Here is a 60,948-nt window from a genome sequence, read left to right on the forward strand (position 1 = left end):
GCAACAATCCACAAATAAGTTTAAAAGACTTAAGGAATTCTGATCAATACCATGACCAACTAGATCTTTTGGATTCCAAAAGACTCAAGATTAAACATACTACTCACATCCTGATAGAGAAGCTAGAGTTTCAGAATGGAAATTGGAACACATTTTGTAGACATAGCTAATGGAGTACATTTTGCTCCATTATCCAAGATGATGAGTTTTACTTTTCAGGTTTTCTCAATGGGTAAGTGGGAAGGGGAAATGAAAGGGGAAGAATTCAGAACTGAAAACAAAATAAAATAAATAAATGCAAGAGCAAGCATTGTATATAAAGGAAAAAGGTTAGAAACTTTCCAACAAAATAGGAGATTAGCAAAGATGTCCAGCATTACTATTACAATTCAACAGTGTTAAAAATGCTAACTATAGCAAGGAGACAAGAAAAAGAAATTATTGCTTTTTGCCTATATGGTTGTTTACTTAGAGAACTATCAAGAATCAACTAAAAATTAACTTCAGAAAAGTTGCAGGATGTATGTACATAAATGTACATAACATAATTAAACTAAGAACCATTCCCTAATAGATAAAATGGCCTGTGAATGAGCAATTTTTAAAAATGTGTTTTTATTTATGCGTTTTGGATATTTTTTATATCACTATTGTCTTTCCCTAGTATCCCTCTCTCTCCACCTCTCAAAGATCCATCTTCTTAGCCCCAAATTATATTATTTTAATATAATAATATATTATATATATCAAAGATAAAAAAATCAGCATAATTGATCAACACTTTGAAAAAAATTGACAATGAATGCAATGGGCAATACTTGTGGACTTCAAATGGATAGTTTTAAAAGAAAGAGATCTAAGTTATAATCATATGAAAAAAGATTCTAACTTCACTAATGCAAATGCAAATTAAAGCAACTTCAAGATTCTACCTTTCAACTATTACCTGGCAAAGATAAGGGAAAAATAAAATGACATGCTGGTGGGGCTATGGCTAGTTCACTGTTGGTGTTAATTATGAACTGATTTCCATTCTGGAAAGCAATTTGGAACTATGACCAGAAAGGTATTAAATTGAGTATAGCTTTCGTTTTAGTGATACCATTATTCTGTTCAAAAAAAAATCAAAGGAAGAGGAAAAGGATTTATGTGTACAAAAATAATTATAGCAACTCTTTTCATAGTAGCCAAAAATTGGAAATTAGGGGGGTTTCTAATGTGAAATAGCAAAACAAATTATAGCATATGAATTTAATGGTATATTATTGCTCTAAGAAATGATGAATCAGTTTCAAAGGAAACTGGGAAGATATTTATGAAATAATGCGGAGCAAAGTGAGCGATACTACAAGGATGATTTGTACAATGATAATAACATTATGGAGAAAAATAACTGTGAGAAACTTTAAAATTCTGATCACTGTAATGAGTCCCAAAAAATGAACTTGAAATATACCAATAACCAACCTCCGGAGAGATATAGAAAGTAACACACAGAGATACAAATTTCAAACATAAATAATGGGACAATTTGTTTTGTTGTACTATGGTAATATATATTGAGAGATTTGTTTTTTGTTTTGAAAATTTGAAAATACTTTTACTTGAACTTTTAAAAATGAAAAATAAATTTACAAAAAGGGAGAGAAAAGAGTCAGCTCAAATTATATCTTTTGCCCGAGCCCTTTCCTAGGCTTCCTAGATGCCAGGGACTTTCCCCTCTTAGTTGACATCTTACTTGTATGTATCTTATAAATACAACTGTATATGAACTTGTCATTCCCATTAGATTGTTAATTACTTCAAGACAGAGATTAGTGTTGCTTTTTCTCTGCATCCCCATGCAGAGACTTGACATAGTATCTAGTACAAAAGAATCATTTAATAAATGTTTGCTAATTGACTGATCAAGTGAATGAAACACTTGATGTTCTGGGGTTCTTTTCCCAGTCTTTTACCATTTCTCAGGTACCAGGGATGGAACTGAATAGTCCATCTGTTATCTTTTACATTTTAGCAACCTTTTTATCGCCAGATCCAAAGAGCTTTTTTTCACTGTTAATCTTTCTTTGCCTCCTGGACACTTAGCATTCAAGTAGCCTTTTGGATTCTTTCTCCTCAATTGACAATACAAACAATAAATCCCCTTGATTTCCTTCTACCTCCCTGACTGCTTTGTCACAAAATCAGTGTCAGAGAATTTCAGAAATGACGAAGACCTCAAAGATCATATGGTCTGACCTATGTATGAACAATGATCCCCTCTGTTGAATACCTACAAATGATCATTGAACTTTTGCTTGAATCCCACTTCCCAAGACAGCCCATGCTACTTTGGGACAGACTTTTTTTTTGTTTTTGTTTTTTGTTTTTTTTAATGATACCAAGCTTAAACCAGCCTCATAGCAATTCCTACCAATCTTCCCTAGTGTTTTCTTCTGGACAAAACAATTCTCTCACTTGAAAGCCCATCAGATCCTTAACAGCTTTCATGTCTTCACTAAATCTTCTCTTCTCCAGGTTAAATACCCCTAGGTCTTTCAAAGGAACCTTGTGACATTCTCTGACCACTTTGCTATCCTCCTCCAGACTTAGACAGTTATTCATATCCTCCTTTAAATAAGGTGCCCAGAGCTAAATGCAATACTTCAGCTATGATCTGATCAGGCAAGGTACAGTGAGACTATTCTCATCATATTCTGGACACTCTCCTTTTTTAATTAGACCTGAGATCACATTCAATTTTTCAGGTGGTACTTTGCCAAAACTCTATCTTTTCCAGTGAACTTCATCTACTTTGAATTTGAAATGTTGATTTTTAAAATCCAAATGTAAGATTTTCTATTATTATAAAAAGTCAGTATGGTATATTGGATAGAAACTGGGCCTTTCAGCCAGGAACACTTGAATTCAAGTCCTGTTTCAGAAATACTCTTTCCTTTGTGATCCTTCACTTTCCTCTCCATAATATAAACAACTCTCTGAAGCTATATATTGCTATGAAGGAGCCAATATATATATCTGTGTATATATATTGTAGCTCCTTATATTCTTGGAATTCCAAGTCCTTATCTCTTTAAGACTTTAAATTTACTCCTATTAAATTATGTTCAGCTTTTTAAGATCATTGACCCAGCAAACATGCTGACCATTTCTTTCAAAATTCTGATATGCAAAAGTCATGATATAAGCTAAGTTACAGCTTGGGGAAGACAGAGAAGGAGCAGACTAAAATTTGAGGAATACAGATACCAGAGAATTCCGGGACACACATAAGAATCAGAAGAGAATCCTAGGTTCAACTGAGAACTTCTTATAGTCAGAGGGAGAGACACGAAGAATGTACCTGCTAAGGAAATATATGCCCCTTTCCCAGGATTTCAGGTACCCTTCTCCCTCTCTTACCGCCTCCCTTCCCCCCAGGTAGATACTGGCAGAGAAAGATAGAAGAAAACTAGGCGGGTGTGCAAACTTTCACAAATTCCTCTCTTGGTTGTATTAATAGAACTCAGAAGGAAAAGAAATTAGACCAAAGAAATAAGGAACTACTTAATTCCAGGATCAGTGCCAATTGTTGGGAGATGAAGGCTGACCCTGGCAAAGTGCAGCTTATATAGCATATTTCTATGGGTAAGACTCAGACAGAAAGGGATACACTCAAGGTCACCTAGTAAGTTAAGGGTAGAATTGAAGTTAGAATTCAGATACTCTGACTCTCAAATAGATGGGGGAGGAGGTAGCACGTGGAGGACAGGGGTGGAAGAAAAGAATTGTATTGAATAAGATTGGGGATAGGAGTGGAGGGGAATATTTACTTAAGTCAGGTCTTGTGTTTTTCTTGGCCTGAGGGGAATTGATTAGAAAATTCTAAACAGTGACTTGGGCCCATATGTCGTTGAAATGCTAATAATCAGATATCTCAGATCATCCTTGTCTCTGGGTTGTAACTCTCCAATTCTGGGATTCTGAGAAACTAAGACCCTGATGTAAACTCAGATTCTGTCAGCTGCTCCCAAGTGACTCTCTCAGCAGCCTTTGGACAATTCTCAGCTAATTAGAAATTCAGAAAATTTTCCACCTAAGGAGAAAACTCTCCTCCCCCTTCCTTGATACTCTTGTTGATACCCTTGGAAGGAAGTGGAATATTGGGGCTTTCTCTATCACTCCTTTGCAATATGAACCAAGGGTCGGGGAGAAGGACAGAGATGAAGAAGTAGCTTAGCCTACTTCTGGAGGAGGGTGGCCTTTACAGCTGGCTCTACCTATGCTCTCAACCCGGCGTGCCATTGATTCTGCTGAAATGAGGGTCTCTTCTGGAGCTGACCAGCATGCCGCCAATGGTGGGGCTGAGGCTCCCTCTGCAGACAAAACTGGGGACTGTGCACTATTCAGACCTTGAGGTTCAATTGTAGGTTTGGACACATTTCTGTAAGCGTGTGCATGTGTACATATAAAATATCAATGTGTGTGTATGTGTGTATACCTGTTTATATTTGTATGTAGGGATGACTGTATTTGCATGCACCTATTTGTGTATGTAGATGTCGTATATTTAAATACGTACATATGTGTGAGTAAATTATGTGTACATGCATCTGTGTATGTTTGTATGTAGGGGATGTCTGTATTTCCATGCACCTATTTGTGTATGTAGATTCTTGTATGTTTAAACACATATATGTGTGTTTAAATGTCTGTGTCTGTGTATCTGTGTTTGCATGCACCTATTTGTATATGTAGATGTCTTGTATAAACACATACATGTGTGTATAAAACATCCGTGTATAATGCACCTGTGTGTTTGTATGTAGAACATGCCTGTATTTGCATGCATCTATATGTGTATGTAGATTCTTGTGCATTTAAGCATGTGTGTGTGTAAAATGTGTGTACATGCGCCTGTGTAGGTATCCCTGTAGGGGATGTTTGTATTTGCACGCACATATTTGTAGATATTTAAACACATACGTGTGTGAGAAATGTTTGTGTACGTGCACCTCTGTACCTATGTAGGGACCTCTGTATTTGCACTCACCTATTTGTGTATGTAGATGTCTGTGTGAGCCCCTGTCTGTGTATGTGTGTGTGTTGCATGTGTAAGGTATACCTAGCCACCCCCCACCCCTCCCTTCCTAATTGACAGCAAGGGGCTCCACGAGCTCCCCTCCCCTCTCTCTGCTGCAGGACTCAGTCCCTGCGCTCTGATTTCTGAGGCTGCTCATTTCCCTCTGTGGCTTCAGGAAGGAAAAGACACTCAAGTGACAGCCTTTCGTGCTCACCTGCCTGCTTTTCGTCTATGCTTTGTGTGGATTTACTCCAGGACAAACAAGTCTCCAGCTCTGCTTCTGACAACTACTCACCCTAGATCTCCCAGCCCCCAACGGTCCTCTCTGATCCCCGCCCGGACTAGCTCCTCCACTGGCACAACTTTCTTGCTCTATTGGGGCTCGATCCCTTAAGACATAACTGCTTGGCTGAGTCTTGAGCATCGGAGTCAAAATCGCAGAGTTGGAAGGGACCTCAGGTCAGCTTCAGATAAATGGATTCACTGGGGTTTAGTTGTACCCGATGATTTGCCAGTGATTGATTTCCTCAATCAGAGGTCAGCTTCAGATAAATGGATTCACTGAGGTTGAGTTGTACCCGATGATTTGCCATTTCCTTCTCACTTTATAGAAGAGGGTAAGTAACTTGCCAGGATCACAGGCTAGTGTCTGAGGCTAGAACGGGACTTGAGAAGATGCGCTCTGTGCACTATGGCGCCACCTAGCGAGCGCAGCTGTCCCTCAATGGATGCACCTAGAATTAATTCCCTTCTGCAAAATCTTGGACAAGTTGGCTAGAAGATTTCTAGTGATGGGTAATTCCTTTTTAAAATTTTTTATGAGTATTTCCCAAAGCAGCGCACTCCACTTATGAACAGCTCTAATCACCAGAGAGTTTCCTTTGTTATCATGACCAAACGTGCTTCTTAGCTGCCAGCCTGTTCAGAGTTTTGCTCTCTGATGACAAGTCTAATTTGTCTTCCATGTTACAAAATGACCCGTGACAGAGGACTGAAAGAAAGGAAGAGGGTGGGCACTTCTCTGAGAAAGAGACAGACTCTTATTGAAAGTGAGGAGGGCAGGGAACAGGACTGTGTCAAGGCAGACTTGGAAGGGACATAGGACCAGAGAATGGCACATGATGACCCTAGCCAACCTCTGTACTTTGCAGGTGAAGATGAGATCCAGAAAGGTTGCAAAACTTGATTACACAGGAAGTAAGCAGAAAATCCAGGATTTGTTTTTCCCCATTAAAAAAAATCTAAACTTAACAAATATCAATTAAAAGGATAAAATTATTAAATAAATGAATTAAATTGAAAAAAAAATTAAATGAATAAAAATGGTAAAATGATAAAAATTTCACATACAATGAGTGTTATGGGATATTATTGCTCTACAAGAAACAATCAGTAGGAAGATTTCAGAGAGGCCTGCTGAGTGAAGTGAGCAGAATCAGGAGATTATTGTACATAGTAACAGCAAGATTATACAATGATCAGTTCTAATGGATGTGGCTTTGAGATAATTCAAGCCAGTTCCAATGGTTTTAGGATGAAGAGAGCCATCGGCATTCAGAGAGAGAGAGACTGTAGGGACTGAGTGTGGATCACAGCATAGTATTTTCACTCCTTTTGTTTTGTTTCTTTGCATTTTGTTTTCTTGCTCATTTTTTTCCTTTTTAATATGATTTTTCTTGTGCATCATGGTAATTGTAGAAATGTATATAAACGAATTGCACATGTTGCAAGAATGTTTGTGGCAGCCCTCTTTGTAGTGGTCAGAAACTGGAAACTGAGTAGATGCCCATCAATTGGAGAATGGCTGAATAAATTGTGGTATATGAATATTATGGAATATTATTGTTTGGTAAGAAACAACCAACAGGATGATTTCAGAAAGGCCTGGAGAGACTTACAGGAACTGATGCTGTGTGAAATGAGCAGAACCAGGAGATCATTATATACTTCAACAACAATACTATATGATGATCAATTCTAATGGACTTGGTCATCCTCAGCAATGAGATGAACCAAATCAGTTCTAATAGAGCAGTAATGAACTGAACCAGCTACACCCAGCGAAAGAACTCTGGGAGATGACTAAGAACCATTACATTGAATTCCCAATCACTCTATTTTTGTCCGTCTGCATTTTTTATTTCCTTCACAGGCTAATTGTACAATATTTCAGAGTCCGATTCTTTTTGTACAGCAAAATAATGGTTTGTACATGCATACTTATTTTTTATTTAATTTATACTTTAATATTTAACATGTATTGGTCATCCTGCCATTTAGGGGATGGGGTGGGGGGAAGGAGGGGAAAAATTGGGACAAAAGGCTTGGCAATTGTCAATGCTGTAAAATTACCCATGCATATAACTTGTAAATAAAAAAGCTATTAAAATTTTTAAAAAAAGAATTGCACATGTTTAACATATAGTGGATTACTTGCTGTCTAGGAAGGAAGGGAAAAAATTTGGAACACAAAGTTTTGCAAAGGTGAATGTGTAAAATTATCTATTCATATATTTTGAAAATAAAAAGTTTTAATAAAAATTTTTCATATACATAGAACAGAAAAAAATGTATATGAAATAGAAAAAAATCTCTATTATGTATAGTTTGTTTTTCATTTTAAGTTTATAAATAAAGGTAACATATTACTTTTAAGATTGTTCTGCTTATTTCTATTGCCTCTGCTCTGTTTCGTGTTCTCTAGTGCATTTCAAAAATTTGTTTCAATAATTCCCTTTTCCTCTTTTCTTTTTTTTTTTTTACATATTAACATGATCTATATTTTATTGTCTTTTTGTTTTTTTAAAAATGTTCCAATTACATTTTTTTTTTTATAATTTAATAGCCTTTTATTTACAGGATATATACATGGGTAACTTTACAGCATTAACAATTGCCAAACCTCTTGTTCCAATTTTTCACCTCTTACCCCCCCACCCCCTCCCCTAAATGGCAGGATGACCAGTAGATGTTAAATATATTAAAATATAACTTAGATACATAATAAGTATACATGACCAAAACATTATTTTGCTGTACAAAAAGAATCAGACTCTGAATTATTGTACAATTAGCTTGTGAAGGAAATCAAAAATGCAGGTGTGCATAAATATAGTTTTCCTCTTTTCTTTTGCCAGTCCTACCTCCAGTTCCCCCTCTCTCTTCCACTCCTTTTCCTTGAGATAAAAGAACAAAATCTTTGTAACAATTATGTATAGTCAAGTTCCCATTTTGGTTGTAACCAAAATTGTTGCTCTCATTCTTCATCTGGAGTTCATCCCCTCTTTGAGAGGAGGTGGGTAGCTGCTTCATCATCACTTCTCTGGAACCACAATTAATGATTGCATTCATCAGAGTCGTTAAGTCTTCCAAAATTATATGTCTTTACAATTTTATCGTTACGGAAATTTTTCTGGTCATACTTGTTTCACTCTAGCGATTTGTACGTCTTTCTAGTTTTCTTCAAAATTATCCTTTTTGATATTTCTTGCAGTAGTATTATATGCCATTATTTGTTCAGCTATGCCCCGATTGATAGATATCTCCTTAATTTCCAGTTCTTTGCTACAACAAAGCTGCTATAAATATTTTTCCATAAATAGGTCCTTTCTCTCTTTCTTTGATTCATCAGGGCTACATATGCCTAGTGATGAGACCTAGAAAGGGCTAACACCCTTTTTAAAAAATAATATTTCATTTCCCCCCAATCATCTTTAAAAAATAATTATCATCTTTTTTTTAAATTTTGAGTTCTAAATTCTCTCCTTCCCTTTTTTCCCTCCCTCTCCCTGAGATGATAAGCTATCAGATATGTTATATATGTGCAGTCATGTGAAACATTTCCATATGATTCATTTTGTATCAAAACAAAACTCAAATCATAAAAAAGAAGGAAGGAAAGAAGAAAGGAAGACACACATGCACAGAGAAAGACAAAGAGAGACACAGAGAGACAAAGAAACATGTTTCCCTCTGCATTCAGATTATATTAGTTCTTTAGAGGCAGATAGTATTTTTCATCATGAGTTCTTGGGATTGTCTTGAATCATTGTACTGCTGAGAATAGTTACATCGTTCACAATTATTCATTATATAATATTGGTGTTACTGTGTAGACTGTTCTGGTTTTGCTTATTTCACTTTGCATCATTTCATGTTAGTCCAGGTTTTTCTGAAATCATTTTGTTCAGCATTTCTTATAGCACAATAGTATTCCACTCTACTCATGGTTATTTAGTTATTGGAAGAGTAATTCCAAATTGCTTTCCAGAATGTCTGTATCATTTCCCAATTCTTGCAAGTCCCAGCTCCACCAATAGTACAACATCTCTTCGAAAACTTGTTCCTTTTTGGTCATCTTTGCCAATCTTATAAGTTGCTTTAATTATTAGTGATTTGAAGCATATTCTCATATGGTTGTTGAAAGCATGGATTTCTTCCTTTGAAAACTACTTGTTTAAACTCTCCTTTCTCTACAGTCAGGAGAAGGGGAGGTCAGCAGCTCAAGGTCATTCTCTCTCTTCTTTTATCTTCCTCTCTTTACCTGACCTATCCTGGAGAATCCTACTTGTGGTACATGGGGGTATGTTAGAGAGGGAGGAAAAGTCAGCCCAATAGATCAATGTATTTAGTAAATGGGTACAATGTGTTAATACTTGCGGACCTCTCACCTCCAGGAAGGGAGAGGGGGGGAAAACACTCAGGATAAGATATTTTTGATTGGAGACACATACTCTGAGAACATTCCAGTTCTACAGGCTTCTCTCTGTAGACTAGGCACATCTAGTCTCGGTACCCTGAGAAGACAAGCTACTTGTAGTATTTAATACTACTACTAAATACTACAGTATTTAATAACATTTCAGTTCCCTCGGGTTTGGTCCCTGTGAAAGCTAATCGTGTTTGAGAAAACAGATTTCCTATCTTGGTTATATTCCATGAAAAATAAAGGTAAATAGAGGCATGCATAAAAACCTCCCACTTGTTCCTGTTCTTATAATTTATTTGCTAAAGACCTGAAACAAGAGCTTAACATGTCAACAATCTGTAGCAATTTAACAACAACAAAAAGAGATATGAATTCGGTATTAAATTTCCTTCCCACTGCATTGAGAGCCATAGTGTTAAGAGGTAATAAATAGTCCTACTGTGCTCTGTTCTACAAAAAATCCAATTGGAATAATGGATTTAGTTAATAGGAGCTATTTGAATCCAACAAGTATTTCTTTACAACCACCAGGCGTCACTGCAGAGCAAGGAAAGTCAATTTGTTCTCTACCTCTGAGCCATACCTGTTCCCTCTGTTCTAGATGCTATCCATTTGATCTTTTTCTAAAATGTGGTGCCTACAACTCTGATAGCCTGTATCTGGAAAATTCACTCCACCTATCGTGTTTCAGAGCTTCTCTAGTAATAGCCTCAGATATGGTTTCCCTTTCAAGGCTATTGCTTTCTGGGAGCAGCTGGTGATGCAGTGGATAGAGCACCAGCTCTGAAGTCAGGAAGACCTGAGTTCAAATTTGAGCTCAGACACTTAGTACTTCCTAGCTGTGTGACCCTGGACAAGTCACTTAACCCCAATGGCCTCGGGGAAAAAAAGGCTATTGCTTTCTGCATGCAAGGGAAAAGAAGAAATGGCAATCCAATTTGTAGCAGCTCTTTTTGTGGCAGCAAAGAACTGGAAGATCAGTAGATGTCCATTAATTGGGGAATGGCTGAATGAGCTGCATGATATGAAGGTAATGGAATATTATTGTTCTATAAAAAATGATGAATAAGGTGATTTTAGAAAGGCCTGGAAAGATTTACATAAACCCATACTGAATGAAACAAGCAGAACCGGGAATACATTGTACACAATAATGGCAAGAATGTGTGATGACTGACTGAAAGACTTGGTTCTTCTCAGTTATTTAGTGATCCAAAGCAATCTCAATAGACTTTGGACAGAAAATGCCATCTGCATCTGGGAAAAAAAAAACCTAAAACTATGGAAATTGAATATAAATCAACTCAAGTTATGCTCACTTCTTTTTTCTGTTTTTTTCTCTCTCGTGGTTTTTCCCTTTTTCTGATTTTTCTCTCCTACATGATACATAAAGCAATGTGTATTCAAAATAAATAAATTAATTTTTTAAAAAAGGAAATGGCTATCCAAATAGTTTTTATTTGAGGAGTTATACTGGTTCATATTTACTGATTTTGGTTATATAGTTGCTTTTCTTTCTTTCAGGATTTCCATTAAAACATTCTGGTAAGGAAAACTAGCACTGGCCCTAGTCAGGAGGACCTGAGTTTAAATCTGGTCTCAGATACTTACTAGTTGTGTGAACCTGAGAAAGTCACTTAACCCTGATTATAGTCCCATCTCTTTGAAACGTATGATTCAGAATCTTTTCAGAATTCAGTAAATGCCTGAACCAAATGTGTCTTGTCTAAAACAGAATTCCCTCTTAGAATCTCTTAGATTCATATTAGGGGTATGCTGGAGCCAGCTCTATAGGCTTCAGAGATCTGGTTCTTAAATTTTCAGTGTAAACATTTGCTCCTCAAAAATTTTCAAGCTACAAATCAGAACTTGATTTATTGTTTTATTGATTGTCTAGACTTTAAAAAGTATTAGTAATGTAGTTGGAACGTAAAAGCACATTCTGTATTTTTAGAGAGAGTTTTTAAACAGCAGTACACCTCTGATTGTAGTATGGCACCCATATTCTAACTCATACATGTATCTTTCTGGACAAATTACTCCAGGTTCATTATACTCTGTAGGTTTGTATCCACTCACATTTTACAATTCATATGCTTCCAAAAATGGGTTCGTTTTTTACTAGACAACCAGAGAAAACAATTCCAAGCAAAGACATTCAATTAAATGTTACATTAAGAAAATTATTGTTAGGACATTTCCTCTCCAGGTCCAAAGCACACTTAGACAATATGTTTGGAGAGAGACATAGCCTATATATAAGGAACTCATATAGTTAGAGTAAATATATTGAGGAGAACATGCAGAGGGGCCAGGATGCACATGTGAATGAGGCAAACACATAGAAAACATATATCCATGAGATCTGGGTGCATTTTTGGAGGGTCACACAAGTAAATAGGAAATATATTCATCTGGGGCATGTATAGAAAGGGACTGCTCATGGCTCCAATGCAGCAGGACTTCCTTGGTTTTGTAGTAATGTTATCACATTATTTCTACTATCAGCTAGTCTTAGCTGACTTACAGACTCTGCCAAGTCCATAATCTTTTTCAGGTATCTTTCCTTTCCCTTCTTTCCTTCCTTCCTTCCTTCCTTCTTTCCTTCCTTCCTTCCTTCCTTCCTTCCTTCCTTCCTTCCTTCCTTCTTTCCTTCTTTCCTTCCTTCCTTCCTCCCTCCCTCCCTTCCTTCCTTCCTCCCTCCCTCCCTCCCTCTCTCCCTCTCTCCCTTCCTTTCTTTTTCTTTCTTTCTCTCTCTTTCTTTTTTTCTTTCTCTCTCTTCCTCCCTTCCTCTTTCCCTCCCTCCCTCCCTCTCTTCCTTCCTTCCTTCCTTCTTTCCTTCCTTCCTCCCTCCCTCCCTCTCTCTCTCTCTTTTTCTTTCTGCCACCTAGCTGCCCCTCCTTTTCACAATATATAGTATAACTCATGCCTTCTAAAGTCTAGACACATGTGAAATAGATCAGATCCAGAGGCTGATCCCCTAAACAAAGTCTTAGTCTTTTTTAATTATTATACTCCCACCTAGAATTTGCTCTCATAAATTGCCAATATAGTTCATGTTTTACTTTTCACAAATTTTGGCAATAAAATCATCAGATCCAGTATAAGTCCTCAAGGGAACAAATGCATGTCAAGTGGAAAAAAGCCTTTATTTGACCTCCTGGAAACATTAAAGGGCCCATAAGTTATTATAAGTTGATATTTCATCCAGTACCATTAAGAATTTATACTAGAATAATTTATACTAGTTGCTGCCATCTCTCAGACTAGAAAAATCTTTTTGTTCAGTGAGGTAAATGTAAAGACAAAAGTCATTAATTATTCTCTCAGAAATGGGAGTAGCTTACCAGATGAGATCTTGGGACCAAAGAATCTGGAGCTAGAAGTTCAGAGGCCATCTACTCTAAGTCTCTCATTTTATAGAGAAACTATAATAGCCATCTTTCCAGCCCAATTAACAAATTTGACTTACAGGGAAGTGACCAGGATAGCAACTGGAGAGGAAGAAAACATAGACTAGATGCACAGAACTCTAAAATAGGGTAGGGACACCGAGAGCCAATTATGGGATCAGTCTCTGACACAAACCAGGAGTATGAGTTATCCCAGAAGGGCTAGTCAATCAGCACATGGATGACCAGGGCTGATGGTAGGCTTATCTCCAGGCCCAGATCAACAGTATGGAATCTCCCAGAGGGTCTAGAAGCATGGACTTGGCACTCAGAGTTCAAAGCTGGAATTGCCCAAGTAAATTGTGGATTCAAACTCTACTTCATCTATCCCACACCACACCACACCACAACTTGGGTTTTTCAAGTCTTCTAGAAGAACCAGGATAAAAAAATTCATCCCCAAAGTCTTAGGTCAGTTTGCCCTGAGAAGATAACTAGAAGAATTTTTAATTTAAAAAAAGATCAAATTATTACAATATTAGAAATGTTCAAGATACAAGTACCCAGGAAGAAGATAATTGCAAAATAGCAACAAACCCTCAAAAACAAGGAAATTAAACAATAAAGAAATCCACAGTTTCCTATGAGAACAACTAGCATTCCCCAAAGAAATGATGCATGAATTCTTTTTTTTTAAAGAGATTTTAAGATGGTATTATAAATGAGAAAAAAAGCTTTAGAGAAAATAATTGGGAAGGAGAAATGAATGATAGAGAAGAGACTCAGGAAAAACTGTAACAATTTAGCATATGAGAGATACAAAATCTTGACTAAGTAACAGAGTCCTTAAAAATTAGAATGGACTGAATAAAAGTTAAGGATTTAGTGAGACAATATAAATATTTTTAAAAAATGAAAAAAAAATTAAAATAGACCAAAATATATAGTATATCATAGAAAAAAATCTGACTTAGAAAACATTCAAGAAGAAATAATTTAAGAATTATTTGGACTACCTGAAAACCATGATTTAAAAAGGGGGTCCAAGAAATTATATTTTTAAAAAACTTTTTTAATAATAGCTTTTTATTTTTTCCAAATATGTGAAAAGATAGCTTTCAGTATTCATCTTTGCAAAACCTTGTATTCCAAAATTTTCTCCCTTCCTTCTCTCCTCCCTTCTTCATCATCCCCTAAACACGCACGCAATCCCATATAAGTTAAACATGTGCAATTTAACACATTATATTTCAAGAAATCATGAAAGAAAACTGTCCATATCTCTTAAAACTAGAAAGTAAAGTAGAAATCTAAAGACTCCACCAATCATGAAGGATTTAAAAGGAAAGAAAGGGAGGGAAAGAACTTGTGACTGGAGTTTTAGTGAGGGAAAGAAAAAAGGTTCAAATGAATAGAAATTGTTTCCATCTGACATAGATCTTTGATATTAAATACAATCCTATTCCATTTCCTTCTTCAATATAATGATGGGGCAGGAAACAAAGAGAGGGAAAAGTATAAGAGAATAGGTTGGAGGAAAATACATAAAATTTTAAAAGTTTTTGCACAAATTCAATGCAAGAAAAATAAAAAAAAATTGTTAACAGAAAAATCTTTGGAAAAGCTCACCTAATAAGGATCTTATTTCCAAGATACATAAGGTTAGGATTCAAATGTATAAGCATAAGAATAATTCCTAATTGATAAAATAGTCAAAGGATATGAACAGGCAATTCTTAAGGGAAGAAGCCAATTTATCTTTAGCCACATAAAAATTCTTTAAAATAATAATAATTAGAAAAGTGAAAATTAAAACAACTCTGAGGTTCTACTTCACAATGATCAGATTGGCAAAAATTAAGTAAAAAAGCCAAATGACCAATGTTAAATAGCCTGGGGGAGAAACTAGACACATTTATGCATTGTTGGTAAAGTTATGAATTACTTATTCCAGATATTCTAAAAGCAATTTGGAACTGTGCCCAAAAGTTATTAAACTGATCATTTACTTTCATTCAGTAATTCTACTACTAAGACTCTACCTCCAAGAGAAACATGAAAGGACTCTTATGAACTGTTGCAGAGTGAAATGAGAAGAACCACAGGAACATTGTATACTATAACATCAACATCATAAAAACAAATAATTTTAAGACTTAGGAATTCTGATCAATGCAATGATCAATCTTGATTCCAGATGGACCAATGGAGAAGAATGTGTGTCACCTTCTTATATAGAGTTAATGAGTTAGCATGAAGAAAGAAGACCTTTTTTGGATGTGGCCAGTGTTATAATTTGTTTTGTATATGTGTTGTAAGGATTTTTAAAAAAATAATAATTGCTTTTTATTTTTCAAAATACATGCAAAGATAATTTTCAACATTCACTCTTGCAAAGTCTCATGTTCCAAATTTTTCTCCCTTCTTCCCTAACTCTCCCCTCCCCTAGACAGCAAGTAAGTCAATATAGGTTAAATATTTCCACATTTGTCATGCTGCACAAAAAAATCAGATCAAAAAGGGGGGAAATGAGAAAGGAAAAAACCATTGTTTTTATTTTAGTTTTAATATAGAAATGCTTAATCATTGAAAATAATAAGATTTAGTTTAGAAAATAAATGACAAGATCTTCACTTACCCAACAAGACCAGGGAAAGAACCTTAACTCCTTTCCTTTCCATGGGAGAATCTTTTAGGCTATTACATCTTGGCTATCATAGCCTTTTTTTTTTTCTCCAAAAGGAGAAACTGGCTTCTAGGAGCCAAACTCAGAACAGTTCATCAATTACTTAGCTCCTAAGAACAGTGTCTCTGTCCTAAAGACTTTATCTGATTTTGAGTTATAAAGTCCTTGTAATTCCTATTTAATGTCATGACACCAGGATGGGGACAGATATCGGCTGACAGTTTTGTGACCCACTGCTCAGTTATGGGTCACAGATTCAGGACAGTTTGAGAAGTTGGCCTGTGAACAAGGGTGACATTCCCAGGTAGAGAGGCCCTCGATGTGCTAAGAAAGAGAAATAGCAGTGGTGTGACTCAGATACCAAGATCAGAGTAGGGTGTTCCAGCATCTAGAACAGTCTGGAAATAAGTAAGAAAAAAAAGCAATCAGATCAAAAGGATCCTTGGTTCTGCCACACTGAACCAAAATAGCTTTCAACAACAAAAAAAATGCTTTCCACATGGCTGATAGGGGCCGAGTCAAACAGTGGTATATCCTTCTGGCCCCACTTAATAGTATTCTTTCAATTTACATGTAAAGGTCATTTTCAAAGGTCATTTTTAAAATTAGATTTTGAATTCCAACCTCCCTTGCCTCTTTCTTTTTCAAGACAACAAATAGTCTGATATAGGTTATACATGTACAATCATGTTAAACGTATTTACATATTAGTCATGTCAGTAGTATATTCTTGCTCAGATCCAAATCCAGTTCAAGAACTTGTAGAATCTAGAGCCAGGGGCCAGCAAATAAACTTTCCTCTGTATTGGACTACTTTGAGAGCACTAAAAGCTTGTAGTCCCCAAACTGTCCTTGAGATTTTGGAATAACACAACACTCAATTTCCCTAACAAAGCAATAATAGAACAAGCTCAGACCTTCCTTATAGAAATGCCATATAGCCCAGCTCTAATATCAGTAGGCTGAAAAAAAAGCAAGCAAACAAAAAGAACTTTACCATAATGAGCTCTTATGATGACAGAGATATTCAAGATACAAACATGGAAGAGAATGACTCCAAGAGATCTACAATTGTTGCCTCAGAGAAAAACGCAGCTTGAAAACAAATTCAACTAGATTCCTGGTAGTGATGAAGTAAAGTTAGGAAAAAAAATTACAAATAGAATGAGAGTATTTTAGAGCGAAAATTGGAAAAGGAAAGCTAGGAAAGAAAAGGGAATTAATATTTTGGCTCAAGAAAAAATCTTGTTCAAGCAACAAGCTTCTGAAAAAATTACAATGGACAAAATAGAAACCAATGAAGCTTCATTAGGCAACAAGAAATAATAAAGTCAAAAGGTTGAAAAATAGACAAAAACATAAAATATCTCACAATGAAAACAAATGACCTGGAAATAGGTCAAAGAGAAAGAAATTAAGAATCACTGGACTATCTGAATGCCATAGCCAGAGAGAGAGGGAAAGAGGAAGAGAGGGAGAGAGGGAGAGAGACAGAGACAGAGAGACAGAGAAAGAGGACAAACCGAAGAAAATAGAATGGAAGAAAATGAAATTAGTAATCATAACCATGAATATGAACAGAATAAATTCATCCATAAAAGGGAAGCAAGGAGCAGAATGAATTAGAAACCAGAAAAGAAATAGTAAATCTATGGGATACCCCAACTTTCCCCTCTCAGAGACAGATTAAATCAAACAGCAAACTAAATAAGAAAGAAGTTAAGGAGGTGAATAGAATCTTAGAAAAGTTAGATATGGCAAACCTCTGGAGAAAAATGAATGTGAGCAGAAAGAAGTATACCTCTTTTCAGCTGCATCACCTTCACAAAAAGAGACTATGTGTTAGGACATAAAAACCTCACAGTCAAATAGAGAAAAGCAGAAAGATTATGTGCATCCTTTGCAGACCATATTGCAATAAAATTACATTCACATTACAGTCATTGAAACAAATTAAAATTTAATTGGGAATTAAATAATCTAATATTAAAGAATAAGTGAGACAAAGAATAAAATATAAAAATAATAATTTCATTAAAGAGAATAACAATGAGACAACATGCAACCAAAGCAGTACTTGGGGGGGGGGGGGGAATTTGTATCTCTAAACAAATCAATAACAGAGAGAAGGAATAGACCAATAAATTGGACCTGCCACTAAAAAAAATTAAAAGACAAATTAAAAATTACCAACTAAACACCAAAATGGAAATTCTAAAAATCAAAGGAGAGATAAGTAAAAAACTATTGAACAGAAAGCTGATTTTATGGTGTGTATGTGTGTGGGAGGGGAATGATAAAATAAATAACCATTGGTTAATTTGATTAAAAGAAAGAAAGGAGAAAACCTAATTACCAGTATCAAAAATGAGAAGGATGCATGTATCACTGATAAAGATGAAACTAAGCAATTATTAAGAATATTTTTCACAAATGTATGCCACTAAAACTGATGTAAGTAGAATATATGTATATTTAAAAAACAAAATACCCAGATGAGTAGAAGAAAAAATACAATATTTAATTAATCTTATCTTAGAAAAAGAAAGTGAATAAGACATCAATGAGTTCCCTAAAAAATAAAACAACTTCAAAATCAAATGGATTTACAAATGAATTCTACCAAAAATTTAAGAAACAATCCCACTACTTCATGTTATTTTTTAGATAAGTAAAGAAGAAGTCCTACCAAGTTCCTTTTTTGATGAAAATATGAGTTTGATACCAAAACTAGGGAGACTAAAAAGAAAGAAAAAAACTATAGAGCAATTTCTTCAATCATTATAGATGTAAAAATGTTAAATTAAATACTAGCAAGGAGGTAATAACAACACAACACAAAGATCATATACTGTGACCAAGTGAAATTTATTTCAGGAATTGCGGGCTGGTTTAATATTGAAAAACTATCAATATAATTGACAATAGCAATAGCAAAAAACAGCAAAATCATACAATTATATGAATATATGCAGAAAAAGCCTTTGACAAAATGCAACGCCCATTCCTATTAAAAGCACTAAAAATCATAGGAATAAATTGAGGCTTTCTTAAAATAAATAGCATCTATCTAAAACCAAGAACAAGCAGTTTCTGCAATAGGGCTAAATTTGAAGCCTTCTCAATAAGATTGGAGTGGATAAGCATGTCCATTGTCATCACCATTATTCAATGTTGCCCTAGAAATGCTAACTATAGCAATAAGACAAGAAAAAGAGATGGAAGGAATATAACTAGGTAACATGGAATTAAAGCTATCACTCTTTCCAGATGATATGACAATATATTTAGAGAGCACCAGAGACTTATTGAAATAATTGACAAATTTAGCAAAGTTATAGAATATAATATAAACCCACATAAGCCATCAACATTTCCCAAGAATAAAACCCAACAAAACCCATAAGCAGGAGATAGAAAAAGAAATTCTACTCAAAATAACTACACATATACACATTCAGAAAAAACAAAACAAAACTATGAAGTCTGAATGCATATTATTTTCACTTGTGGGGGAATTGTTTTCTTTTTTTTGTTTGTTTTTACAGTTTTCCTCCTTTTGTTCTGTTTCTTTTTTCACAACATGACTAATATGAAAATGTGTTTAACATGATTGCACATGTTTAACCTATAATCAGATTGGTTGCCATCTTAGAGAAGAAATAGAGGAGGGAGGGAAAGAGAAGTTTGGGAGCTCAAAATCTTATGGAAAACAAATGTTGAAAGTTGTTTTACATGTAATTGGAAAAAATACTATTTACCAAAAAAAATTGTAGACAATATAAAATACTTAAAAGTCTATCTGCCAAAACAAATCCAGGGACTATATAAACATAGTTATAAAATATTATTCACACAAATAAACACAGAGTAAGTAATTGGAGAAATATGAATTCTCATAAGAATACTAAGCCAATATTAACTTTAAAATGACAATTCTACCTAAATTAATTTACAATCAAACTACTAAAGAATTATTTTATAGAACTAGGAAAATGATAATTCATTGGGGGCGAGGGGAAGGTAGAGAATATCAAGGGAATCAGTTTAAAAAAATGTTAAGGAAGGAGATCTACCAGTACCAGATTTCAAACTGTATTATAATGTGGTAATCATCAAACTAATCTGGTATTGACTAAGAAATAGGGTGGTGAATCAGTGGAATAGATTTAGTAGACAGCATAGTAGTAAATGACCATAGTGATTTTGTGTTTGATAAATCCAAAGATTCAAGCTTTGGAGGTAAGAACTGTAATGTTCTCCTCTAAAATATAATATTCTCTGGGAGCATGTTTCTTGGTGGGTTTCTGAAGGCAGACTTTGTTTCAGTTCAAAGTGATAATCACCCCAAATGCAGCCAGGAGTTAAAGACCAAATCCTTTATTGTCTCCATCAAAATCTGATCTCCTTCACTTGGGGCTTGACTAGTTTTCTGGAGGCCTTCCGGATCTTGCCTCTAGTCCTTTGCCTCTGCCAGCTTCTGCCTCTAGCTCCCTCCGAATGTTTCTGAATCCAAAGGTTTGTACTTCAACCTCCAGCCAGCACAAAGGTGGAAAATGGAATGAATCTGTCTCCTCCTCCAAGACTGGGCTTGTCCTTTCTGACTTCTGAATGTCCCAGACTGAATCCTGGTTGAGGCTCCTAGCTTATATATGCTCTCTTAAAGGTGTTAATCTTGTAGAACTCTAATAAGTACTAAGTACGTTAGTGAACTCAGAGAACTGTTAAGTACCATGATAAATTTTATAATCATTGTCCTATGAATTCCAGTGACTTAACACCTTGTAAGAATTCTAACAAAGAACTCATCATTCAACAAAAATTTCTGTGAATCTTGGAAAGCAATTTGAAAGATATGAATCATAGACCAACACATGTGCATGCACACACACACACACATACCAAGATAAAGTCAAAATACATACATGATTTAGACATAAAGGGTGATATCATAATTAGGGGAGCATAGAAAATATACCTATCAGATCTGTAGATAAGGAAAGAGTTTACGACCATACAAGAGGTAGAGCTCATGAGAAATGGATAATTTTGATTACGTGAAATTAAAAATCTTTTATACAAACTAAACTGATACAACCAAAATTAGGAGGAAGACAGGAAACTGCAGAGATGTGTAAAATTACAGGAAGTTTCTCTGATTAAGGTCTCATTTCTCAGATTTCTAGGAATGGAGTTAAATTTATAAGAATAAGAATCATTCTCCTATTGATATATGGTCAAAGGACATGAACAGATATTTTTCAGAAAAATTCAAAATTATCACAATCATATAAAAACACTCTAAATCACTACTAATTGAAGAAATGCAAATCAAGACAAGTCCGAGGTTCTACCTCATGTCTCTAAGATTGGCTAACATGACAGAAAAGGAAAATGTTAAATGCTGGAGGGAATGTGGAAAAATGGGGATACCAATTCACTGTTGGTAGACTTGTGAACTGGTCTAACAATCTGGAACTATGCCCAAAGGGCTATAAAATTGTGCATACCCTTTGACCCAGCAATACCATTATTAGCTCTGTATCTCAAAGAAATAAAAAATATGGCAAAAAGGACCTATTTGTGCAAAAATATTTATAGTCCTCTTTTTGTGATGACCAAGGATTGGAAATTGAGAGATGTCTATCAGTTGGGGAATGGTTGAACAAAATGTAGTGTATGGTTGTGATGTAATACTATTGTGTTATGATGATGAGCAGGATAGTTTCATATAATTTTCTTGGGAAGATTCTATGAATTTATTCAAAGCAAAGTGGCAGAATTTGTATATTATAAATTGTACATAGTAATAGCAATATTGTAAGGACGATCAACTGTGAAAGACTTGACTCTGATCAAATAATAATCTAAGACAATTCCAAAGAATCCATGATGAAAAATGGTGTCATCCTTCAGAGAAAAAATTAGTGTATTCTGAATGTAAATTGAAGCATATTTTGTTTTTTCTATATGTTTATTGACATTTTGTCTATTTTTTCTTTTGCAACATACCTAATATGGAAATGATTTTCATGACTTCACATGTATAAATGATATGAAATTTCTTGCTTGCCTTCTCAAGGAAGAGATAAGAAGTAGGGGAGAGAGAGAGAGAGAGAAAGAGAGAGAGAGAGAGAGAGAGAGAGAGAGAGAGAGAGAGAGAGAGAATGAGAATTTGGAACTTAAATTTAAAAAATTTTAACAAATTTTACTTGTTAATGGAAAATATTTAATTTTCACATATGTAAATATATATATATATATATATATATATATATATATATATATATATGAAATACAATAAACCTTAGAACTTTTTCCATCTGGAAAAAAGAGGGAGGAAAATTGCCTAGATCTCATAGAACCCAAGACCAAAGCAGAAGTTGAAAGAACCCACCAATCACCTTCTGGAGAAAACCAAAATGAAAACTCTCAGGGACATCACAATCAAAATCCAGAGTTTTTAGACAAAGAAAAAAAAATACTGCAAATAACCAGAAAAAAAGAATCCAAGTATCAAGGAACTATAGTGAGGATCATATGCAATTTAGCAGCCACAATTTTAAAGGGGAGCAGAGAATTTAGAATATGATATTCCACAAGATAAAGAATTTGACCTAATGGCTGAGAGGATCTTACTAAGAAAAATGAAATATATTAGCAAAGAGGAAAAAATGGACCTCTTAGGATATAGAGAACTTCCAAAAATTCCTAATGACAAAGACCAGAACTGCAGAGAAAATTTGAAGTTCAAACATAGAAGTAAAAAAAAAAAAAAAAAAAGCATTAAAAGGTAAACATGAATGAACAATGATAAAGGACTAAACAGGGATAAATCGTTTACATTCAGATATGGGAAAATGATACATATCTCCCCTGAGCCCTATCATCATCAAGGTTCATAAAGAGAATTCAATTACACAAGGTCAGTGAGGGTACTGTTATGTTTCAACAATTTTAAGGAAAAGAAGTCAAAAGAGAAGGGAAAATACACTTATTAAAGAGGTAGAGAAAGGAAGGTTAAGGAGAACAATTTCAAATATAGAGGGTATACAAGTATATATCTATACAAACAAAGGGGGACAACACTTGAATTTCAATTTCATTTGAACTGGTCAAAAGAAAGAATACACGTACACATACATGGAACTGGGGACAGAAATACATTTCACTCAACAGGAAAATGAGGGGAGAGGAGAAGGAAGAATCTGAGGGAGGGCAAATTAAGGGAGGAATTAATAGTAAGTAAAAAAAAACTCAAAATATTTGCAACTTTTTGATGTGGCAAAAAATAGGAATATAAAAGAGTACCATTGATTGGGAAATAAACAAATTATGGTGTGTTGTTATAACTGTGACAGAATACTAGGCAACCACAATTCTAGAAGACTAATGATGAAGCATACAATCATTTCATGATAGAGAGGTAAAGAACCCAGAGTGCTGAGACATTTTTATTTGTAGGGTTTTTTGTTTTTTTTTTTTGGACATGGGCAATGTGGAAATTTGTTTTGATTGAATACACATGTTTGTAATGGGTTTTGTTTTTCTTGAATTCTCATTTGGAAGTTAGGGTTGGGGTTGGGAGGATTAGAAGGTAAATCTTGACTGATTAAAACAAATAAACCACTTGTAAAAACCTATGCTAAAATTTTTCTTGATGTGAACTAGGGAGAAAAGCTACTAGAAAAAATAAAATAATTTTTTTTCTCTCTCTGGTAAAACTTTTTATTAAAAAAAATTGAATACGTGGAAACTTTATAAGTAGTCAACATTTGTCTTTTTTTCCATTCAAAGTGGTCTCTCACCTCTGATCTTGAATGCAGCCATTCAACTTTCTCTTTTTTTTTTAAATTAAAATAATTTTTAAAAAGAATGGGAGTTACAGATGGGATAGTAGTAGGGACAGCAAGATGTGGAATACAACATGGAGGTGAAGGTAGAATCAAGGTGTATGAAAATGAGAAAACAAATCACGTAAGTTGAAGAAAGGGGTTTACTAGGAAACTTATGGGTTATGATACTGAATAAAATATCATAAGAAAGGAGAGAATATAGAATAGAATTTTATTCCAATCATTAGGAAATCAATCCATTCAGAGTAATAGGAGATAGGAGGAGCTCTTTCGATCAAGGCAAGTGAGTAGATTCTCTATCTGGTCTTGCTCCTTGTCTGAGTTCCCAGTTTCCCAGTTCAGTGTTTGGTCCTGACCATCTGAGGAGGAGGTGGATAACTATGTCTCTGTGACAGGAACAGTAGAAGTGGAGTGAGTCAGGTGGGTGCATTGTGTGACATATTTCTCAACAATTAATCTACAAGTATTTATTAAGCACTTAGCATAATTTTTTATTTCTTTCTTTTTAAATTTTTATTGATTTTTTAGTTTGCTTTTAGACCATTGTCATTTCCAAATGTTTCTTTCTCCCTTCCTTGGTAAGCAGCATTGCAACAAAGTATAATCCATGTGAGCTCTGAGGGTTTTTAACTCAACTCTCATTCTTATGAAGGAGTTCAAGTTTCCAGAGGGTGAAAATCAATTTAATCACTTGTAAGTAGCTTTTAAAAAACAGTATTTTTAAAATTATAATACAGTAGGAATACTTGGTACCAAATGTCTCCTCCCCAACATATAGAAAATAAAAACCTGTGCCAGATTCTCCCATAAATGCCCATAAAGTTCAGGGAGAAATGGGCTACAGTTTATAGAAAACCCATGGCAAAGAATTAATTTACAACTCCAACTGGAAGAAGTCCTTCTTAGTTACAGCACAACTGTGAAAGTGATCAACTGTGAAAGACTTGACTCTGATCAAATAATAATCTAAGACAATTCCAAAGAATCCATGATGAAAAATGGTGTCACCCTTCAGAGAAAAAATTAGTGTATTCTGAATGTAAATTGAAGCATATTTTGTTTTTTCTATATGTTTATTGACATTTTGTCTATTTTTTTCTTTTGCAACATACCTAATATGGAAATGATTTTCATGACTTTGTTGGTAAGCACAATGTGCTAGAGCAAATAATAGTTTTTGCCTTCAAGTTATTTATATTCTATTAAGAGATGGGGAGGAATAAGCAAATCCAGGATATCAAGGAAATCTGGGTCAGCGATCTTAGAAACACCCAATATTCAGCAAATATGACTGTGATGAAGATCTAGCAAAGGAAACTAAGGATGAATGGTTAGATGGATAGGATGAAAAGCAGATTAGCCTCTTGGAAATTTCAGAAGAAGATATCTAGGAGAAGAGGGTGATAGTATCAAAAGCTAGAGAGAGGTCAAGAAGAATGAAGATTGAGAAAAGGCATTAGAAAAGGAAATTTAGAGATCATTAGTAACTTTGGAAAGGGTATCTTCAATTGAATAATTGGAAGGATGGTTGGAAGCCAGACTAAAGAATGAGTTAATAAGAGAATGAGAGAAAAAAAAAAGAGAATGAGAAGAAAGATAGTGAGTCACCTATTATTGATAATCTCAAGGAATTTCATAATGAAAGGGAAAAGAGTTATGGGACTAGAGGTATTGGGGATAGATCAATTAAAGGTGTTTTTTTTTTTGAGGATAGAGATGGGGTGAGCATATTTGTAGGTAGTAGGGAAGCTGCTAGTAGACAGGGAGAGATTGAAGATCAGTGAGAAAGGAGCCATGAAAGAGAGGACTATTTGCTAGAGAAGATTGGATGACATGGAATCACTTAGGCATATAGAGAAGTTTGCCTTGGCAAAAAGTCTCTAGAAGACTTTCTCATATATCTAGAATCAAATATAAAATCCTGAGTTTGGCATTTGATTTCACTTTTTTCCCCCTGAGGCAACTGGGGTTAAGTGACTTGCCCAGGGTCACACAGGTAGAAAGTGTTAAGTGTGTGAAGGCCAGATTTGAATTCAGGTATTCCTGACTTGAGGGCTGGTGCTCTATCCACTACGACATTTAGCTGCCCCATTGAAGTCACTTTTAACGTCAACTCTTCCTACTTTTACAGTGTTTTTACAAATTCTCTTCATATACTCTGTGATAAGTAACACAGGTTTCCTCTCTGCTCCTTGCAGATGATACTTTCTCTCTTGATTGGGCATTTTGACTAGCCATCTCTCATGTCTAAATTTCTCCCTTCTCATCTTTTGGTTTCCCTGACTTCAAGTTTCAGTTCAAATCCCACCTTTTAAAAGCCTCCCAGGTTCCCACATTAATGCCTTCTCCCTATTTCCAATTTATCTTGTCTGGATTTTGTTTGTTCAGAGTTGTGTGTATATTTCCTTTCCTCCCTCTTTTATTAGACTCTGAGTTCCCTAAAAACAAGGAATAGTTTTTGTCTTTCTTTGTGTCCTCAGGGCTTGGCACACAGTAGGCACTTAATAAATACTGGTTGACTTGACTCAACTTGAGAGAGGAGGGAAGTTCCTGGGCATCATCAACCTGTTTGGAGTGAAGATAAAACACATGGCCTTGTAGCCAGAAGAAGAACAGAGGGTCTAGACTTTTTTTTTCAACCGCTCTCATGAATTTTTCATATCTTATTGATCCATTGGGAGGGTTCTGCCTCTCTAATAACCCCTAATTTATATAGTAGTTTGAATTGTCAGTAGTACTATGAGATTAAAAATAAATATATAAAGAATTGGTTAAAGGATGAGACTCATCAGACAATGTAATTTTTTTCTTTTTTTTTCTCAATAGTATTTTATTTTTCCATATATATAGTTTTTAAATTCATTTTTGTAAGACTTTATGTTCCAAATTTTTCTCCCCCCCTTCCTTACCACTCCCTCCCCAAGTTTGATATAGGTTATCATCTGATACAGATTAAATATGTGCAATCATTTAAAATATATTTTCATATTTGTCATATTGTGCAACAAAACCAGACTTAAAGGGAAAAACACAGGAAAGAAAAATAAACAAATGAAAAAAGGTGAAAATACTATGCTTCAGTCCACATGCAGTCTCCATAGTTCTCTCTCTGGATGCAGATGGAATTATCTTGAATCACTGCATGTAATTATATTTCTTATGGACTGAAACATAGAGGATTAGAAAACTAGTCTTGGTGTCAGGAAAGTTTAGGTTTGAGTTTTTGGTTTTTTTTTAAAACTCTGACATCTTGGCTACATGACCTTGGGCTGATCATTTAATTTCTCAATGCTCCCAGATAATTCTCTAAGGCTATACATTATAAATATGTTAATTTCTTACTAAGAATTCCCTATACTGATAAAATCTCAGATTTGATTTAAAATGTTTTTGAGTCCATTATATATTTTCTTTATTAAATAAACCATCCCATACCCAATCTGCATCATTGCCCTGAATATTTTCATGGAATCTGGGGACCCTTTTACCCATATTTCTGGAAATACACATACACACACATTTATATGTATGTGTATATTATATATATATATATACATATATATATATATATATATATACTATTTTTGAGGTTATACAGAGATTTCCCAGAGAGCTCTCTGAGTAGGAATTAAGCATAATAAAGAGATAATTTGGGAATGCTATCCCCAAAACTGGATCTAGTTCATATAAGTTCAGAGACTGGGGTGCTAGTTACTGTAGCACTGAATTAGATGTCATTTCATATGATTAATTATTTCCTCTTCTAGGATAGATCAACCTCCAGAAATGTCCTTGAGTACAGAATCCCCACCTCCAATAGAATAGCTCCTTGTAGACACTTTGGAAGACATTTCTTAAGATTTAGATTTAATGTCCCTACACCAAGCTCATTGTTTGACACATAGCAGATAAAAAATGCTTATTAGTTTGAACTGAATTTAAATTCATGTGTTTTGTGATCTCCCTACAGTGCCCAGCTGAGCATACAGGGATGCTTCATCACCAATATTTGCCATTTGACCAAAATGATAAAGGGAAGAAGTCAGCTGGGAAGGTTAGAAGGAAATTGGGTCAGAGGTTGTGTCCTCTCACTCTCCTCTCTCCATCTCTCTCTCCTGGATGTGGCTCCTGGCAGAATGGTGCTTTTCCTCTAAAGAAAGATGCTCTGGGTGTAATGAAAACTCAAAGCCTGGAGGAGAAAGGATCAGAAAACACAACTCTATCTAAATCCCCCCTGGGGACCTGTGGGGAGGGGAGGGTGAGGCACTGGGGGGGCGAGGGGGGGGGGAGACATGCCCCGATTATGTGCAGGGGATTTGCTGTGTCTCTTTTTCTCTTCCTTTCTCTCTTTGTCTTTTTTCCCCGTGTCCCTCTTTGTCCTCTTGTTCCATGTCCCCTTCTGCATTTGTCTGGGAGGATCCTGGGGTGTTCTTTTGATCAACCCAATCTCTCTCTGGCACTTGAATTCTGATTGGCTAGAGGGCTTAGAGAGAAAAAAACTTTAATTAAGTAGATAATCTCTTCTTAGGAAGTTTGACCACTCTATTTCATTTCCCTTTCGCTCTCTACTTGGGTTCATTTACCCACCAAGAAAGTTGGGATTGGGGGAAAATTCCATCCCACTCTCACTGAGGAGCTCATCTTTGCTCCCTGGATCGCAAGTCTTCCTCCAGTAACTGTTTCTCATGGAGCCCCCAGCCTGTATCTTCCTTTTCACTTGTGTTCTCCAGCTCAGCCATACCTGGTAAGTGACCTGGTCTTCTGCTTAGGACTTTGGACAGGTAGAGGTCTCTAACCCCTAGAGAAGAGTCTTTATCTTTTCCCACCCTTGGACTCTACTTCTTGTATAAGCTTTTCCATCTGTGTGGGGGCAGGATTCACCCCCCCTAAATGACAACCTAATTTTCCTTGTAGATGTGGGGAGAGAAATGTTGAAGTTGTGATTTCCCCCCTATATTCTCACTGATTCAAAATAAGCTAGACGGCAAACCAGTTAGGAAGTATCTTTTTTATTGAGTCCTAGGGTTAGTGTTAACCATTGGGGAAAAGGTGAGAAGATACTTAGAGGTGAAAATCTTAATTTTAGTCTGCTTCTTACCTGCCTTTAAATTTCATGGCACATTTCTAAGGCTCATAGGCCTTTTCCCTAGAAGTCAAAAGTCTCTGCTGCGTCACTGGGTCTTGATGTGGAATTTACAAGCATGCTTGAAAAGAATTATAGATATGAAAATTCCAAACCCTTCAGCAGCTTTCCATTTCAATGACGATTGTGGACATCTGAGTCAAGCACTTTTGAGCATTTTCCTTAGGGAAAATATTCCATGTGAATTTCCACTGTCCTTTGCATTTGGGGAAGGGGGATTAATAGAGTCTGGATATATGATTTCAGTAGTTTGAGGAGGGGCTCGTGGGGTTGACATTTCCCCTCACAGTCACAGATAGCCAACTCCTCTGTGATTTAAAATATTAAATTATTATTATAATTTATAAATATAAAATTAAAATATTAAATAAAAAACATTAAAGAGTTATTTAGACTCTGAGAGGCTGAGTAAGTTACCTATGGTCACATAGCCAATATGTTAACTCATACTCTTAGTTCTAGAGTTGGAAGAGAAACTCAGACCTACTCATCCCATTTTCTTATTATACAGATAAAAGAATCGATGCCTAAAGAAGTTTTGATTTACAAGAGAGCACAGATAGAAAGTATTAAAGGAAAGATTTGAACCCAGCTCCTCTGACTCCAAAGCCAGAGATCTTTTTTGTGTACTGCATGTCAAAGCAAGACTTGAATCCAATCTTCCTAAATCTAAGACTAGCCTTCTATTCTAAAGGTCCTTAGCCCAGTATCTTAAAACTTTTTTTTTTTTTTAACATTTTGAAAATGTATTTCAATTTCATTGATTTGTTTTATATTTCTATGAGTTTAAAAACAATTTGAGGAGCCCAGAGGCTTTCCAAAATTGGCAAAGGGTTCCAGGACACAATGAAAGTTTAAGAACCTCTGCTCTGTCCCCTGCATCCCTCTGCCTCTCATTTTCTCATTACATGATAATATTAAGGAGAACATAAGGAAGGTAAGTTAAGGAAGACTCAGAGATGTTGGGGCTTTCTCATTCTAGATGCTAGTGTAGTCTGAAGCCTCTTTTCTTTCAGACCCCAGTCTGACTTCCCACTCTATGGGATGTGTCGCAGGAACCTCTCTTAGCTTTTCAAGCAGAAGGAAAGGGGACCTGCTTGTCCAGGACACTTCCTGAGGTCACACTCCTGGGCTAAGTGGGTGTATTTCCCACTCTCTGTTTCCCCCCTCCCAGGAGATCATTTCCATCTCAATCAGATTAAAAAGAGGCCCAGAATAATGTCAGCTGGACATGGAGCCTAGCAATTTGAGTGTTTGGGATTACAAGGTGGCCCACCAAGTAATTACTCAAATAGAAAACCAGTGGAGGGCACTTAATTAAACCCTTCCAACTTCACCAGGCCTTTCTTTCTTTCCCCGCTCCTGCACACACACAAAACCCAGGGGGACAGCGGGATCACCCCAAGCCTGTCCCCTGGGAGCATTCCCAGTAACTCGGCTTCAGGAATTCCCCTGTGTTCCGAGTCTGTCGGGAGCGACCCAAGCTGGGAAGAATGACTGTTTGAGAAGGGCCCTGGCTACAAGCTCCTGGCCCCTGCCCTGTCAGGGAGGGGGCCACGCTTGTCTCCCTTTGACACTGACACAGCCAAACAGAAAAGGGACTGGGAGGCTCGTCTGTCCCAATCCAAATGTTTGGATTCAAAAAGAAAGGAGAAAAGAAAGGGATGGGAAAGCGAGTGCTCATTAGACGATGGTTTGGGGGGGGGGGGAGGAAATCCCTTTCCTCCCACTCTCCTGGGCAGATTTAGAGGGAACAGCCCGGCAGATGCTTTCTGCTGACTCATTGTGTTTTAATTGCTCTTGGCCACAATCTGCCATCTGAATTAAGTTTTGCAATTTGGGATAGCAGGTAAGGAATCTTTGCAGCTCTCAAAAATGAATGCCAGTTAGCCTGAAGTCTGGGAGCCAAAGAACTATTGCATCCATGCTGTCTTTTTACATCACTCTGTGATTCTCCTTTCCCTCCCAGCCCAAAGAATCCATGTGCTATGAAGCCGAGTTACTAATACATAATCTCACCATATACTCCTGTAGACCCACAGACCCATAAACCACCACCTTTCTGCCGCAAAGAAAGGAGGGAGGTCTGTCTGTTTCCCATGAGCCTTCTCTGAAGCTAAGAGGAATCACTGGAGGGATCAGAGTTTGGATGGCTTTCAAGATTGTTTTCCTTTAAAGCCATTCTTCATTGTGTAAGTTTTCTTGCTTCTGATTACTTGGCTTTGCCTATTAGCTTTTCTTGTTAAAAAACAAAACCACGAATCCAGGGAAGGATTGTGGGCGGTCTCCTCTCAAGCTAGAGAGAGGCTTGACCACCTCCAGCCTTTGTGAAAATCTTAATGAAGGCACTGTCTGTTCCTTTTGTCGGGAGCATTTAGCGAACCGGCAATTCCAACTTCTGCCCGGTTTGTAGTCCTGTCTGAAAGGCTGGGGAGGGAGGAGGGGAGGATACCCAGGGGAGAACGGGGTGGGGAAGGGGTTGCGGGCAGTTGTAGCAGGTATGAGGATACCAGGCTCATAGAAAATGAGCTCCAAAGCTGCCAGTCCTTGGAGGGGGATAGGGGGTTGAGGCGGACACTCTGTCCCACAGTGGTAATATCCAACTTCCCTTCCATCTCTTGCACTTGAAGAATCTTACTATTGGCTAGACAGGTGGACCTCGGTCCTCTGGTTTCTCACTTCCCACACAACTACTTCTCTGGGATCCCCCAAGAGGTGACCAAGGCTTGAGGGCTTAGAGCAAAGAGCATTGGTGAAACAAGGTTTCTGGGGACATGGGTACCAGTCGTGGCTCTGCTACTAATCAGTTGTATGATCTTGGATAAGCCACTTCCCTGGCCCCATTTCCTCATTTGTACAATGGAGGAACCAGGTCCAATAATAATAACTGGCATTTATAAATGTTGTCTGGTTTGCTCCTGGGTTGACAAAAAGGAATAAACGGTGCTTTCATTAAGATGTTCATAAAGGCTGGAGGTGGTCAAGCCTCTTGTCTAGCCTGAGAGGAGACTGCCCACAAAATGGTTCGCATTTTACATCTATTGACTCATGTGATTTTTATCATAAGCCTGTGAAGTACTGTAGAAATTATTGTTTTCCAAAAGGAAATTGAGGTTCGGAGATATTTAATGTCCATATAGAGAGATTCAGAGATGAGATTTGAACTCCACTTCTGGAGGACATGTTCAGAATTCTCTTCATTATATCATTCCTCGCTGGTGATCTCCAGGATCCCTCCCAATTCTAAGTTCTAGGATTCTACCCTTTGGGATCCCACCTTCATTCCTAGGGCTTTCCCTAAGTCTCTGGATGACTGAAAAATCATCACTGTCACATTTCCTCCGATCTCCACCCTGTCCAACTCTAGTATAAAGTGGGGAGCTATGATTTCTCCATCTTTGTTTTTTACCCAGAGCCCTCAAGATTGTGATTCTTTAATTTGTGTCATTATGAATTTGTCCACACTTTAATGCCTGGAGAGAAAAGGAAGAGGAGGATGTCTGGGAATCATTATTAACTCCTTAAATGGCATATAGTATTCTAAGAAGGCAAGTAGGGCAAAGGGTTTTCCATTCCAATCATTTCCCATTCTTTCTTTCCCAAGAATCATCTGAGATTTCCCTTCCTTTACCTACCAACATAAAGGTCCCTTACAGCATCCCTGACACCTGGGATGATGCAAAAGTCTGTGCATTTCATGGGATTTGTCACATTAAAAGGAAATATGGCATAAAGGAAATGCCTTTTCCTTTACTTTCTTTGGCATTCAGGTTAGATACATGCTAGTTGTGTAACCACTGGCAGGTCATTAAACTTCTCAGCACCTCTGGACAGCTCTCTAAGATGTACAAAGAAGCTACATATGGACCCTTGATGTCTGAAGTTTTATTGTTCATAATCTTATTTGGAATTTTCTTGGCAACAATATTGGAGTGGTTGGCTATTTTTATCTCCAGATCATTTTACAGATAAGGAAACTGAGGCAAACAAGGCTAAGTGTCTCACCCCAAATCACACAATTATTAAGACTGAGAAAGATAAGTCTTCCTGATTCCAAGACCATACTATCATATTGACCATACCACCAAGGTGCCCTTGACATCAGAAGACCCAAATTCAAGTCACAGTTCTGATACTTATTAACTGTGTGACCTTGGATGAGAACTTTAACTTCCCTCACCCTCATTTTATCCATCTAGACACTTAGGATTGTGAGATTTAGACTTAGGAAGGACCTTAAAAGTCATCCCATTTTACAGATGAGAAACTAAGACTTACAAAGTCAAGTGGTGAGTTGTACAAGATTACATGGGGAGTTAGTGATTCAAACCCAAATCTTATTCCATATATATCCTCTTTCCACTCTACCAGGCTATCTTCTGATCTGCCTTCAAACTTCTTATATAGAGAAAATGCCAACTTGAGGCATTTTCTGATCCTGAAATCTCACCCATTCCCATCAAAATTCTGTTACAATGACCATAGAGCTTAATAGCTTCCTCAGCTCCTTCTGAGGGCCAGGATAACAGAGCAAAAGTTCCCTTGGCTCCTCTCTATTATTCAAAAAGCTGATTGGTAGTTCTAGAATGGAAGTTGAACCAATGGCTGGGGGAAACTTTGCACATGGCTCACAATTAATAACTCTTCCATTATCTGCATATCAAAGAATGACAGATCCCAGATCAAAGGCCTAGCATACAGTGCAGGTAGGTAAGTAGATGCCGTGGATTCCCTGTCATTCTGATACCTTCTGGACTGGTTTGCCTTTTGCTAGCCCAAGACCTTAAAGGGATATTTTAAACTCACAGACAACTCAAAGTCACTCCCTTCAAGGACATCTTCCTGGCCACCCAGTGGGGCAGGGCAGATGAAATCAGATAGTTAAATCAGGCCAAGATGAAAAGAAAAAAAATTGATTTTGTGGCTTTCCCCACAGCTCCAGTTAAGGGAATGGAAAGGTTTGCCAAGTCCCTCGCTTTAATGCAATCAGAGTGAAATTGAAGAGTAATTTTTCTTTATATAACACATATGAACATTTGTTTAATTTTCATATATTTTTAAATGAGTTTTGTTTTTCTTGCTTTCTCAATGGGTGATGGAGAAGTGGAAGGGAGAGAATTTGGAATTTAAAAAAAAATTTAAGGCTCTTCCCTCATTTTATCCTCTATATCCAATTAGTCACCAAGTCTCATCTATTTTACCTCTCCAGTGAGGACCACTTTAAGATACAGACATGATGGACTCAAGATACAAAATGAGACTTTCTTTTTTGGATCTGGTCAATATGGGATATATTTTGCTTGACTTAGCCTATTTGTTACATAAATTTGGTTTTTCCTTTTTACCAGTGGAGCTAGGGGTGGGAGATTAACAAAACTGATTTTTGTCAATTGAAAAAATTAATTAAAATATTTACTTCTGCAGTGCCTTCTTTTTCATTCTCATTGCAATTACCCTTAGCCAGGCACTCACTAAAATAGCTCCTGGACAGATGTGATCACTTCCTAACCTTTCTCCTTGCCTCCATCCCTCTTTCCTCTTCTATCCATTCTCTACACCACTAACAAAAGAATCTTCCTCATATGTAGATCTGGCATTGTAACTACCCCCCAAAAAATCTTCAATATTTCACCCCTGTCTTTGGGATAAAATACAGTTATTGGCACACTCTCTTGAAATTGTTTTTACATACTTCAAATTTACTCATTTTTAAAAATGATTCTCCTCTTCCTAGATGATATTAATTTCATGAGGGCAGAGGTGGTTTATTTTTTATTTTTTGGTCAATCAATAAATATTTAGCAAGTTCCTCCCATGTGTCTCCGGTGTCTAGTACATATTGTATGCGGGGATTTAGTAGGAGGCTGCAGTGAGGTACAGAGTGATGAGAGAGTTGCACCAAGAGAGAGGAAGACTTGGATTTAAATCCTTCCTCATATGCTCACAAATTGTGAAAATCTAGGCAAGGCATCTAACCTTTCCCAGTCTCAGTTTCTTCATCAATAAAATGGGAATAATAATGGTATGAACACTGTTTTTTGTTGTGAATTGCAAGTTGTATTTTTTTTTATTATTATAGCTTTTTATTGACAAAACATATGCATGGGTAATTTTTCAACATTGTCCCTTGAATACACTTCTGTTCCAACTTTTCCCCTCCTTCCCTCTGGGGTACCCCTTCTACTAGATGGCAAGCAGGCCCATACATGTTAAACATGTCAAAGTATATCTTAAATACAATATATGCATACATATTTATACAGTTATCTTGTTGCACAAGAAAAATCAGATTTAGAAAGAAGGTAAAAATAACCTGGGAAGAAAAACAAAAATGCAAGCAAATAATAACAGAAAGAGTTATGAAAGTTATGTTAATGGCAAATCAGTCACTGCTTTCTCTCCCATGAAATCCATATTTTTCCATCTGAAATGATTTGTCCATCACTGCATCTCTCAGGCCACTGGATTTGGTTTCTGGACAATCATCACATTCTTACTGGGCAGTTATTTGTATATCTGTCTCTTACCCCATTTTCTCACTGCTTTTTCCCTCGAGTTCCTTAAAGTCAGTCAACAAGAATTTGGAAAGTAGGGACCTTTTAATTTATGGGGTTTTTATTTTTAATCCCTAGCCCCTAACATAATGTCTGGCACACATTGCTCATTGATTGATTTTTCTCACTGTTCTCCATGAATTCTGGAAGCCAGTGACACTGATTTCCTTGCTGATCCTGGTGCAGAACACCTTATCTCAGCTTTAGGTATTTTCTTGGTCATATTAAGAAATAAGATGGGAGGTATCGAGATGTATAGAATAAATTCCTTTTTGGGTTTTAAGTATTTTTTGGGAGGAGGGAGAGACACTTGCAATTGGGAGAATCAGGAAAAGTTGCATCTAGAAGATGGAATATGATCTGCATCTTTAAGGAAGGGAGAGATTCTAGGAAACAGAGGTGAGAAAGAAGTAGATAGCAGTCATGGGTGTGGAGCACAGGTACTTCAAAGGTATGGAGATGGGAGATTCAATTGTCTGAATTCAATTGCAACTGGGCAGCATTCACGGAGGCGTTTATTGAGTGAACATCTTTCGGAAGATCTAGAAGAAAGTGGTAATCCCTCTGCAAGTAAGATCTGGACCTTAGGTGACAAGAGTAGAAAGGGAGGAAAAAGATCCTGACCCTATTATAGTCCTGGCAGAGGCTTTCTTGGGCTCTCTGGGAAGGTGATTCTTCCCAAAAGCCCTCTGTTTCCCACCCCTGCTCTCACGCAGAGGCCCTCCAAAGAAAGGAGGGCAGACTATTTCCCCAATATTGTCGGGAGCCTTCATTTAAATGCTAAGTGTTGAGGCTCTCTTGGAGCTTAATACTTTTCAGTAGAATTGAGCAAAATCCAGCAGCACTGTGAGAAGGGAAAAAAAAAATCAGGATGGAGAAGGCAGCCCCTTAAACCAGAACATGCCTTGAGTCAGAGATGAGGGCTCAGTGGAAAGATCCTTGGTGGCTCTTTCTGCTTTTGTCTCTCTGTCCCTGGCCCTTAATGTTGTGTCTGCTGCATAAAGAAATACCCTGGGTCCTGATTGGCCCATGAGGCCATCCTGCTGCCTAGCTCCCATAGCTTCGGTCAGGATGCCAGGGTGAGTTTGAAGCAGTATGGGATTTTTTAAAATTTAAATGCTGTTATTTTCTTTTCTTTTGCATTTTATTCAGACATTATTTATTTGACCTCATTACAAATAACTTGAATTATTTATAAATTCATCATTTATCACATCATTTTCCAAAGTATACTCTTGAAGAAAGAATACAAATCATTGGTTATAGTTATTTTATATTTTTAGTACAGTGTTCATATATATATATATATACACACATATATATGTATATATATATATATATATAAACTTTTTTCAATGAAACTCACTGTCAACAAAAATGAAACTCACATAGTATATTCACTAGTTGACAGTAAGGAGATCTCTTCTTCTTTTTTTTTTTTTATTTGTTTTAAGGCAATTAAGGTTAAGTGACTTGCTCAGGGTGACACAGCTAATAAATATTAAACATCTGAGACGAGATTTGAACTCAAGTTCTACAGAGTCCAGTGCTCTATCCACTAAGCCATCTAGCTGCCATCCTCCCCTAATATCCTTTCTCAAATCCATATCCTTTCTCAACTCCTCCTGTCCTCTTTCCACTATAACAAAAATCTATGCACTCACCCCTGGCTAATTATTCTGAGGGCAGCTAGGTGGTGCAGGTCTGACTGCCATGGAGGAAGCTGGTGGCTCAATAGTTAGTGCTGGGTTTGGAGCAGGAAGAACTGAGTTCAAATCCAGCCTCCGGCACTTCCTATCTGTGTGACCCTGGCAAGTCATTTAACTTCTGATCTCCTGACAAAATGGTTTCCTTGGAGAAAAAAGGGCAGACCATTCCAGTATCTTTGCGAAGAAAACCTCAAATGGGGTCACTAAAGGAAGTTCAGAACTCGAAATGACTGGACAATATGGTACAAAAGATGGAGCAATCAGTTCAGAAGAACTAAGTTCAGATCTGACCTCAGGAACTTACTGAGTGATCTTGGGCAAGGCAGTTTCCTCAACTGTAAAATGGGAATAAAAATATCATTTATCTTCCTTCAGGGTTGTTGTGAGAATTAAATAAAATGTTTGTTAAGTACTTAGCCCAGGGCCTAGCAAAAAGTAGGTACTCAATATATGCTTATTTCCTTCCTACTTTTAATTAAGAAAAGGCTTATGGATAGAGAAATGGTATCTGATTTTATGCATTTGCTTATATATTCATTTTAAAGCTATAAACTTTAAGGATCTACAGTGTACTCAGTGCTGCTCTTTTACTTGTTTTTTGGTTGTTTAGGTGATTAGAATTTTTTCGGGGGGGGGAGAATATCAGGGAAGATTTGGCTCAACACCAATGATTTCAACTGGGTAGGAAGCTCCTGATAGGAGTGTAGTCCCTCTTTCTTTCTGCAATTTAAATTTTATTTCATAAGCATTTATCATCTATTCTTCCCACTGTCCCCTATAGAACTTTAAAAAAATTCCTCATAATAAATACTCATAATCCAGCAAAAAAAAAAAATTTCCACATTGGCCAATGTCGACATGTGTGCCTCACATTATGGGTCCTAAATCCATCACCTCTGGCTGGAGGCAAATGATCGCCCAATTCACCTTCAGGCCTTCCATCTCTTCTGTAGCCTATAGTCATGGTGAATTGCAGGGGAACAGGCAGGGAAGTTACCACATTTGCTCCAAGTATCTGAAGCAGGGTATGAACCCGTGACTTGCCAATTTTAAAGCCAGAGCTCTATCCATTGCACCAGGGTGCCTCCAATGGGAATAAAAGGTTGACAAACAACACATTCCTTGTCTTTAATGAGTGTACAACCCTCTTTTGCGAGGGGGGATTTTAGGGATAGAGAAATGATAATGATACTGAAGGGAAAATATGGTTGGGTGCAAGGGAGGAGCCAAGCAGAGAGGCAGCAGAGATTAGAGGGGGTGAGATTCCTGATATTGGGAACCTTGGCTTTGTTAAACTGGGAACCCCACTTTTCGAAAACACAAGGCCATAGAACTAGTAATTTGACTCGTTCATTTAAAGCTTTATCTTTAAGCATTTAAGATGAAGTGACCCAGAAATGTTAAGTATGTATCTCCCATGTACCCTGCCCTCTGAAGTTCCCCAGATTTTGGCCATCTCCTACCTCCTAATCCACTGCATCTACTGCACTTTTCTGCCTCCATATCCTTCATCTGCAAAGGGAGGGTGCTGTAGGGAATAGGGGGGTGGTTATAGACTTGGGAAAGGTGTTTCCAGTTCTCCCATACACATATTCTGACTCTAAGCCTGGGTATATCTGTCGCAATGTCACAAAGAGCCTCCTACCTGAGATACCAAGTGACAGTTAAGTAGACAATCCTTACTGATGAAAGGATGCTCCGGACTAGGAGCTCCCTACATTGGTAGAATCACAGATAGCTTTCCCCACCCCAAATCCTTTTTAGCATCTTGAACAGGGCAAAGCACACAATAGGTCCTTTAGAAATATTTATTAAGGGAAGGAAGGAAGAAGGAAAGGCAGGTCAAACAGCAACCAAAGGTGTGCTGGAGCTGGTATTTATTACACCTCTGAAAATGGCTTTTTAAAAAATTGTTTAGACTTAAGAAAGTGATGGAGAAAATATTCATCACACATGTTAGACTTAAAAGTGTCTAACTTTTTTTCCCCCCAGAGAATAAGGTGTTAAATATTGATCATCATGCACACCCATTCCCTGACGGTTTAGAGAGAAATTTAAGCAGAACTTTAGGATCACTTAGTAAGCTATAGTCAGGGGAGTGTCACCAATCACTGAGCACCAGGCCAGGTACATAATTAATTCTCATAAAATCCCTGATGGAGTAAGAAGGAGGTGGAAGTTGCTCTTAAGAAAAATCCTGAATGAAAGGGGGGGGGCTCTCATATCTCTGGCTAACCATTGGATACCAGACCTTGGGGCTTCTCCATCTTAGTTGCCTATCTAAGAGCCTCAGATGCACTTCATGTTGGTCTCAGAGGCCTGTTGGTGCTCTGGCCTAGACATTTTGAAAAGATGTTCAGAAGGAAGAATCAATATTTTGGTGGAGTCCATCAACCTATCTCTGATCATGGCACCAAAAAATGTGGCAGTCCTTCCTGCCAGATGCCTAGGGGTGGACCCCATTAATCATATTTTCCATTATAGATCCATAGCCTCCTAGGGCTTAGAATCAGAAGGTATGTTAGTAAGGCTGTCATTGAGTCCAACGCTTTAATTTACAGATGAGGAAACATGGCGCCTGTGTCTGAAATAACAGCAAATAAATGTGCGCTGATGTAATTTTGTTCTGAAGTTACTTCTCATTTCTAGAGGTGCATCCTGGATTTCATTTTAGAACATTCTCAACCCTATAATCTTTGTCTCCATAATAACAGTGATTATCTTTTTCATGCGTTAAAGTTTGTGAACAGCTGCAAAAATTGTCTTTCATTTGAATTCCTCCACAGCCTTTCAAGGTAGATACTCCAGGTATTATTTTCATTTGACAAATAAGGAAACTGAGGCACAGAGAGGTTGAGTCATTTGCCCATGCTCACATAGTTAGCAAGTATCAGAAGTGGGATTTAAAGTCAGGTCTTCAAGTCTGGCACTCTAGGATACTGTATCACCTACTGCCTTGAGTATCTCCTTCTGTTCTCTAAAAATGTAGCTAACAATAGTACACTATTTCAAAATCTGATTCTTTTTGTACAGCAAAATAACTGTTTGGACATGTATACTTATATTGTATTTAATTTATACTTTAACATATTTAATATGTATTGGTCAACCTGCCATCTTGGGGAGGGGATGGGGAGAACGAGGGGAAAAATTGGAACAAAAGGTTTGGCAGTTGTCAATGCTGTAAAATTACCCATGCATATAACTTGTAAATAAAAAGCTATAAAAATAAAATAAAATAAAATAAAAATGTAGCTAACATCTTTAGTTTGTCTTCATGTGAGCATTCTGCCTTCCTTTTTAAAAAAAATCCTATTGCCATTTAGATGCCCTTTTCTGAAACAGTCCCAGCAATTCCAACACCAACTCCACACCCAGGATCTGTGGTGCTATTACCCCAAGTTTCCTTTGTTCAGAGGGCAGGCAAGTCTTTACTTGCTTCCTGGTCTCTGGCCAGAGCAACACACTGAAAACCATCTCAGAGTTGGAAGGAATGTCATGGACTGTCTATTGCAACTAGAATGCCCTCTACAATAAACATGACAAGGCGTCATCCACTGAAGCCTTCCTGGGTGGGGAGAGCCACCCTAATGGCAGTGTCTTCTGGAAATAGTCTATGATGACTACAATCTCTCCTGGTCCACAATGAATAGATTTGTTCAGCGGCACCCTGATCTCATGGACCACAGCACACTATGGGGTTTTCTTGGCAAAGATACTAGAAGGGTTTGCCATTTCCTTCCCCACACTTTTTCATCACAAATATTAGACTTAAATTGGATTTAGGACTGAGACAAACAGGTTAAGTGACTTGCTCAGGGTCACACAGCTAGTGCATAACTGAAACTGCCTATATTTAAACTCACATTTTCCTGACAATTCACAGAACCATCTATCTGTCTCAGTAATGAACAGGTAGAAATCCCTTATTCCATACTATCATTTCGGTTACATCTTCCATAAAGATTTGCTAGTTGATTTATGCTCCCCCACAGTGATACATACCTATTACTTTTCTAACCTCTATAACCACTGCAGATCATCCTTAGTCTATCTCCCTGGAGTTCTGTTGAATTTCCCCACAAGTACAGTGATTTCACTGAGGACTTCTTGTTCCCAGTCATCTATCAGAATTTTAAGTAAGGCCAGATTCATGGGGGAATCCCCTTGCTTGCTGTTTTCTCCATAGAGAGGTATTCATTTAGCAGCAAATGAGATAATAGTTGTAAAATAGTTAGCACAGGGGCTGGCATACAGTAAGTGCTTAAACTTAGGGCAACTCTATGGTACAGTGGATAAGAGCACTTGCCCTGGAATTCAAATCTGGCTCAGATACTTAATACTTTCTAGCTGTGTGACCTGGGATAAGTCACTAAACCCCAATTGCCTAAAAAAAATGCTTATGCCATTCCTTTATTTATCTCTATCTTTTGTTCCTCCCCCATCAAAAATAATTATTAAGCACCTGCTGTATGCAGTGCAATATGCTGGGTATGAGTGAGAGAAACATTTTAGGCAAAGTGAATTTTTATTCTCCTGGAGCTTATATCCAAGGGGTTCCCAGCCTCAGGCATGAACGTATGAAAAAGTATATATACATATATGTATACGTGCTATGTATGCATGTATATTATATCATATATAATCCACATATACATGTATGTTAAATACTATATACCCATATATACTATGTAGTCCATATGTATTAAACACTATATAATATAATATAATTTGTTTCCTTTGTATTCTTATGGCTTTTATTTTATGCATTAAAGGACATTACTCTAAGAAGGGATCCAAAGTCTTCATCAAAAAAGGTCCATGACATGCACAAAGAGAAGAATCCCTACTCTAGTCACTTAGGACCTGATTTGCCTTCAGTCTTGTGGTGACTTAATTGCTGAGTATCCATTTGTGTCTTGATCTTTTGTTTAGGAAGCTGTGTTCAGAATCCTGCTTTGACTGGGAAATGGATTAACTATTGCTGAATTAACTTTCTTTTTTCTTTTTTTTATTTATGCAATTTTTAAAATTTTATTTTTTATTATAGCTTTTTATATACAAAACATATGCATGGGTAATTTTTCAACAATGACCCTTGCAAAAACTTCTGTTCCAACTTTTTCCCTCCTTCTCCTCCAACCCCCTCTCCATACATGGAGTAGTCCCATACATGTTAAATATGTTAAAGTACATGTTAAATGTAATTAATGTTAATGTTAAATGTACTCAAATGTTAAATACAATATATGTATACATATTTATAATTATCTTGTTGCACAGGAAAGATCAGATTTAGAAAGAAGGTAAAAATAATCTGAGAAGAAAAAAACAAAAATGCAAGCAACAGTAATAGAAAGAGTGGAAATGTTATGTTATGGCTGAATTAACTTTCAACTCTAAGTAGTGGTGATTCCATGAAAAAACAAAAAAATCATGGGATTATAGAATCCCAGATGTTAAGTTGAAAAAGCTCTCAGGGATCATCTAGCCCAATTCCCTCATTTAAAAAAAAAAATTGACACTGAAGTCCAAAGAGTTTGAATAATTTATCTTATGCAGGGAGTAAGCAGTTAGGAAATAAAGAGGATAGAGTACTGGACCTGAAATTAGAAACATAGTTAGGAAGATCTGAATTCAAATTTGACCTCAGATATTACCAGCTGTGTGACCTAGGAAAGCCACTTAACCTCTTTCCTCAACCATAAAATAGGGATAAGTCCCGCATAGTCTGATAATAAATGCTGCTTGAGAATACATATTCAGGCATTAAAACCATATATTTAGACCTAGAAGGGATCTTGGAAACCATTCTTTTTATTTTGCAACTTCCTTCCCCTGAATTTTCCATCTCCCCCCACTAAAAAAATGAAAGAAAACCTTTATAATAAATAAGCTGATGTAAGCAAAATACATTTCCAAACTGGCCAAGTACAAAAATATGCATCTGATTCCCAGTTGGGAGATAAAAAGTACTCCTTATCATTGGGCTGATCACTGCATTTATCAGATTTCTTAAATCTTTCAAAATTGTTCATTTTTACCATATTGATATTATAACATAATTTTTCTTATCCCATTACTTTATTCTGCATCAGTTCATAAGTCTTCCCAGCTTTCTCTGAAACTGTTTCTTCATTTCATATGGCATAAAACATCCCTTTATACTTATTTATCATAATTTGTTTAGCCATTTCTCAATTGAGGGGCACCTCCTTTGTTTCTTTGTTGAAGAATTTGGTCTCTTCTTTCTAGCACAGATACTAGAATACTTCAGTGAGTACTGTGAAGTTTCACTAGTTATAAGAGGACAAATTCTTTGCACATTCTTTTCACCCTATATTTTTAAGAGGGATCCTTCAACCAAGTCCAGGCAACAGTCCCTAATGAGATTAAATCTTGGAGTTATCTTTAATTCCTCTCTCTTTCACTCTGCTAATCCAATAGTTAAGTCCTGTTAATTCTGCTTTCCAAAGACTAGATTTTGGCAGAGTAGATTTCAGAGTTTCTGGGCAAGCTGAGTCTGGTTATGCAAACAAACAACCACAAAAAGGACTTAAAAAACATGTTAGGAGACACAAGGAAGATTTTTTTTTAAAGGGCAATAGAATCTCTAATTGAGGTAGGTGGAATAATGATCATAGATAGCAAATAAAATAAAATCATTCAACTCATTTTGCATCTGTTTCTCTACCAAGGAAAATGATCTTTAGATTGGAAAGTAAAGAACAGAATTGAAATCTAAAATAAATGAGCACCTTGATGTTCTCAGAGAATTCAAGTCACCAGTTCTAAATAATCTAAGTCCTAGGGTGCTGAGAGAACTGGCAGATATGTGATGTCAAACTGCTGCCATTGAACTTTGAAATTTCATGGAGCGTGGGAGAGGAGGGGAAGAATTGGACAAGGGCAAATATCGTCCTGATTTTTAAAAAGGAAAAGAGGGTAGAGTTTCCAGACTCTAATCTGGTTAAATTGACTTGGATTGCTGACAAAATTCTAGTATGCATGATTAAAGGGATGGTTTGTGAGAAAGGGAAATGGTCGCCATCAAGGGGCAACATGGGACCATGGAGAACAAATAATGCCAGAATTAGCTGATTTCCTTTTATGAGTAACTGTCATGGCTCTTATATGCATGTTCAGTTCTGGCTCAGCAGCCAACTAGAAAGTTTTTTCTTTTTTTTTTTTTAATTATAGCTTCTTATTTACAAGATATATGCATGGGTAATTTTTCAGCACTGACTTTGCAAAACCTTTGTTCCAACTTTTCCCCTCCTTCCCCCCACCCCTAGATGGCAGGTAGTCCCATACATGTTAAAAATGTTAAAGTATATGTTAAACACAATCTATGTATACATATCCATACAGTTATTTTGCTGCACAAGAAAAATTGGACTTAGAAATAAGGTAAAAATAACCTGAGAAGGAAATAAAAAATGCAAGCAGACAGAAACAGAGGGATTGGAAATGCTATGTTGTGATTCACACTCATTTCCCATAGTTCTTTCATTGGGTGTAGCTGGTTCTATTCATTATTGAACAAATGGAACTGATTTGGTTCATCTCATTGTTGAAGAGGGCTATGTCCATCAGAACTGATCATTATACAGTATTGTTGTTGAAGTATACAATGATCTCCTGGTTCTGCTCATTTCACTCAGCATCAATTCATTTAAGTCTCTCCAGGCCTTAGAAAGCTTTTTCTTAATCACAATAAGATAATAAATAGTCACAAAATATGTGCATGCTCTCTGAAGTGGGGGTCTCCATTGCACGCTAACATGGATTTTCAGAAGCGCGCCACCTATAGATATGCCCCAGGTAAATGATACCCCTCCCCATTACATGTGACAGGGCTCCCTAGCTGGTGATTCCACAGATGTAGTACTTCTGGATTTCAGCAAAATATTTGACAAAATCCTTGTGGACAACATGGAGAAGCATGGACTAGATTCAGAACAGGTTGGAAGACTCAGAAGATACGTTAATAGATTTATGTCAATGTGGATTGTGACTACCACGGAGTGGGATGCCTTGAGGTCTTTACTTGGCCTTGTACTTTACAAAACGTCCACCAGTTATCTGGATGAAAGACTAGATTCCACATCTATCAAACAAGAAGATGACATAATGTGGAGTAAGATGGTGACAGTCATGATCCAAAAAATATTACTACACTAAAGGAATAGGCTGAACTGGGGAGGGGGGGAAGGGATTATAGAGCAATATGTGTGAAATCCTTTAAAATTTAAAATGAACAGTTGCATGCATATATATTGAGAGAGTCAGGCAACAACTTATGGAACAATATATCTAGTGGTTCTAATGGGCTGAAAGCTCAATCATCATAAGATATTTTTAAAACTGGGAATTGCATTTAGAATAATGTGGCATAATAAAGAGGATGCAAGATTTAGAGTTGAGAAGACTTGGGTTTGAGTCTCATCTTTGACACTGACTTTCTGTGTGGTCCTGGATAGACAAGTCACTTATTTCTCTGGACCTCGGTTTCCTTATCTGTAAAGTGAAGGGATTGGACTGGATAGACAAGTCACTTATTTCTCTGGACCTCGATTTCCTTATCTGTAAAGTGAAGGGATTGGATTTGATGATATATAAGGTCCCTCCTGTTTTAAATCTCAGGTCTTACAAATACAAGAGGGAGCAGTCTCACCAAGATCTTTTCTGACCAGATCATATCTGGGAGAGTGATTAAGTTGAAGGAAACTAAGATGATTCATTTTAGTCTTTGCATCTTCAGCATAGTAATTGGTACACAAATGCTTAATAAATGGATGTTACCCATATCAAATGGCTTACCATCTTAAGGAAGGAGAAAGGAAAAGAAGGAGAGAACAAGAGAGGAAAGGAATTTGGAACCCAAAGTTTTAAAAAAAATGAATGTTAAAATTTTTCTTTACATGTAATTGAAAAAAATCAAATATTATTAGGATTGGGAACGCTCAAATGAATGTTTGTCTAATTGAATTTGTTTAAATTAATTTAATTTAATTCAGTATAGCACAATGGATAGAGTGGCAGCTCTAGAATCAGAAAGATCTGAGTTCAAATCCAGCCTTGCAATCTCAGGCAAGTGACTTAACTTCTAACTGCTTCCATTTCCTCAAATGTAAAATGGGGGTAATGATAGCACCTATCTCTCAGGGTGGTTTTAAGGATAAAAATGAGATGACAATTTGATAGTGCTTATCACAGAACCTAGTATATACAATATGATAACTATATAAATGTATTATTGTTTTTGTAGTTATAATTTTTTTGAAGGACTATAATGGGGGGAAAAGATTAGGTCTGTTCAGAGGCAGAACCAAAGAAGCAGATATTAGTCCATTATAAATAAAAACTTCCTAACAATAAGTCCAAGAGTGGAATGAGTTAACTCCAAAAGTCATAAATTGTCTTTGAAAAAAGTCTTCAAGCTGAATGTCCTCCTTTCAGGAATTTATAGAAGTGAACTTGGGTCAAAATTTGGATGAGCTGATCTTTAAGACATTTTGCACTCCTGAGATTCTAGGATTCCATAGTTTCTTCACTCCTCCCACATTGTTGGAATTGCTTTTTTTTCAAGGAATGGCTTAAGTTCCATCTCCACATGAAAGTCTTCTAGTGTGTATGTGTGTGTGTGTGTGTGTGTGTGTGTGTCTATAAGATTAATTATTTCTATCTACTAGGTCATGCTGGTATTCACTTTGTCTTGCATAAATACCCATCCTTTTATGGATCTATCATGAATATACACCTTCCCTGTTAGTCAAGTACAATCCAAACATGCTTTCTCATTTTATGTGAGCAGTCTTGTATCTTTCCATATATCTTCCATTAGGATTAACCCAACGCACATTGAAGGCATTCCTCATTTTCTTTTAACATTTCATGGAAAGGAAGACAGCCAGGATGGTAAAGTGAAGACAGGACTTGCCTTAGCTCTCCCCAAAACTCTTCCAAAGATCTTTAAATAATGGCTCTAAACAAATTCTATAGGAGTAGAACCCACAAAAATATGGAATGAAATAATTTTCCAGCCCAAGACAACTTAGAAGGTTGCCAAGAAATGTCTATTGAACTAAGGTGAGAGTGGAACATGGTACAGCACAGGTTGTGCTAGCTCAGTTCAAACTCCAACAAACTGGATCAGGCATTGAGGTGAATGAATCAATAGTAGCATCTGTGGTTTCCAAACCTCTCAGCTCAGAGACAGAGAGAGGATAGGACATCAGGTAAGAAGGAGATTTACAAGGGTCTCTTTACTGACACTAGGGACAAAACTCTGTTGCATTGCTTATACTTGGATCTAGGTCACAGTTCTGGGTGGCAATTGCAGGGCAAGGAGGAGCACTAGCACATCAGAACTTGGAGACATGGTGGCACAGAGACCCTGGTTACAGTTCCATGGTGGAAGAGTGCTTGTGGTTGCTCATAAGTCACTGCACAGTACAGGAGAGAAGTAAATACACCTCTCCTTAGATCATACCACTTTGGAAAAACCAAAAACTTACCTCTCAAAACAATTGCACAAAAAACCTGAAGATTGGGACAGAGCCCACTCCACTTGAGAAGCAGACCTTTTAAAAAAAAATTTTAGCATAGATTGAAAAAGTCAAGAAATAGGCTGGGCAATGAGCAAATAATAGAAAAACAAATTCTGACCATAGAAAGCTACAATGGTGACAAGGAATATCAAAACACACACTTGGAAGAAGACAAAAAAGTCAAAATTCCTGCATCCAAAGCCTCAAAGAAAAGTATGAATTGGTTTCAAGTCATGGGAGAGCTCAAAAAGACTTTAAAAATCATTTAAAAAGGAGAGGAAAAATGGGAAGAGAAATGAGAATGAGGCAAGAAAATTGTGTCAATTGGTTGATAAAGGAGGCACAAAAAATGCTGAAGAAAATAACATCTTAAAAACAGACTAGATACTAGATGCAATACTTCTGTATTGCAAATGTTTAACATATATTGGATTACTTGCTATCTAATGGAAGGGGAAGGAGGAGGGAAGGAGAAAAAATGGAACACAAGGTTTTACAAGCGTGAATGTTGAAAACTATCTTTGCATATATTTTGAAAATAAAAAACTTATTAAAAGACAAAACAAAACAAGACTAGACCATTTGGTAAAACAGGCACAAAAATCCAATGAAGAGAAGAATGTCTTGAAAAGCAGAATTGATCAAATGGGAAAAAGATACACAAAAATTCACTGAAAAAAGCAACTCCTTAAAAAAAAGTAATTGTTTTTTTTAAGAATGTGCAAAAGACCACTGAAGAAAATAATTCCTTAAAGTTAGAGTTCAGCAAATGGAAGCTAATGACTCTATGAAACATCAAGAAACAATCAAACAAAATCAAAAAATGAAAAAAATAGAAGAAAATGTGAAATATCTCATTGAAAAAATAACTGACCTGAACAATTGATCCAGGAAAGATAATTTAAGAATTATTAAAGTAGCTGAAAATCATGATCAAAAAGAGTCTAGATATCATCTTTCAAAAAATTATCAAGGAAAACTGCCCTGATAATCTATACCCAAAGGTAAAAAATTTTTGAAAGAATCTACTGATCATCTTCTGAAAAAGATCCTAAAATGAAAATGCCTAGAAATGTTACAGCCAAATTTCAGATCTCCCAGGAGGTGTCCCAAGGAGAAAATACTGCAAACAGTTAAAAAGAAACCATTCAAATACTGTGCAGCCATTGTCAGGATAGAAATTGTCATGGATTATCAGGATAACAAAAAATTTAATAGCTTCTATATTAAAGGATCAGAGGACTTGGAATATGATATTCCAGAGGGCAAAAGAAGTAGGATTACAACCAAGAATCACCTGCCCAGAAAAACTGAATATAATCCTTCAGAGAGGAAAAATGGATATTCAGTGAACCAAAAAGTTTCAAGCATTCCTGATGAAAAGACTAGAGCTAAATAGAAAATTTGACTTTCAAATACAAGATGCAAAATAAGTATAAAAAGGCAAAGAGGAAAGAGAAATTATAAGATATTCAAAAAGGTTATGCTGTTTCTATTTCTACCTCAGAAAATAATATTTATATCTCCTAAAAATTTATTCATTATTAGGGCAGTTAGGTGTGTACATAGAGAGCAGAGGTATAAGCTGAATGTGATGATATGATTACCTAACAAATAAAATTATGAGATAGAAGAATGTACTTGGAGAAGGGGAAATGAGAAGTAGAATGAGTTAAATTATCTGACATAAAAGAGGCCTGAAAGAGATTTTGCAGTGAAGGGGGAAATGGAGGAAGTGGGGAGCATGCACATGAACCTTACTGTCATTGGAACTGGCTCAAAGAGGGTACAATATACACATTCAATTGGGTGTAGAAACCTATCTTACCATACAGGAAATGAAAAGAGGAAGGTAGTAAGAGAAGGTGGGGTGGAACAGAGCTGGTGGAAGAGAGGGCAGTTTGGGAGAGGTAAAAATCAGAAGTAAAACAATTTTGATTAATGGACAAAGTAAAAGGAGAGAGATAGTAGGACAAATGGGGAAAGGGGAATAGGATGGAGGGAAATGTGTAGCTGGTAATAATTACTGTGAAAAACATTATTTTTACTGTGAATTTCTCTGACAAAGACTTCATTTCTCATACATTTCTCCAAGAAAAATGACTCAAACTTATGTAAATAAAAGCCATTCCTCAACTGATAAATGGCCAAAGCATATAAACAGGCAGTTTTCAGAGAAAGCAATCAAAACTATCTATTGTCATCTGAAAAAAATGCTCTAAATCACTATTAATTAGAGAATTGCAATAAAACAACTCTGAGCTACCACCTCATACCTATCAGATTAGTTATTATGAAGAAAAATGACAAATATTGGAGGGGGTGGGAAAATTAAAACATTAAGATACTGTTGGTGAAGTGGTATACTGATTCAACCATTCTGAAGAGTAATTTGAAAGTATGCCCCCCAAATTATAAATTCATGTACACCCTTGGACTAAGCAATACTACTACCAGGTCGGTATCTCAAAAACATAAAAGGAAAAAGACCTATGTTTTCAAAAATATTTTTAATAGCTCTTTTACTGATGATAAAGATTGAAATAGAGGGGATGTCCATTAACTGAAAATTAGTTGAACAAATTGTTGTATATGATTGTAATGGAAAACTATTGTGCTTTAAGAAATGATGAGCAGGATGCTCTTAGAAAACCTGGCAAGACTTATATGAACTTACATGATGCAAAATCAAATGAACAGAACCAGGAGAACATTGCACACAGTAACAGCAATATTGTGTAATAGGAGTTTAATAAATACTTGTTGATTGATGAATGGATAGATGGAACCCTGCACACTAAGGTGTACTGAATGGAAAACAATTGGGAGTTGGAGAGAGATGTCCAGAACAGGGGATGAATCTGAGAGTGGAAATTAACAAGATGAGAAGAAGAAAATGATCAAGCAGATATTCAAAGTTCTTCGTAGAGCAGAATCTGAACATGTAAAGGAGAGGAGGATGGTGAGATGGAGTAGGTAGAAAAGAAGCAGCTACTTGGGGTAGGGGACAATTTGGTTCTCTTTTCACATTCTGATCTCTGTCTATTCTAGGTCAGTCAATAATTTCCTGATGACTGGTCCAAAGGTAAGAGAAACTTTTGATTTCCTTTATTCTTTAGCCAATTCTTACTACCACATAAATTTTTCATTATTAGCACCTTTCCCCAAAGGGATTGAGACAACCTCATGCATTTTCCCACCTCTCATGCCTATCCCTCTACCTATAATGCCCTTCTCACCTCTTCTCCTTTTCCAAATTTTGCCCTTCCTTTCAGGCCCATCTCGGATACCACTTTCCATAGGAAGCCTTCTCTCACCCCCAGGCAATTAGAAGGGACCTTTCTCTCCAGTTCTCCTGGACTTATAAACTTAGTTTGAACCTTTTTGGTGATGTTGTACTGTGTTTCAAATCATAATAATCTGTATCCACATCAGCATCCTTGTTTGTCCATAAATTCTTTTCAGGGAGAACAAAAACCCAACAGTCCTTGGTCTCCAGCCATTACTACCTGTATTCTACCATAATCATACATAAGAAACCATCACATTCCCCTTAACTCTTCCCTTCTCCTAAGGGAAACATCTCTAATGCCTTCAAGTCAATACTGAAAGACAACTAGGAATTAATCAATCAAAGCAATAATTCTGTGCCAGATACTATGCTAGGCAGTACAGAGACACAGGCAGAAATAAATTATTCTAGTTTATATTCTAGAATTATACATGTTTAACCTCTAGTGTATTTCTTGCTGTACTGGGAAAAAAGGAAGGAAGAGAGTGAGAAAAATTTGGAACACAAGGTTTTACAGAAATGAATATTGAAAACTATCTTTGCATGTATTTGGAAAAATACAAAGCTATTTTTCAAAGAGCTTATGTTCTATCAGGGCAGACATACAGACATATTTGTATATATAAGTGGAAAGTAATGGGAAGGTAAAAGTGGGAAGAAAAGTATTAGGGAGGGATCAGGAAAGGCATTTTTCCATGTGGAGCTGCCCTCCAATGAGATCCTATTATATTCTCTTTCTTTAACATCATATAGATTTTCAAAATAAATCTACTAATAGTTTTGAACAGCTGCAGCAAGAGCCCTGTGTGGTCTTGATTATATGTGTAGGCTGCCTGCAGACTCAGCTGCTTCCTTCCCATCCCTCTCTCCTTTCACCCTTGTCCTCCAAGGTCAGCTGGCCTGATCTTGCTGTTCTAACCTGCCCAGGCTGAGGGAAGGTGTGCACCAATAATGATGAGCCCTATGTTCAGGTATTAGCTGATGCTGGTGGAGTATGGGAGAAGAGTCAGATTTGACAGACTTGGGAACAATTTGAATCCTTGTCTCTTACTCTGTATGTGTCCTGCTTGAATATGGCTCTCCCTCCAACTGTGAACTCCTTGAAAGCAAAGGCTATCTTATGCTTTTGTGTGTGTGTGTGTGTGTGTGTGTGTGTGTGTCCCCAGTGTTTAATGTGTTGCCTGGTCCAGAGTAGGGACTTCACCAATACTAAGTGAGGGACTGACTAACTCAGGTGATTGTGCACACTGGTACTCTTCTTCCCGCAGGCCTATCTGATCTACTCCAGCAGTGTGGCCGCTGGTGCTCAGAGTGGCATTGAAGAATGCAAATACCAGTTTGCCTGGGACCGATGGAACTGCCCCGAGAGAGCGCTCCAGCTGTCCAGTCATGGCGGGCTACGCAGTGGTAAGGAAAGCCTCAGCCGCAGCTCCTGGGACCCCTTGGCCACAGGTTAGAGTCCCATATCCTGGCACAGTCCTGAACGTGTATCTACTGCCCTGCAAAGGCCTCTTCTCTCCATCGGGTTCCTTCTTGGAAATCTTGTCTACCCAGGAAAATTGCTTTCTCCTCTTCTATAGCCTTTGTTTTGTGAGTCTCGATTTCCATTGCTGCTTCATCCTTATTTTGTCCCATTCTCTGCCTCCATAAAGGTATATCATTATCAGAGGAGAAAATGGCTGGTTGATATGGAGTTCATTTGTGTTCCCAGTGCCTTGCACAGGGTAGTCATTCAATAAAATTTCTTGGATTGCATCCACTTTGCTCTGTTACGGGCATAAAGCTTGAGCAGCCGTTGGACTTCCAAGTACTATGTGCATGCAAGCACACGTGTGTACATATGGGTACATACATGGCACTGGCCAGCAGACTCAGCCAAGAGCCCGGGGTTCAGAAGGGGAGTATCATTCCCTATGAACAGAGCTTTGGTTCCCTCCAGCTACAGCTATTCTGGAGCAAACTTATCTTAGGATCCCCATGGCAGGTTCCTCCAGTTCATCCTTTTCTTTGTTTTCCCCTCAGGGTCTTGGCTCAGACCTATTCCTAGTCCCCAGTTCAATTAGGGATATCTGGGTGGGTGGGGGTCCCAAAAGGCACAGCTGGCAGAGAACCAGAGAAAAGCAGAGAACAGATAATCTGTGCAAGGAACAGAGGGAATGAAAGGAGAGTGTGGAAAAGGGAGCCTAGAGTAGATTGAGGCAAGCGAGTGATTATAATATACTATGCTATTGTACACCATGTAGGAAGTGCTATATTATTCTATAATATATGTATACATATATGTAAATGTATATATACACATATGTCTGCATATAAATGTACACATTTATATCACAACTATACTAAGAGTCAGTTTCTGAACCTGGAGAATATGGAACCAGGATTTTAATCAAGTACAAGTATTCCTAGAAGGGACACAGCATCTGTCTTCAAGTACCTGAAACACTTAGCACACATTAGGCACTTTAAAAATGTTTATTGATTGGTTGATCATCATGGACAAGCGGGATCAGATGTATTTTGCTTGACCCCAGAGCTGCAGAGAACCCATCTTTAGCTCAGCACAGTTGAGGTTATTGAAAGTGGGATGAGCTGTTTCTGTGAGATTTGGAGATATCCAAATGTAACCCAGATGATCACCTGTGGAGTGAGGATTCCTGCTTCCCTGTATGGGTTCAACTAGTTGGTCTCTGGGTTTGGCATGAGGGACATTGAAGAGGATATAGCCTACACCACCCTCTAGATGTCCCCATTTTGATTCCTAACAGCCAATCGAGAGACAGCCTTTGTGCACGCTATCAGCTCTGCTGGGGTCATGTACACATTGACCCGAAACTGCAGCCTCGGGGATTTTGACAACTGTGGATGTGATGATTCCCGAAATGGGCAACTGGGTAAGTATTCAGTGTGGAGGGGGGTGGGATGGGAGTCAGTGACAGAAATAAAAATATGAAGGAGACAGGGAATTCTGTGGGCATCACGGGAAGGATCTACATAGAATGGGACCCTTTCACTAAGGAAAAAAAAAGAACTAAGTCAATAAAACCAGTTCCCAAAAGATAGATGAAACTGAACCCAGACTTCCCATGGAATCAGACCTGAGAGTGTTCAGATCCCAGATAGAGCTGAGAAAAATCCAGAATGCACTTTTTTTCCCCACAAATTATTCTCATCAGGAAAAGACAATGGAAGCAGACCCTTGGGGTAAGCCCTCCCTTCTCTCCTAAGCTTGATTTTTTTTTGACATGTCATCTACCAATACTCCCTTTAACATTCTTTTTCCTGTCCTTTCTCTCTGCTTTTCTTTTCTGAGGCCCTTCTCCCCTTTCCCCCCCACTTTTCCCTCATTCTTTTTCTGTGGTTCTCTCCCATAGGAGCATGTCTCTAGATTCCCTCTCCTGCTTCAAGCTACACACTTTCTCATTCCTCTGAAACCCATCCCCACAATTCAAGTCCTTACTTGATTCGGATTCCCCAAGTTCCCAGGCCTTAGTTCCTCTCTCCCCCTTGGGCTCTTACATTCCTTGCCCTTCCTCCAAAGTTTTCTTCCACATTTCCTCCTCAGTCTCTTTCTTCTCTCTTCCTTGCTTCTCCCCCTGGATCTGCTCTGCACAGATCTACCTTAATCAGGGACCTCAATTTTTCAAAGAATGAAATACTCAGAACAGGTGATCTTTCCTTTTTTTGTAATCTATATCTCATCGATACTCTAAATCAGAGAAAATTTCTAACCAGTTGCTAGGATTAGAGACTAGCCATTCCTAGGTTTTGGTTGCATGCCCTCCCCATTCCTCCACTGCTACCATCTCTCTGGGGCGGAGGGGTAGTGCTGCTTTTTATTTCACACACCCACTCTGGGTTTCTTGGCCATATACTATGGACAAGTGTGCTATATCAGGGTTTATTCATATGAGAAAACAAAATTTGCATACATTCAGAAGTGATCCAGGAGGCTAAGGAGAATCAGAAGTGTGAAGAAAAGAAATGTTCTAGCCTTGTGTCTGTGGCTCTCCGTCACTGATCTCTGTATTTTCTTTTTTTAATAATAGTTTTTTATTTCCAAAATACATGCAAAGATAGTTTTCAAAATTCACTCTTACAAAACCTTATGTTCCAAATTTTTCTCCCTCCCTTCCTTCCACTCTATTCCCTATATATGAAATAATCCAATATGTATTAACCATGTGCAGTTCTTTTATACGTGTTGCCACATTTGTCATGCTGCACAAGCAAAATCATGCTCTCCGTATTTTAAATCTCTCTTCTCCCCACCTCAAAATCTTCAGTTTCCATGTCTCTGGGCTCTGGAGATCTGTACAATCAAAATGGTGACTGGCCTGGTGACATGACAATACATTGTAGATACTGAACAGACAGGGTGTCCCTCCTAATTATGAAAGTGAAATTCAGTCCAGTCACTACAGTCAATGGGAATAAGTAGTTCTTCCCTTCAGTTAGAATACTTTGATTGAAAGAACATAATACTAATACTTAACTTTAAGGTTTGCAAAGTACTTTGCAAACATTACCTCATTTGATCCTCATAACAATCCCAGCAGGTAGTTGCTATTACTACCGCCATTCTACAGATGAAAAAATTGGTCCAGTGATTTGCACAGGACTAGTATGGTTCTTAAGTGTTCAAAGCTAGATTTGCACCCGAGTCCAGGTGCAGAACTCTATCCACTTTAATGCCCAGTTGTCCCAGGAATCCCAGGTACACAGATTTCTCCAAAGTGCAAAGAAACTACCTAGATTTTTACAAGCTGGAATCAGCTAATCAATCAATCCAAAAACATTGATTAAGTACGCTCTATGTGCCAGATTCTATGGCTACAAAAATAAAAATGAAAACCCCCTGCTTTCAAAGATCCCTTGTCCACTGGGATCAAACATACTCATTAACATATAAAAAAATAAGATTAGGGACTGAATCTGTGTTGTCATTGGTATAGGGAACTCCCAGATGAGGAAATTCCTTCTACCAATGCAGGCTGGCATCTTATCTGCAGTTTACGCTCAAGGCACTATGAGATTGAATGATTTATCCTGGATCACACAGCCACCTTGTATTAGAACTTGAAATGATGTCTTCTTGTCTTTAAGATCTAACTTCTAAACCATTACCTTACACTATTTCTCAGCATATATGCCCAATATACAAAATAAATAGGTAAATAAAAGACAATTTGGGAAGAAAACAGTAGCAGCTAGAGAATTTAAAAAAACTTCATATAAGTGATACTTGAGCTGAGTTTGGAAGGAAAGGGCAGATTCTAGGAAAAGATGTGAGGAGGGAAGGCATTGCATCCTGGAAAATAACCTGAACATAGTAATGGAAATGGGAAAATGAAATGTCAGGAGTAAGGAATGGCAAGAAGTCTCATTTGACTGGACAGAGATTTTTTTAATAGTATTTTATTTTTTCTAATTACACATAAAACAATTTAAAATTTTTTTGAGTTCCAAATTTTCTCCCTCCCTTCCCTCTTTCCTTTTCCTCTCCCTAAAAAGGTGAGAATTTTATTTTTTCAGTAACAGTGCAATAAAAATATGAAATTGCAAATCTACTATGCACAATTTGCTATTCCTTTCAAATATACAACAAAATTATCATGCAAATTTATTTTTTCCCCTACTCTGACTTAGAGATGGCTTAAAAGTAAGAATTTTGAATAGATTATATAGATCACAGAGATTGTGAAAGGACAGGAGATAGATAACATATTATATAAGGGCCTACTAAGCCAACTCCCAAGAAAAAGCAGATTCTCCATTCCTCCTGTAATCCTTAAACATCAGTTGAGTGGGTGGCAGCTGTTTCTTACTAAAGACCTACCCTTAATTATTACTTAAATCTACAAAACATGTTGGTGGAGGATGACATCTGGGGGAGGTTGAAGATGAACTAAATAATGCTCAAGTTGAAACTAACTCCACTTGATCTTTTTTGGCATTCCCACTTTCCCTCAGCATTGGCTCCAGTGCTACCTCCTACACAAGGCCCAACTCATTCCCTAGTTCCTTGCGCTATCTCCCAAGAAATTATTTTGCATTTATGTCTCTGTGTACATATTGCATTCCCCTTGAGGGAAGGGATTCTTTCTTTTTTTTCTTTGTATCCCCAGGGGGCTTTGCACAGTCCTTGACACATGGTAATCATTCAGTGAAAGCTGGTTGAGAAAGAATGAACCCCCCCCCCCAAAATTGAGAGAATCCAAATTCTCAGAGTCCTGGGTGGCCTTTCCCACCCTTTTCTCCCATGTTCAGAGACAGCTCTGGGTAGAAGACTTCAGCCTCAGATCTCACCATGCTTCCTCTAGAGATCCAGAGCTGGCTGAATCACCTCCCTCAAGGCCAAGGCAGGAGCTTCAAAGCGCTCTCCTCCCTCTCTTCTCCTTCCCAGGGGGTCAGGGCTGGTTATGGGGTGGCTGCAGTGACAATGTGGGCTTCGGAGAGGCCATCTCCAAGCAATTTGTGGATGCACTGGAGACTGGGCAGGATGCTCGGGCTGCCATGAATTTACACAACAACGAAGCTGGACGAAAGGTGAGCCTTGGCAAGACCTGGGTGGGGGCAAGGGATGGCTCCAGCTCCTTTCCAACTGCCTCTAAAGCTGGTTTTCCTTTATTACCTTTACCCTTTGCCGCTCTTCTGTCCATCTAACGGATGAGAAGCCTGAGGCACTGAGCCTGCGGGTTGACGTCCCAAGAAAAAAATTCACACTCGTCTCCCAGGCCCGTTAGAGTCAGGGCAGGAGGACCCTTGGAGGGAGGGTTGTCCCAGATGGCAGCTGAGGCGGTTTGCAGGTTGGGGAAAGTCCTGAGAGAGGTTCAGAGGTGGACTTAAGTTGGTGGGATCTCGGAAAAGGGGAAAGGATGGACCCTGATCGTAAATAGCTTAGAACCCTGTGGTTCTGAGGTTCAATGGGGCCTGAGAGCCAGTGAAGTAAACCAGTTCTTAGGAGGTGTCCAGGGTCCTGAATGCTGGCCCGGGGAGGAGAGGTTCCGACGCTGCTGAGGCTGGGGTGCGCGGGCCCCATCCAGACCTCGGCCCCCACTCTGTCCCCCTCGCAGGCGGTGAAGGCCACCATGAAGCGTACGTGTAAATGTCACGGCGTGTCCGGCAGCTGCACCACTCAGACGTGCTGGCTGCAACTGCCCGAGTTCCGCGAGGTGGGCGCGCACCTCAAGGAGAAGTACCACGCGGCGCTCAAGGTGGAACTGCTGCAGGGAGCGGGCAACAGCGCGGCGGGTCGCGGAGCCATCGCCGACACCTTCCGCGCCATCTCCACGCGCGAGCTCGTGCACCTGGAGGACTCTCCCGACTACTGCCTGGAGAACAAGACGCTCGGGCTGCCGGGCACCGAGGGTCGCGAGTGCCTGCGGCGCGGCCGCGCCCTCGGCCGCTGGGAGCGCCGAAGCTGCCGCCGCCTGTGCGGGGACTGTGGGCTGGCCGTGGAGCAACGGCGCGCCGAGACCGTGACCAGCTGCAACTGCAAGTTTCACTGGTGCTGCGCCGTGCGCTGCGAGCAGTGCCGCCGCCGCGTCACCAAGTACTTCTGCAGTCGCTCCGGAGGAGAGCGCCTGCGTCCCAGGAGGCGGCCCTAGGGTTGCCCGCCCCGACCCCATCTACCCCTCCTTCCCAGCCCCCCACCCCCCGTGACAGCAGGGACCCTGAGAGGCGCTACTCCCCTCCCCCAGAGCTCCGGGAGCGCCCCCCAGACGCCCCCTCCGGCTCCCAGTTTCTCGCCCGGCCTCCTCCCAGCGTCAGCCCATGGAAAGGCCGGAGCAAGGCAATTCGCGTCCCTCCCCATCTCATCCTGAGTTCTCCGACAGCCTCCAGGCCCCTGGTAATGAGCTAAGAGTCCCAAACCTAATCCTTCACGGAGTCCTTATCCTGTTTCTGCCCCACATGTGAGAGCACCTTCTCTTGTTCTATAACCACTGTGTCACTGACCCTCCTTAAGCTAAGTGGGCTCTGGCCAGGGGCTACCCTCTTATGCACAGCAGTCCTATTTGTGTGGCCTTTAAAGCTGAGAAAAATACTTTGAGACTCATGGAATCCAGATAAGGTCTTTTCTTCCCCTTCAGCCTCTCTCCTTGCCACTCCTCTCCTAGCTGTTGCTCCCTGGAAACGCAAATTACTCAACTCCTGTCCCTAATTTACTCCTTTTTTCCTCTAACAAAGATGGGAGGAATCTTCCATGTAGTCCCTGTTCTTCCATTCCGAGGAGAGACTGCCTTTGGAGATTAATTTGGGAAACTTGGGGGTTGGAGGATTGCAATAGTTAAGCTAGAACTGAAGCCCTATTTGTATTCCACAGGAAAGGAAAATCAGGAGGCCCAAGGTGCTAGCACCTAGAAGTGGCACCTTGTAGATAATCAGAGAAACCCCATGGTTCTAACTCCATTGGGCTTCAAGAATTGCTAGAGGTGGATCCAAGCCCTCCTTCATTCACCCTGAACCCATTTCCCTGCCTCCCAGAATTCATCTGAGGTGAGACTGCTTGTTTGCTAAACTCACCCTGATTTTGTGGCTCTGACCTGGACTTAGGCCGGAAAGACTGAGAGCCTTCTTCCCAAAAGGAAGCGTAGTGAAGGGGGTATTTAATTGTATTATATATATATATAAGAAATTGGGGGGGGGCAAGGAGTTGGCACAAAGCTCTGGTCAGTGCTAACAAGATGGAAAAGCTTTGAATATAAATGAAAAATGGACTGTGTATCTTTTGTCCAAGGACCAAGCAAATTAGGTTCAGAGAAGCTCCTCACCACAATGACATCATCAGATGATGGAACTCATTAATTATAGCAGCTGGTTAAACCAACCATGAACTTAGGTACAGAGGAGTTATGAATTATACTGATGGAAAATTGAGCACCAACAAGGATGGGAGGGAATGAAATTGTGGCTCTCTGAAGGATTGAGATCAATAGAAATTGAGCACTTTGAATTTAATTCACTGGAATCTGTATCTAACAATCAACTATTTGCTGCCTTCTGTTGGAGAATATTTTTTTTTCCTCCAGGGCTGGAGAGTGGTGACTTTCTGGCTTGCCGTTCAAGCTCTGCACCCTGGATGCTAGCCATCCTCCTCAAACTTCAGCCCCCTTGCCTGTGGCTACCAGGTGTCTGTAATCCATTAGCTAATGCAATAAAACAGTAGCCAAGAGCTTTTCCAATGATGTCAGTTTGATGTCAGTCCAGATGGCAAAAGTGGGAATTTGCTCAATCTAAGTCAAAGAAGGGAAAGGAAGTCCCCAGGACTGTTCTAACCAGAAGAGATGGGCCATCTTTCTATCCAAAGTGAGCATTAGGGCTCTTGGAAGGAAATAGGTTCCTGGAACTGCCATCCCAAATCCATACCTGTTGTACAAAAACTATTACTTTAAAGTAGTAAGGAGAGGCAGAGTTCTGAACTCATCACTTCAGGGACTTGAAGACAATGACAAGTGGGAAATGGGCTCCCTTTTCCCTCATATTTTCCAAGACCAAGAGCACCCAAATAGTCAAGAGTCATCCACCCAAGGGAGTCACAGCAGCTGCATTGATTTTCATAGCCCTTCCTTCTTCCCATCTTCTCTCTGATGCTAATAATTCATTTCCATTAAGGTTAAGATTCTTTCTCTAACTCTTTGTTAGAAAGTGGTATCCCCATCCCCATCTTTGCCCATTCTCTAAAACAGAACCTTCTAATTCTTCACCAACTTTTTCAAGAAACTTTCCTTTGCTCCTTTTGTGATTGGTACCCACGTATGATGATAGAACTTGATTGGGCCTTTTGGGTTCTCAATGAGGGTCTCCTCCTTCCCATTATATTTTTTTAATCTTATTTTTATTTATACTGTTTTCATATCACATTCATTTCCAAAAATAGCTCTCCCCAACAATATTTTTGTTGTATCTTTTGAAACAAAAATTCCAAAAGAAAGAAGCAACAATTCAGCAAAACCAAATATGTTGACCATGTTTGATAGAATATACACT

The 60,948-nt window shown here is 37.9% G+C and overlaps 1 protein-coding gene across 1 annotated transcript; it reads left to right on the forward strand.

The window, feature by feature from the left end:
• Window positions 1–28,383: 28,383 nt before the first annotated feature.
• WNT8B (Wnt family member 8B) lies at window positions 28,384–58,574 on the forward strand (the record flags this gene model as incomplete). The annotated part of the gene is made up of 6 exons (XM_031949380.1): window positions 28,384–28,451; window positions 50,718–50,751; window positions 52,227–52,365; window positions 53,727–53,852; window positions 57,365–57,507; window positions 58,035–58,574. Coding segments are annotated over 6 exons (1,044 nt in total), but the record flags the coding sequence as incomplete, so codon positions are not given.
• Between the last annotated feature and the right edge of the window lie 2,374 nt (window positions 58,575–60,948).

This window comes from Sarcophilus harrisii, chromosome 2, assembly GCF_902635505.1.
Source record: "Sarcophilus harrisii chromosome 2, mSarHar1.11, whole genome shotgun sequence".
Classification (NCBI taxonomy): Eukaryota; Metazoa; Chordata; class Mammalia; order Dasyuromorphia; family Dasyuridae; genus Sarcophilus; species Sarcophilus harrisii.